Source organism: Nicotiana tomentosiformis, chromosome 7 (genome assembly GCF_000390325.3).
Source record: "Nicotiana tomentosiformis chromosome 7, ASM39032v3, whole genome shotgun sequence".
Classification (NCBI taxonomy): domain Eukaryota; kingdom Viridiplantae; phylum Streptophyta; class Magnoliopsida; order Solanales; family Solanaceae; genus Nicotiana; species Nicotiana tomentosiformis.
Genome location: NC_090818.1, coordinates 99243044 through 99315132, shown reverse-complemented (window position 1 = coordinate 99315132; position 72089 = coordinate 99243044). Strand labels below are relative to the sequence as shown.

Here is a 72089-nt window from a genome sequence, read left to right as displayed (position 1 = left end):
AGGAATGACATCTATTCACAGTAAAGCATAAATCTCGAAATGAAATATATAGTTAGATATGCAAAAGAAAATAGATAAAGTATGTGAGAAAGGCGGAAGCTTTGAAAAGGTACGCATTTTAATTAGTGAAAGCACAAAAGGTTATATTTTAACAAACAAAAATATCATGATGTTTGAAACAATAAACCTATGAGATTTGACTTGGGATTAACAACTTTGGAATACAATCTATAACAGAATATTTGTTTGAAATAATCATGAAAAGAATGTTAAGATAACCTCTTAACAAATGCATGGCTAACAAAGAACCGGCTCGAAATATAGACAAGCATAATGAATTATATTCACAAAACTCTAATGGATATTGTAACGATCCGACTGGTCGTTTTGTGTATTGTAGTCATGTTCCCCTATTTATTGCTTTTATTTTATATTCATTTATGTTTATGTGACTTTTCGGAGTGGTTGGTTTTGTTTCAGAGATGTTTCAGAGTGAATTGGTATAGTTAGTCCCAAGTTTGGAAGCTTAAGTTAGAAGACTTGACCAAAGATTGACTTTTGTATAAACGAATCCGGAAGTTTTGATTATTCCAATAGCTTCGTATGGCGATTTGGACTTAGTCGTATGTCCGGATGTTGTTCTGGAGTCCCGTAGATTGATTTGATCATTTTTGGCGAAAGTTAGGAAGTTAAATGTTTGGAAGGTTGAGAGGTTTGACAGATAGTTGACTTTGCGGATTGCACGTCCGGATTTTGGTTCTGGGAGTTAGAGTAGATCCATTGTATCATTTATATATTGTGTACAAAATTTGAGGCCATTTGGAATGTATTTGATACGATTCATCATTAGTTTTAGAAGTTGAAAGTTCATTCTTTATTAGCTTTGAATCAATGTACGATTTGTGGTTTGTTGTCGTTTGATGATTTGAGGCTTCGTGCGAGTTTGTATTGTGTTTTAGGATTTGTTGGTATATTTAGATGGGGTCGCGGGGGCTTCAGGGGTGATTCAGATGGTTAATAGATCATGTCGGACTTGGGCATGATCGCTGAAAGCTAGAGACTTTTGGTGTAATCGCATATACAGTGGGCCTTCCCACAGACGTGAAGCCATCGGTGTGTCAGAAGGTTCACAGATGCAGTTAATGGACCGCAGGTGCCGAAGGTGAGCTGGACAGGGGAGTCCGCAGAGATGCGGACGTAGGTGCGCAGAAGCGGTATATGGCTATATGGGCATGAGTCACAGGAGAAGAAGGATTTTCGTAGGTGCGGACCCACAGAAGCGGGTGTTAGACAGCAGAAACGGTAGGTCGAGGTCATAAGTGAAATGCGCGGATGCACTTATTGTACAGCAGAAGTGGGAATATGTGACGCAGAAGCAGGATCACTGGCAGGATATTATAATCGAAGGTTTTCAATGTTTTCTAATCTTTGGAATTGTGGAACTCGGTCAAAGGCAATATATGGAGTATTTCTCATCCCAATCGAAGATATAAGTGTTTTGAATTCAATTTTGGTATTAAATATTAATTACCCCTTAATTATTACGCCTAAATTTCATGAATCTAAGATGGAATTTTTTGCACTATGTTATTCCAGAGTGATATTTGAGGGTTTGATTGTCGATTTATGGTTGAAATTGGATGATTTTGGTATGGTTGGACTTGAAACTGAATGGATGTCCGAAATTTGTGAATTTTGTCGGGTTTCAAGTTGCGGGCCAGGGATTAACTTTTTGGGTTGTGTTTTTTACTTAAGTTAAAGATCTTAGCTTTATCTTTTGGAATCACTTCCTATGGCTTTTATTCATGGTTTTAAGTTGTTTTGGCTAGATTTGAGCCGTCTTGTGTTTGATACACGCAGGAAGGGCTTGTTAGCGAAGCGATTTGGCTTGCTTGAGGTAAGTATCTTATCTCAACTTGTTAAGTCACTACTTGCCTTAATTTTTTTGTGGTAGCTACGTGCTATAAGTGGCACATATGTGTGGGGGTTGAGCCCATATGCGTGCACTAGGGTGCTATTTTCATGCTCAGGGTAGGGCTTAGGCTATGACATGCCTTGAATGGATTGCTAAGCTTCAAGCTGAGTTGTTTCTCCTATTTGTACCCCTCTGGGAACTATTTGTACCATATTTGAGTTATTGTTAAGATTATTCTTCCGATTGAATTTGATAAACTGCTATTTCATGATGAAATTATTTCTTTTAGCTGTGATAGAACACATTGCACATGCTACACTATATCATGTTATTTATAATAGTACAAGAGTATGAAACTTCATAATCATTGATCATGTACATGTATTCTCATATTTTGTTTTTTGTATGTTATGAGCTGGACTGGCAACCTATGACCACGCAGGGCAGATTATGATTGTTGGCACGTGAGTTATTCATGCGGTTGATATTATTGGCATGTGGGTTGTCCGTGTAACACATGCGTTGTCCATGCGAATCTAGATATTGTCCGTTGAGCACGTGAATTGTCTGTGAGATTGATAATTTTAGCACGTGAGTTGGTTGTGCAATGTTTGTATATGGATCCAACCCCTTAGGGTCACCCTATCAGTTTTCTCTCTTCATGGTGTACACGCGGATATTGAAGAAATTGATCAGTTGTTTGGTACGGATATGGAAAGGTTGAGGAAAATCGGACCAGTATTTGTTTTGGATTTGCATTTTGTCTTTACTAGCAATTTCCATGGTTTAATATCTGATTTATCTGCATATCGTCTTTCTATGATGTACCATTGACTGAACAAAGATTTTGAGTAAATGTGCACGCACACACAAATAGTCATTTCTGTTCTTTATGCTTGATCACACTACTGTTCTGTACTTGTTGGATTTATGAAACTGTACAGGTTATAGGAGGTATCATTTTTAATCTCTCGCTTCTTTTACCTCGCCGAGATTAGGGTCGGTTGTGTACATTGGGTCGGTTGTACTCATATTACACGATGCACTTAATTATCCAGATCCAGGTGTCGGACCCAGTCATCAGTAGCTGAGGCTTGTAGCAGAGCAGTTTGCTGAGAGACGAGTTAGAACTATACCGCAGTCTTGGTGTCTCTTTCCTTATGCATTGTTGTCCTTATTTCAGACAGTGTGGTACTTGGTCATTTCAGACCTGTATTCCCCGATTAGATCCATGACTCTTTATTTACAATTTTTTGGGGGGATTTATCTTGTATAAGCGGTATTTTGTTATATTGAGATTTTTTGGGGGGATTTATCTTATGTTATTCAAGCAAAATTCATTTTTTTTGTTCTTTATTGTTATGTACGGCTTGCCTATCAAGGGTGTTCCATCATGACGGGTTGAGATTTTGGATTGTGACAAGTTGGTATTAGAGCCCTAGGTTCATAGGTATTACGAGTCATGAGCAAGTTTAGTATAGTCTTGCAGATTGGTATGGAAATGCCTGTACTTATCGTCGAAAGGGTACCGAACTATTAGGAAAAACTACACTTCATTGCATTCTAGTCATGCGGATTTGTTTTTTCTAAAGTATGAAACTTGACTATTTTCTTCTCTCACAGATGGTGAGGACACATGTGACCGAATCCGCTGGACAGCCACCAGTACCACCAACTAGGGCTACGAGCGGCCGTGCTCGAGGTAGAGGTTGAGGTATGGCTTGTACTACAGTTATAGCAGCACATGTGGAGCTACCAGTCATTCCAGGTGAGGAGTAGGTGCCAGATGTTGTTGAGATGGTGGGGCCAGCTCAGGCACCAGAAGTGCCCATCGTGATTCCTGTCCATCTGAAGGCCTTAGCCCAGATTTTGATTGTGTGCACGAGTGTGGCTCAGGCGATTTCAGTTCTAGCTGCATCAGCCACTTCACAGGCTGGGAAGGTGCCTAGATTCCTGCCCTCGTACTCTAGAGGAGCTAGCTTAGGGACTCCAAACGTCGGGTGTATTGCTTGTTCAGCCGGTTGCTGCTACTCGGGCCGAGGTTGGTCCACTTATTAATGATGATGAGTAGAAGATAATAGAGCGGTTTGGGAGGCTTAATCCTCCAGGGTTTAGTAGAGCAGAGTCAGAGGATGCTCAGGATTTTCTAGATAGGTGTCAGCGGATTCTTCGCACAGCGAGACTGTGCGAGTATTTTGGACACTAGTGGGGTTGCATTTACTACTTTTCAGCTTATAGGAGCAGCTTACAAATGGTGGCAGGCTTATGAGTTTAGTAGGCAAGCCAATGCAGCGCCACTTACATGGCATGAGTTCTCAGTTCTCTTCTTAGAGAAGTTTGTCCCATCGACTCGTAGAGAGGAGTTGCCTAGGCAGTATAAGTAGCTATGCCAGGAGGGTTTTACAGTGACTCAGTATGAGATGAGGTTCGCAGATTTGGCTCGTCATGCAGTATGGTTGGTTCCCACTGAGAGGCAATTATGGTTCATTGATGGCCTCAATTATGGTTTACGATTAAGTATGGCTAAAGAGGTTGCGACGGAATCTAGGTTTGACTAGGTGGTCGATATTGTTAGATGATTAGAGCTGGTTCGCAGGCAAGAGCGTGAGGAGCGGAGGCCAACAGTCCTCATAGTTTTGTTGGTTTCAGTAGTGCCTCGTCTGGAGGCCAGTCTCATTATAGCATAAGTCGTCCTTCTAGACCCGTCAAAGTAGCTCTCCATGTGCCTCGTGGTTCTTCAGTTAGCCACGGTTCCTCCAATGCACGCCCAACTTAGTCATCATTCAGTGCATTGCCGGCACATAGTTCTTACCATGCTTCATCTGCACAAGGTTCCACAGTCAGCTATTCAGATTATCAAGGTCATCACCTCCGTTAGAGAAGAGGTTGTTTTTAGTGTGGGGACTTGAGTCATCTCAAGATAGATTGCCCTACTATTGAGTAGGGTTCCACCGTAGTGTTCGTAGCCTATGATTTTAGAACAAGCAGCTACACCACCCGCACAACCAGCTCGAGGTGGGGCTCAGTCAGTTCAAGGCTGCCCTAGATGGGTGGGGCGATCAGGCGGTGGTCAGGCCTGTTGCTACACATTTCTAGCCACGTTAAAGTCAATTGCCTTCGATGTCATGATCATCGGTATTGATTTAGTATGCCACAGGGATGCTTTGGTATTATTTGATCCTAGTTGCACTTATTCATATGTGTCATCATACTCCGCTCGTTATTCGGAGATGTCGAGCGATTCTTTACTTATGCATGATCATGTAACTACATCGATGGGTGATTCAATTATTGTGGACCGTGTATATAGGTTGTGTGTGGTGACTATTGGGGGATTGGATAAGAAAGTTGATCTTTTACTACTTAGCATGGTTGATTTCGACATGATTTTAGGCACGGATTGATTATCACCATGTCACGTTATTCAAGATTGTCACTCTAAGACAGTGAAGTTGGCGATGCCGGGGTTTCATAGAGATAAGTGGAGAGGTTCCCTGGATTATGTTCCCAGTAAAGTAATTTCATATTTGAAGGCTCGACAAATGGTTGGGAAGGAATGTCTAGCATATTTGGCCTTTGTGAGGGATGCTCTGATGCTCCTACCGTTGAGTCAGTTTCGGTAATGAGAGACTTCCCATATGTGTTTCCTGCAGACATACCGGCCATGCCACCCAATAGGGACATTGATTTTTGTATTGACCTTATGTCGAGCACTTATCTCATCTCTATTCCTTTGTATCGTATGGCACCAGCAGAGTTGTAAGAATTGAAGGAACAGTTTCAAGAGCTACTTGATAAGGGATTCATCAGGCCTAGTGTTTCGCCTTGGGGTGCACATCGATCAAATTTGTGAAGAAGAATGATGGTACTATACTGATGTGCATTGATTATAGGTAGTTGAACAAAGTTACAACTAGGAACAAGTACTCACTACAACATATTTATGACTTACTTGATCAGCTTTAAGGTGCTAGAGTGTTCTCTAAGATTGATTTGAGATCTAGGTATCACCAATGAAGATTTGTGGTTATGATATTCCAAAGACGACATTCAGGACCTGTTATGGTCACTACGAGTTTCTTGTGATGTCATTTCGGCTGACCAAGCCCCATCAGCCTTTATGCACCTGATGCACAGTGTTTTTCAGTGATATATTCATTCTTTCAACATAGTATGCATTGATGATAGATTAGTGTACTCACGCAGCCAGAAGGATCATGAGCAGCATCTGAGGATTGTACTCCAGATGTTGAGTTAGAAGAAGCAATATGCTAATTCTCAATGTGTGAGTTTTGGCTTGATTTGGTGGTATTTTAAGGCTATGTGGTATCTAGTGAGGGGATCAAGGTAGATCTGAAGAAGATTGAGGTAGTTCAGAGTTGGTCCGGACCGTCTTCAGCTACTGAGATTCGGAGTTTTCTTGGTTTGGTAGGTTATTACCATTGTTTTGTAGAGGGCTTCTCATCTATTATTGCTCTTTTGACTAGAATGACCCATAATGGTTCCCCATTCAGGTGGTTGGATGAGTGTGAGGAGAGCTTTTAGAAGCTCAAGACTGCATTGACTACATTCGCAGTGTTAGTATTGCGTACGATTTAGGATCTTACACCGTGTATTATGATGTGTCGTGTATTAGGCTTGGCACGGTGCTGATGCAGGACGGTAGGGTGATTGCCTACGCGTCTCGGCAGTTGAAGGTTCAAGAGAAGAATTACCATGTGCATGAGTTAGAGTTGGCAACTATTGCTCACGCATTTACGATTTGGAGGCACTATCTATACGATGTTCATTGTGAGGTCTATACCGATGATCGGAGTCTCCAGCACCTGTTCAAGTAGAAGGATCTTAATTTGCGACAGTGGAGATGACTAGACTTGTTGAAATACTACAATACCACTATATTATATCATCCGGGGAAGGCCAATGTAGTGGCCGATGCATTAAGTAGGAAGGCAAAAAGTATGGGCAGTTTACATATTTACCGATAGTAGAGAGGCCACTAGACATGGTTGTTCGGGCCTTGGCCAATCAGTTTGTGAGATTGCATATTTTAGAGCCTAGTCAGGTTTTTGCATGCATTGTGGCATTGTCATTTTTGTTGGAGTGAATCAAGGCTCGGTTTGATGATCCTCACTTGTTAGTGTTGAAGGATACAGTGCAACGGGGTGGTGCCGAGGAGGTTGTGATTGATTATGATGTTGTTATGCGGCTTACAGGTAGGATTTGTTCCTAATGTTGATGGATTGAGAGATTTAATCCTTGAGGAGGCTCAAATCTCCCGCTATTCCATTCACCCAAATGTCATGAAGATGTACTGTGACTTGAAACAACACTATTAGTGGTGGAGAATGAAGAATGATATCGTTGCTTATGTCTCTCGATGTTTGAATTGTCAACAGGTGAAGTATGAGCATCAGAAACCAGGAGGGTTGATTCGGAGATTAGAGATACCTGAGTGGAAGTTCGAGCGCATCACTATGGATTTTGTAGTAGGCTTTCCACGGACCTTGAAGAAATATGATGCAGTTTGGGATATTGTGGAACAGTTAACTAAATCAGCAAACTTCATTTCAGTGGTGACTTCCTATTCTGCAGAGCGGTTAGCTTAGATTTACATCCGGTAGATTATCTTCTTGAACGGCGTGCCCATTTCCATCATTTATAACTGAGGCACACAGTTCACAACGTAGTTGTAGAAAGCAGCGGAGTGAGAGTTGGGCACACGGGTTGAGTTGAGTACAACATTTTATCCTCAGACGGACGGGCAGTCCGAGCGCACTATTCAGATCATGGAGGATATGTTACGTTCCTGTGTTTTGGATTTTCGAGGTTCATGGGATTAGTTTCTTCGGTTAGCAGAGTTCGCCTACAACAACAGCTTCCAATCGAGTATCCATATGGCTCTAGATGAGGCCTGATATGCGAAGAAATATCGTTCTCCAGTTGGTTGGTTTGAGCCGGCGGAGGCTAAGTTATTGGGAACTGAATTAGTCTGTGATACCTTAGAGAAGTTAAATTTATCCAGGAGCGGCTCATAGCCTATTTATTTTGGGACCCGTCCGGAGGGACATTCGGGGTGTCACGGCCTCAGTAATTATTTTTCATTGGCATTCGTGTAGTAGAACCTTTCAATACCAGTAACATCAAACCAAGACAAACATTGGATCAAGAATACATTATCAACGATATTCAAAGTATTCATTGTAATCCTCAAGAGGAGGACTTTTTCCATAGGATGATTATAATTATATCGTTAAAATACCACTTACCACTAAAGATATCAAGTGGTAACAAAACCGAAGATACAACCAATCTGTGATGACCCAATCGGTTATTTTTTGTATTGTAGCCTATCCACCTATTTATTGCTTCTTCTTTTTCATTTTTTGTTATGTGACTTGCAGTGATAGTTGGTTTAGTTCCGGGGATGTTTCGGGTTGAATTGGGATACTTAGTCCCAAGGTTGGAAGTTTAAGTTTAAAGAGTTGACTAGAGTTTGACTTTTGTGTAGAAGGCTCCGGAATAGAGTTTTGATGGTTCCAATAGCTTCGTATGGTGATTTTGGAATTAGGCATATCTCTAGATATTGATTTGGAGGCCCGTAAATTATTTTGGCTTGAATTGGCGAATGATGGAAAGTTGAAGGTTTGGAAGGTTAAGAAGTTTGATCGGGAGTTGACTTTGTTGGTATCAGGTTCAGATTTTGGTTTCGTAAGTTGGAATAGGTCCATTATGTCATTTATGACTTGTATGCTAAATTTGAGGCTATTCGGAGTTGTTGTGGCATGATTCGACGTTAGTTTTAGAAGTTGGAAGTTCATTAGTTGTTGTTAGGCTTAAATTGAGATGTGATTCGTGATTATGGTGTTGTTTAATGTGCCTTGAGTGCTCGAGTAAGTTCGTATAGTGTATTAGGACTTATTGGTAAGTTTGAATCCCAGGGGCCTCGGGTGCGATTTGGATGATGTGCGAAACATGTTTGGACTTACTAGTAATATTGAAGAATTTCATGGTCTAGTGCAATTGCACCTGCAAGGATTTGGTTTCAGGTACGATACCACAAAAGCGGTCAGACCATCGTAGGTGCGGAATATGCTGGGGCTAGGAATTGCACATATGTGAATGTTGGTTTGCATCTGCAAAGTTCGCAGATGCGGGATGTGGAGCGTAGAAGCGAAATGGACTATGGTCATGGGTTTCCGCAGAAGCAAAGTGGAGTGTGGACATTGAGGCGCAGGTGCGTGTGCGCAGAAGCGGAGGTTGCCTGGAGGGTCTGGGACCGCATCGTGATGGATCCTAAAAGTGCAGATGATTTTTCTTGATGGATCCACCATGGTATTGTTGTTTTGACATGTATACTTGACATGTAGTCATAGAGATGTACTTTCCTCATGCCAGCTGATAAATAAAATATTTTATATGTCATGGAAATTAACTGTTATACTTGAAATCATGTCCAAATTCCTGTATTTTGAATAAACTGAACATAGCATCATTGAGTTAATTACTTATATTGTTCCATTTATATCTTGAGTTGTTATCGGTTCATTAATGTTGATATCTTACTGTTTCTTCCGAGTTCGTCACCTCTTTCAAATCAAGGTTAGTGCTATTACTTATTGAGTACATGGGGTCGGTTAAACTCATACTACTCTCTGTACTTCATGTGCAGATCCAGGTGCTTCCGGACGAGGTGATCTCTTGAGTTTTGTTGCTACTAGTTTTGGAGACTACGAGGTAGCTGTCATACTGTCCGTAGACCTTGAAGTTCTCTTTCATTTTCTATTATTTCTTTTCTACTATTCAGACAGTTTTATTCAGAATATGGTCATGTATTGTGAGACTCGGTAATACTCATGTACTCGTTGACACCAGATTTTGGGAATGGTTGTAGATGTATAACAGTTACGTTCTCAGCTCTTTCATGATGCTTACATTGTTTAGTTTATTAACCTTGTTTAATCATACTCCTTGTTCTCATGTGACTATTGGCTTGCCTAGAATGTAGTGATAGGTGCCGTCGCGGCTCCAGTGGGAGTTGGTTCGTGATAAGTTGGTATCAGAGCGCTAGGTTGCTTAGGTCTCACAAGTCATGAGCAAGTTTAGTAAAGTCTTGCAGATCGATACAGAGACGTTTGTACTTATTTTTGAGAGGCTACCAAACTGTTAGGAAACTTCCCTTTCTTGCATTTTTGTCGTGCGGATTTGTTAATTATGGAATTCAAAATTGTATAATTATATTCTCTCACTGATGGTGAGGACACGCTCAACTGATCCGGCACAGTACCTCAAGTTAGGGCCGCGCGAGGCTGGGTAGAGGCCGTGGTGCAGCTCGTACAACAACTAGGGCAGCACTTGTGGAGTCACCAGTTGCTCCAGCTGAGGAACAGGTACCAGACGTGGTTAATGCGGTGGGACCAGTTCAAGCACCAGTAGTGCCCATTGTTATCCCAGGCCTTCAGTAGTCCTTAGCTTACATTTTTATTGTGTGCATGAGCCTGGCTCAGGCGGTTTCGGTTCTAGATGCACTAGCCATCTCGCAGGTTGGGGGAGGTACCCAATCTCTTTCTGCCCGTACTCTAGAGCATGTAGCTCAGGGACTTCAGACATCGGGGGTACCACCCGTTCAATCGATTGTTGCCACTTGGACCAAGGTTAGTTCACCTATAAGTGATGAGGAGTAGAAGAGTTTGTAGAGTTTAGGGAGGATAAAGGCTTCAGAGTTCTGCTGAGAGGAGTTAGAGGATGCTCAAGCTATTCTAGACAAGTGTTAGTGGATTCTTCGCACAGCAGGTATTTTTTAGACCAGTGTAGTTGCATTTTCCAATTTTTAGTTAACAAGGGAAGCCTGCAGATGGTAGCAGGCCTATGAGTTGAGCAAGCCAGTTGGTGCATCACCACACACATGGCATGAGTTCTCAGTTCATTTCTTTGAGAAATTTGTTCCGCAGATTCGCAGAGAGGAGCTGCGTAGTGATTTTGAGCAGCTACGCCAGGGAGATATGATTGTTACCCAGTATGACATGAGATTCGCAGATCTGCCCTGTCATGATATATGGTTGGTTCCCACGAATAGAGAGAGGATAGGTGGTTCATTGATGGCCTCAACTATGTCTTACGTTAAAGCCTGGCTCGTGAGGCAGAGACGGATGATAGGCTTTGACTAGGTGGTCGAGATTGCTAAGAGCTTGGAGTTGGTTTGCTGGCTTGAGCGCAAGGCGCAGGAGGACAAGAGGCCCCGTGGATTTGGTGGTTTTAGTGGCACCTCATCTAGAGGTCAGTCACATCACTACAGAGGTCATCCTTTACGTCAGCTCAGATGGCTCGTCAGGTTTCTCGTGGTGCATCCTCTAGACACGGTTCGTACAACACTCATCAAGTTCATCATCTTTTAGTGCACTACCAGCTCAGATCTCATATCATGCTCCATCAGTTCAGGGTTAATCGGTATCGGGTAATTCCATTGGGTATTCTATTTCTCGAGGGTCTGATGCACACCCCACAGTTATTTTGAGCTCGAGGTTTCTACGATTGTGGAGAGTTAAGGCATGCGAGAAAATATTGCCCCGTCATTACAAAGGTTCAGTTCAACACGGGGGCTAGGCTATGACCTCTGCACGAGTTGCTATACCACCCACTTAGCCAGCTCGGGGTGGAGTTCATGTGGGTCGAGGTTGCCCCAGAGGGGAAGGTTAGACAGGTGGTGGTTGTTGCACCCTATTTTGCACTATTCAAAACAAGATTCAACTTGTGATTTCTCTGTTGTTGATGAAAAAAAGTCTCCACCTAATATTTAAAGGTATACTAGGGTACCTATCTAATTACTAATGTCATATTATTTATTATTTTGCTTACCGGTGAGATTATAGGTAAGGGTTCTTGTTCTTCTAAGGGGAAGGTGTTAGGCACGCCTTAAAAATTATCTGAGGTAGCTCAATATGACTTAGACTAGTTTTAGGATTAATTGTTTGTACTATGCTTAACTAGTTTTTAAAAGGTCACGACTTGCTATGCATTAGGACATAATACGAAAGTATTGTGTAGCTTAAAGGGGATGGATTTATAGAAGAGTCTTAGAAAAATGATGTTAGTGTATATATGCTCTAAAAGAGCTTAAAACGTATATATCATGTTCGTATTTAGGAAAATATGTGAAAAGAAAAGCTAAGTTAAAACACTTTGTTCCTAATACATGGAAGTTCATATTACTCTAATGAGATGAAGATGTTATGAAAGTAAGCCTAATATATACCTTGGCTTTTGAATATTTGAAGGAACCATTTGAAAATCTTTAATTGGGGCGGAGCACCTTATTTTTCAAAATGAGTTGATTTCCTATTTGAAGGTCAAACTTGCGATTCAGTTCTGGTTTTCCTTTTTTTTGAAGAGGAGCTGCCGTCTCTTGCTAATCTTTTGGGCTTCAAAATCATTATGAAATGTTAGCAAAACATAGCAGCTTAATAATATAAATAACTTATGATTAGCGAATGTAAGATTAGTTACTAACTAATACTTCTTTTAATCCTAGGTTCTTTAGGGCTTGCGTTAGTTGTTATATGACTTAAGATATAAAGTAAAGCATTTAATCCAATATATAATTATGTTATACATGTGAGATAAAATAACAACAACAAAAACGCAGCAAAATGCAACAAGGCAGTAAGGCTAAGGCAATGAGGTAGTAAATAATAAAGGACTCAAAAGGAGAGGATTAGACTCTGGTGTTTGGGCCTCCAATAGGTAGGCCCAACAATACAGGGACGGGCAACAGTTAACTCTGGACCTTCCGAGATATAGCAATGTTGCATTTGGTACTGAGTTCCTTAAGAACTCAGCAGGCCCAAACAAATGTACATGTTCAAAATGAAAAGAGAAGGTCATTAGAAAGATAAAACTCTATACATATTCATACATGAAACTTGCAAGCACAAATAAAGAAGGTGACTAACAGTACTTAAACACTAGGAGGGTCATACTAACGTGGCAGTTATGTACTAGCAAGTGATCCACATCGGATAACACATTTTAAGGTTAGATAAAGAGCACACAGTTCAAATAAGCAACAACACAGAAATACAGATTCCTTTGCCTTAGCAGACTAATCATAGATTGGTTTAATTCAGGTCTGGTCACTAGCACTCACATAGGTCTACAATACTACTTGGAACTTTTGAAAGCATCAACAAAAGATTCAGACAAACATTCATAATTAGAAACCTCTACAGGTGTTACCAGAATATAATTAGAACTTTTAACATGACTGCAGGTTTGCAGATTCAAATGGAACATCTAAGAATGCTTAACATGGTCACAGACTATTAGTCTTACTTAACCTTGAAATTGATAACTGAACCGCCCCTTTACAAGAGTATTAATCTCATATGAAATAGGCAAACTATTATATCTAAGTAGTAGCAATAAAAAGTTTCCCTTTGGGTTCATATATTAGATTCAGTTCAGATAAACAGGGTAAGAGAGAACTGAGTGCAGTTCCAAAACAGTGTACAAAAGTATGAAATCATGAAAGATAAACAAAGGTACATGCAACACTTTCATTTAACTACACATAGATATTTCAGCTAAGGTCTTACAAAAACACAATTAGTTTCACTCAGTATAAGACCAAGTCAACAATGTCATAAAGGTTGTTAATGTGAGGGAAGATATTGTACCAAACAAGTTTAACTCAACTGTAGAGACTAAGATTAACATCTAAACATGATATAGTGATACCCAGCTTGTAAAACAGTTATCATTCAACTATAGTAAAAATGACTATAGCCTATTTTATTAACGATAGCTTGATCATAACAGAATACGTGCAGAATGGTTACTGATGTTCATAAAAGTTTACCTTAATGAGACTGTTTCATATAAAGAGACCTAGAGATGTAACTAACAGTTAGACACAGGCATAAGACTCTCATAGTAATGACTCTAAAGCTACTTTTAGAGTTAGCAAACACTTATATAAAGAAGGAGAGCATTTAAACACTTAAACTTCAAATGCTTCAGCTAAGTGATGAAGGATTAATCTATAAGCTTTCATGTTTGTTCTAGTTAGAATTATCGAACAACAACCTCAATAACAGAACACCAGAATGCAGAAAATGATGTGTTAGGGATAAAGATCATAGCAGAATCATTAAAAATATATCTGAAGTATAGGCAAACGTGAGAAGTCATTGCGGCATATTAAGAAAACTTAATCATGTAAAATATTTGATTCATAAAGGAAATCATTAAGTTCGCATAAATACTCAATCAATGCTGATTAGAGATATATAAACACATAATAACTGGCAACAGATCATCAACAGGTCATCGTGAACCAGGATAAATAGTTATAGACTAACTACAAGCATCACAAACGAAACAATTAACAGAAAGACAGTAGTATGTTCATGATCTTCTAATGAAACAGTCAAAAGAGAGAGGGTTGAGATACACTGACCTTTTCTAGGGCAGTAGACCTAACATGATTTTAACTTGGCCATATGAAAACCAAAGTTTCAAGCCCTAGAGCAGTGAAGGAACTCAGAAATAAAAGGAAATAGAGATTAATCAGAAAATACACATAGGCTTCTAAATCTTAATTCATATGAGATTTTTCAAATCTTGTTAGGTTTGGTAGGTCTGGTTGGTGATGTTAGGTGAGAGCAATCAAGGCTCTATTTATAGTACTATTTAATGTCTTAGGATTTATGATTCAAGCTTAGGTAGTGGAAGATGACGGAAGAGTGGTGATGCAAGCAAGATTGGGGAAAATATAAGGAGATACAGGGAAAATGATGAAAAAGTTTTTGCTTGAGTGAAGATCGACCGTTTGAAGGAAAATAATTATCGGGCAAGACCTCAATGTCAAGAGGTCAATGCGTTTGACCTCTGGACAAAGAAGGACGGTGGTAATGATGAAGAAATGCCATGCATGCCATGGATTTAACTGCACATTCAGAGAAGTCCGAAGACTTGACATTGTATTATTGTATCTAGGATTCAGATTTTGGGCATTTGAATTTTTTATGATGAAACGGGAAAGAATCCGCGAGAATCGCGGATAGGGAAGGCAAAGAGGATGATTCTATATTTGATTTGTGACCTTGCAAAAATTTGTGCAAGGTCTGTGACTGATTTGATCATGGCGAGATGAGAGAAGAGAGGATGAAAGGGGAAATAGGGGGCAATCGTTTATGGCAAATGAATTAGGGTTAGGGAGTGAGAGACGAGATTTGGGCCGTTGGATCTGATGATCAACAGCCCTGATAATTCGATCACATAAAGATTTTAAAAGATTTTAAAGTGAAAATATAAGAGCCGTTAGATCTTCTATTTTCAATGGCTGAGATTAAATCGGATAGGATGTATAAAATTAAAGAAAAGTGGAAATAAAACAAGGGCCGTTGATCTATAGGAGGCGGGTGATGTGGCGTGCTCTGATTGGTTCCCATGGGTTAGGCGGATTGCCAAAGAGAAAGAGGGGGTTGGACTTGGACTGGGTCATATGGGATTGGGCTTGGGTATTGGGCTGGTTTTGATTTAAAGAATGGCCAATTTGTGTTTGATTGTTCAATTGCAAATGTAGCCATTTTAGTCTTTATTCCTTTTTATGTTAATTTAAATAAACTTAATTAATTTCCAATAAAATATAGTAAAATTACAAATATCAAATATACCATTAATTATTGCAGTTATTTATAAAGTACTTTTTTTTCTTAATTACATCACTAATTTTGAATTATTAACATAATAATTTAATTAATCCAAAATTTAAGGGGTAATAAATTATAAAACCTCTATGGCATATTAAAAATTATTTTAATAATATTAAAATAGTAAGTATATTTGTAATTACATAATACTAATGTTGGGTGATTAATTTCAAAACTAATACTTAATTAATTTTAAAAAATAGGTATTTATTGATAGAAAATACTTTCAAAACATTCTTTGTAAATTATTAAGCACAAGTAAATTAATTTTAAAAGGGAGGGTCAAAATTAGCCGTCAACAGCTGCCCATTTTTTACCGGAAAAGATGAAAGAGTTTTCGGGCAAAGAAATTGAACCAAAGCCAATTTCGTCCCGACTTTAGGCATGCATTGCCGGAATATCACGATGATCATGGACTGCAGGATTGGGATCTAAGGAAGATTCTGGGAGAATATTTTCGGATGTTGGGGCTGAATTCTGGCCTTGAATTGCTTACATACCTCGAGCTTAACGAGGATCAGGCCTCATGTAGTTCTAGAGTGAGGACTTTGAGGAAGCGATGTTCACAGGAATTGCCCCAGTATCGTATTATGACGATACTGCACGACGGAGGATTTGGCACTCATTATAGCTTGAATTTGCGGCTTGACTTGAAGGATTTGAAAAATTAGAGTTCTACTGATCGTTTTGAGTTTGATCTTGGATCCTTGGCCTGCTAATGTGTTTGTTGTCCCTCATAGCATTGTAGTTTTGTCTTCTTCTTAGAAAGAGTTCCATGTTGCGATATTTGTTCCTGCAAAATAAAATACACACATACCCATATATTGCAAAGCAGAATATGCTAAGATGTGATGTAAATGATGCAAGAATGATAATGCATGGCTACCGGCGAGACGTTATTTGGGTTGTGTACCATTCCGCAGCTGTCGGAGCATTGAAAACATATTTGTGCTTGTTGGGAGAGTTGGGCCTGTAGAGTGCGTCTTTGCTTGTTGGAAGAGCTTTGCATTGAAAAGTGTCTCCGATTGTTGGGAGAGCATGATTTGTAGAGTGCGTCTCCTCTTGTTGGGAGACTTTGCACTAAAATGTAAAGTAATCTCCACATTGGAATAATTGACTAAAAACATAATTGTGTCCGAAGCTACATGAGCAAAACGTCAAAACATTCAAGATAACAGCAAAGAAAAAGAAAAGCATTCCCAAGAGATACTCTTGACTGCGAAGCTAAGTTACGGCCATCGATTGGTAGAACGTCAGTGGCGAGGTTTGCGATTGTCTACTAGCCTCCATTGTGATAGAGCGGCGGCGCGGATTGTTCCATTGACGGAGTGAACATTTTACTATATACAAAGCTTCGGTTGGCGAAATCGACGTCTAATGTTTTACATGGCGCTCCGGTCGATTGAGTTGATGATTTGCTATATACTGGACTCCAATTGGTGAAGTCAGCGGATCGTTTTGTACAAAGTGCTCCAATTGGTTGACCAGGCGGTTTGGTATATATAAGGCTTCAATTAGCGAAGCTGGCGGCTTGTTTTGTACAAAGTGCTCTGATTGTTTGAGCAGACGGTTTGCTATGTACATTACTCCTTTTCCGCATCAGCGGTCTGACTCCAAGTTACCTGCAAAGAATTCCAGAATTCGTTTAAGTTGTACCAGAAAACATCTTAATAAAGGAGAAAGGGGATAATCTTGAGAAAGTGTCGAATCCGTGATTTGCCCCTGTGTAGTCCTAACATTTCCTTGCGTCCTGTTGACCCTGCACTCAAAGAAAATTCTTAGTGGGAGTAAGGAGGGGGGTGTTTGTGTCAGTTATGTATCGTTTTTTCCCAGCCCTTGATATAGCTACGCCATGAAGTTCGATAGGTGGAACAAATTACTGTATATTAGAAAATATTTTTTGAAAAGTTTTGTTCTAAAGTAAGTGTCATCGTCCCAGATTATGACGTGCTACGAAAGGTTCTCCAAACGTGAGTGTCGCTTCATGGAAACTCTATCTTGTCGTTGCGACTATATCCTAATTCAAACTAATGCATTACAAAGGTTTTCATAAGGTTATGACCGAACCCTTTCAGGTTTCCTACGTATCCAAAATAGAATCAAGGCTGAACGTAGTTCGTGGATGATAAAAATATGATAAATATGATCGAGCCTGACTTAGGTAGCCTACGTATCCAAATGGAATCAGGTCAAGATATAGTTCAATTACAACAGATACAAAATGAGGAGATTAAGAATAAAATGGCCAAGTCTGACTCAGACTACCTACCTATCCAAAAGGAATTAGGCCAGAATGTAGTTCAATTATAAAAGACGACTGAATCCAATGAGGATTGCCTACCTATTCCTTCTTGAGGAAATCAAGTCAGCATAGTTCTAGAGCAACATACAAAGTGATATTTGGATTTTTTATATCAAAAGAAAGGAGGAAGAGAAATCGAACCCTATGTGGGTTGCCTACGTATCCCTCTATGGGAAGTCAGGTGGAACATAGTTCGGTTACAGCAAAACCTAACTCTATTTACTTTCAAACTTAGCATCTCTTGGTTATGTCTGAGTTGATGGGCTTCGTGTTGACTCTTGCATTCATTTCTTCCAAGATTAGAACTCCTCCCGATAACACTCGGTGAACCACGTAAGGACCTTGCCAATTTGGTGTGAATTTCCCTTTGGCTTCTTCCTGGTGTGGAAAGATTTTCTTCATGACCAATTGCCCCACTGTGAACTGGCAAGGCCTCACCATTTTGTTAAATGCGCTGGCCATCCTATTCTAATATAGTTGACCATGGTTGACTGCATCCATTCTCTTCTCATAGATGAGCATGGGTTGCTCCTGTCTGACCCATATCCACTCTGCATCATCCAACATGGCCTCTTGGATGACTCTTAAATATGGTATCTCAACCTCCGCGGGTATCACAGCTTCAGTGCCATATACTAACATGTACGACATTGCCCAAGTGGACGTTCTCATGGTGGTTCGATAACCATGTATGGTGAAGGATAGTTTCTCGTGCCATTATCTGTGATTGTCCACTATGTTCCACAGAATTATCTTGATATTCTTCTTGGCTGCCTCGACTGCCCCATTATTTTCCATTTGTAGGCTGTGGAATTGTGGTGGACGATTCTAAACCTCTCGCAGATTTCCCTCATAAGGTCTCTATTGAGGTTAGGGGCATTGTCAGTGATGATTGACTCAGGTATCCCAAATCAGCACACAATGTTGTTTCGAACAAAATATGCCACAGCCTTCTTTGTGACGAACTTGTAGGTAGATGCTTCGACCTATTTGGTGAAGTAGTCAATGGCTACCAAGATGAAGCGGTTCCTATTTGACGCACCGGTCTCTAAAGGTCCAATCACGTCTATGTCCCAAGCAGTGAACAACCAAGGCATAGCCATCACATTGAACTCGTTTGGTGGAACCCGGATGAAATCCCCGTGAATTTGGCACTGGTGACACTTTTGTACATATTGGATACTATCACTTTCCATAGCCATCCAAAAGTATCCAGATCTGAAGATTTTCTTGGCTAATGTGAACCCGCTCATGTGGGATCCGCACGTTCCTACATGTATTTCTTCCAATAATCTAGTCACCTCGGCGGCATCTACACATCTCAACAAACCAAATTTTGGGGGTCCTCATGTACAAGAATTCCCTGTTAAGGAAAAAGTGTTTCGTTAGCCTCAGGAGTGCTCACTTCTGACTATTAGTAGCATTCTTCGGGTACTCTTTAGTTTCAAGGTCTTGATGTTCAGAATCCCTTATGACCAAAAGTTCTTTATGTTTTTAGATCCGAAGCAAGTTTTGTTTTTATTGATAATGTTTAGATTGAGATAGGTGGGAACAGAGGTTACATCATTGTTTCTGACATTCACAGAACTGCATAGGCTTGAACAACTTACCCTTAGGGAAAAATAAGAAAATTAGGGATAAAGATACAAGGTGGGAAAAGAAGGGGAAATCAACCAACTTCTAGTAACCATCTCCGGAATCATTCCCATCTCCTCTTCTTATTCTGGTTCTTCCTCCGGATCTTCTTCAAACTCCTCTTCATCATTGTTGAACTCAAATTTTTCTCCTGGTTCTTCCCCCGACTTTGTCCCAGATTCTATCTGGATGCACTCCAATACTCGGTCATCATCTTCATTATGTGGCAGCATGTGATCAATGGATAGTTGGACCACTTGACGGTGCATCGAGGTAGTGACAAGGTAATATCGCATAATCTCATGGTAGATTTGCAAAGCATCCTTGCATCCTCCAGCTAGGCTATATGCTCTCTGCTTGGTTGGGTTAGCTCATCTTTCTCGTTGATACCATGAGTTTTGACCCATCGGCATTGTGACCAGATCATTCCACTCTTCTTGGAGCCTTCTTATCCTCGGTATTGGAATTTGTCCATTGTACTCATCCTCATATAGCGTTGTCCTCGTCCATAGAGGCACATCCCGAATCATCCCGAACTGTCTGATAACCCACAGGGGTGAGTATGGTTGGATGCCTTCTAATCCTATTAGCTCAATGAAGTATTTTTGAGGAGTCTTAAGATTTCCCTCCCGCCTAACCATGACAACTTCAAATTGACCCATTCTCCACTAGATTGGTCAGCATTTCTCTCCACTCTTCACCTCCATGTGGGGAGACCCAATGTCTCATTCTCTCATTGTGGATGTGGATCATGTTGCTGACGCCTACAAAGTAGTCAATGGTGACCTCTCGCTGGAAGAAATGTTCTATGGCCAAGATGTGAAGCAACATGTTATAGCTCTTAAATAAATCATACCCTCAGGCACCTGCAGACATAGCCCTTAGGATCTTAGCTAACACCATCGGTACCAGAGTACCTTGGAGGCTGTCACGGAATGTTGCAAGATCACGGGTAACAATTAGATATTGATCCAACCTCTTCTCTATGGGAAAACAAACAATCCTAATAGTACTTATGAGAAAGTGATGGGCGTGAGACTCTCCCACGATGCTTGATCACACTGCAATTCTCTCGAGTAGCACTCATAACTTTCACGATGTCTTAATTTCATCTATGTGCTCTCGGCAAATATTCTTCCACCACTGCTTCAGCTTGTGTGGTGCTCCCATCACCATATTGATTTCAGGGATGTTTTGCTTGATTTCCATTTCTAGTATTGGTAAAGAAAGGTTTTGGTAAGTGTTTTCTTCGGATCTTTTGGTGTCTCGTCAGGTTTGTTCGTATTTCCACAGAAGTCATGTCATTGGGTGCATGACCCGTTGACATTAGTGTGGCTTTCCTAATTATGTGTTGATTCCATGACAGAGTCACCTAATATTTATGCAATATGACCTATGTTTACTAGAGTAGAGTGTTTCCTACTTTTGAATTAAACTGAAGACTGCGAGAAGTTATGTCAGTTGACCTGACAAAGACATTCTCTAAAACTAAAGAGTTTTGAAAAGAAGGTTCAGAAGAGTGTAAAATACAACCATCGCGTGCCATCGTATGTGATAGTGTACGACCAAGAGTCGATAGGAAGATATGTAATGACATTAAATATAAAGTGATAATGGATAAGGGTGTAAAAATAACATGCATGATAATAAGAAAGCATAAGGAACCAGTAAGGAATGTAAACACGTAATTGCAAATTTAATATAGTTAAAGAAATGTACAAACAAATCTTAGTGCCAAATTCAGTCTAAGTCTGCTAAGGTCAGAACCTAAGTATGAATTCCTAGCTAAGCCACCATGTTGTTGCGACCTATTCTGCACAATTCAAAACAAGATTCAACTTGTGATTTCTCTGTTGTTGATGAAAGAGAGTCGCCACCTAATATTTAAAGGTATACTAGGATACCTATTGTAAGGCCCCGTAAAACTTCACCTAAAACTCGGGGTTTTCTAGTTCCGAGGTAGAGTAATGTGATTGAGGGGTATGAACTTTGTGGATTGTACAGTACTTCGGTGAGTTAATGGGGTCATTTTGCCAACCATGGTGTTTCTGCGGTCTACTATGCGACTGCAGAACCACCTCGTAAGCCGCAGATCAGCCGCAGAGTGAAGCATAACTTGAGTTAATTTTGTTGACCATTATGCGGCCCATTATGCGACCGCATAACCATTTCACGGGCCGCACAATCTATCGTAGATCCAGCATGAGAAAACTTCATAAGGAGGTTCTGCGGTCCATTATGCGACCGCAAAACTGATATGCGACCGCAGATCCATCACAGACTTGTCCAGCCCTGCCCAGTTTTTGGGACCCTTTATGCGGTCCCCTTTGCGGGCTGCATACCTGTTTTGCAGTCGGGTCTGCGATCGGAGACCCGACTTCGTAGAGTTTAAATTTTGAAAAATTTCACCCGATCCCATTTTTACAAAAAAAAAAATTGTGGTTTATTTAGACGGGTCCTAACTGATATTCTAGAGAGAGGAAAGTTCTCTAGAGTGATAGGGGGATTTCTAAGCTATATGTTCATCAATCATTGCTCAAGACTTGGAGAATTCACAAGGAAAACTCACAAGGTCTTCATTAATGAGGTATGTTCCATATCCTAGTTTCAATTTCGAGTTTAGGGTAGAAAATGGTTAATGAGGAGTGTGATTCTTGGGTGTGAGAGTGTTATTTATGAATGCATGTACTATTAAGGTTTGTAGGAAGGTTGTTGCGCTCAAATGGGTAGACTTTGGGTTATGGGATGAAGGAATCCACCATAGGAGGACCTTGAGGTCATAATGTCCACCTAATATTTGTTAAAATGCTCAAATGAGCTGAAACCATTAATACCTTCCTAATTTGTATTCAATTTTGTTATATTTCCAAATATATCGAAGTTGCTAAGATTTCTAGAATATTGTAGTAATTTAAGAAAGCTCAAAGCGAGGTATGTTGGCTAAACTCCTCTTATAGAATCAAATCCATGATGTCCTCGTAAGTTGTAGTTATGATAGGCTCACGATCTTATGTCTCATGTTCTGAGTTGTTTCTTATAAACATGACCATTCCGAATAAACTCTATGTCGAAAGTTATATGTTCAAAATGTATACTGAATGCTCTTATCATATTGTGTTATCCTTCGAGATTGTATTCATATGTTACCATGTGTCGAAATATTATGAATTCAATTATGTCTCAAATGCTATTTATTATGCCATATTGTGGAAGAAAACCCAAGGTGCCTAAGACTCTTATTTGCTCATACGTATACTAAAAGTCGTGATTAGAGATGCTTTGTTATTGACAATACATGATGATGTTTGCAAGTGAAAGGTGCGATCATGACATATGAAATACGGCAACTGTGCCAAAAATGATATTACAATTATGGCCACTAGTGCCAATAAAATAAAAAGATGAGTAAAAGACTATGAAATTAACCGAATGTCCATTTTACAATAAACAATTGGGATTATCGTTAGTCACCGAGGAGGGGTAGGTTGAAATGACCTAACCCTGAAACTATACGTGTCGGTGTAGTTGTGTATTGTGATTATTCCCTTTTTTTGGGATGAGATTGATGTGATATTATTTTCCTTAAATATGATGAGATGATTGCTAGAAAAGGGTGATCTCGATCCACACAGTATTGTGTTGAGACGACCTAGCCAGTCGGGTCGAAATCGGACGTCATGCCGCACACATAGTGGTGATTGTTCTTGAGATTGTGATTGAGATAATGATTGAGATTTTTATAGTGATTGTGATTGTGGTTATTGTCGTTGGGTGAGACGGCCTAGCAGATCGGGTAGTGATCGGACTCCGTGCTAAAGCCATGGTGGTATATCGGTACTAAAGATCTCCTAACTTAAAATATATAATTTACTTGAAATCTTATCTTGCTCCCAACTTGGTGTCTTGGTATGGTTTGAGGCTTCCATTGATTCTATGATTGTTCTTCCTTGTTTTATTATTCGTTCTATTGAGAGGGTATTTATTCACTCATACTAGTACTATTCCATATGTACTAACGTCCCTTTTATCGGGGGCGCAACATATTTAATGGATGCAGGTGGTTCCACAGCATGCGGCTTTGCTCAGTGATAGCGGTATACCCTCTTCCCAGCTGACTTGGTGAGCCCCACTTCATTTTGGGTCATGTATCTTTTGTTTCTTGTGTATTATGTTTTGAGGTATAGTCGTGGCCTTGTTGCTGTCACTATCATAGTACTCTTTTGTATCTATTAGAAGCTCCGTAGATATAGTGTAGGTTGTACGTTGGTGTTGGGAAAGTCAATCTAGTAATATTGTATTTGTACCACTTGTTCCACTTCAAACTATGAAAGGGCATGTATTTTGAGATTTATAAATGATGTAACTAATGTCAATAAATTGGTGTTGATCACATGATCTTCTTCTGGTCTAATTAATGAAATAGATCTTCTCTTTATTCATGAGTGAGTTCAGGTAAAAGCTATTGTACAGGCTTGCTCGGCCGGGTTATCTCGGTTGAGCACCGGTTGCGCTCCCCGAGGTTGGGGCGTCACACCTATCTAATTACTAAAGTCATATTCTTTATTAGTCTGCTAACCGGTGAGATTATGGATAAGGGTTCTTGTTCTTCTAAGGGGAAGGTGATAGGCACCCCTTAAAATCTACATGAGGTAGCTCCATAGGACTTAGACTAGATTTAGGACTAATTATTTATACAATGCTTAACTAGTTTTTAAAAGAGTACGGCTTGCTATGTATTAGGACATAATACTTACGAATGCAGTGTGTAGCTTAAAGGGGATGGATTTATATAAGAGTCTTAGAAAATGATGTTAGTGTATATATGCTTGAAAAAGCTTAAAAAGTATATATGATGTTCGTATTTTAAAAAATATGTGAAAAGAAAAACTAAGTTAAAATACTTTGTTCCTAAAGCATGGAAGTTCATATTACTCTAATGCGATGAAGATGTTATGAAAGTAAGCCTAAGATATAATTTGGCTTTTAAATATTTGAAGGAACCGTTTGAAAATCTTTATTTAGGGTGGCAGCATCTGTTTTTTCGAAATGAGTTGATTTCCTTTTTGAAGGTCAAACATGCGATTCAATTCTGGTTTTTTTTTTTAAAGAGGAGTTGTCGTCTCTTGCTAAGCTTTTGGGCTTCAAAACATTTAAGAAAAGTTATCAAAACATAGCAGCTTAATAATATAAATAACTTATGATCAGCGAATATAGGATTAGTTACTTACTTATACTTCTTTTAATCCTAGGTTCTTTAGGGATTGCCGAAGTTATTATATGACTTAAGATATAAAGTAAAGTATTCAATCTAATATATAATTGGTGTATACATGTGAGATAAAACAACAACAAGAACACAACAAAATGCAACAAGGCAGTAAGGCTAAGGCAATGAGGTAGTAAATAATAAAGGAGTTAAAAGGAGAAGATTGGACTCTGGTGTTTGGGCCTCAAAGAGGCAGGCCCAACAATATAGGGACAGGCAACAACTGACTCTGGACCTTCCGAGATATAGCAATGTTATATTTGGGCTTGAGTTCCTTAAGAACTTAGTAGGCCCAAACAAATGTACATGTTCAAAAAGAAAAGTGAAGGTCATTAGAAAGATAATACTCTATACATGTTCATACATGAAACTTGCAAGCAAAAATAAAGAATGTGACTAACAGTACTTAAGCAGTAGGAGGGTCATACAAACGTGGCAGTTATGTATTTCTTTTTTTGACAATACACTAGGCAAGTGCCTAGGGCTGGTTTTTTATAAATACAAATCCAAAAAAACAACAAAGAATATTAAGAGATCTTACATGATGAAATAGATAAAATTTGACAAATACATAGATCGTATTAACAATTTTGGGCTTATGATACCCAAAATAGATATTACATTGTGATCTAGTATAGAAATAGAATATAAAGCATAAAATATGTAAAGATACTAGAATATTACAAACGTATCCATTTTCTTTATTCACGCGCACTTGTTTGGCATTATGACCCATCGTGATGTAATTCTCAGCACTTGTGTATTCCATATCTACTGCTAACAGATCCCTTATGTGATAGAATCTGCATTCCATTAGTGTTGCAATATGTTGTCTCAAACTGTGGCCATCATCTTTTTCCAGCACTACCCAGCAGTAGATGCTACTGATGACTGTCCATTTTCGCGTCCAAATTTCAGGCATGATGCTTGTTTGAAAGTGTGAGGCCTTCACTTCTTTTTCGCATGATCTCTTTCCGTGTGTTGCTATTTTTTTGCTTCAAAATCCTCCTGAGTTGTCCTATAATTATGTCGCATTGAGTAAACACCCAGTTTGGATCTGTTGTTTTCAAAACATCTTGCCAAAATTGCCTTGTGGATTGTCATGTCTAGCACTGCACCAGCATGTGGCTTTTGTGTCGAGATTCGTGTGCAATCCTTGTGTTAACATGTCAACTCTTTACATTGTTTAACCTTTTGGATATTAAATAAGAGTACTGGATTGAGATTATGCACCTCAACGTAACCATTTTACCCAAAACTCTATGCCAAATCCAGCAGTTTGAGTAGTTTTTCCTGTGAATCTGCTGGCCATCAGTATCATTCCTTCCCATTTTTGCTGCTATGTTTGTGCTCATCCATGATTCCCCGTCAATGAAATGAGTACAAAGTACTAATACCACCAGTTGAAGGTTCCTCACTGAATAAGGCATAGCTACAGTAACGATCCCTGCAAGAAAGAAAATAATGTTAGATAAAAAACCTCATCTCCATGATCTCCTATTTAAGGATTTGATCAAGGGAGATTACTCAGTGATTTTTCTCATAACTAATGTGTTCCTTCTTGAACTTTGCTTGGTTTCCTGTATATTCAGTTGGTCCATTCGAAATAATTGTGATTTTGATCATCAAGCCATCAATGTCCATACACACGTAAAGACTTCCAAATGTGCACCAAAGTTGAGTGCATCATATATCAATTAATTTTGCGTGTTTTTTCAGTATGCTATCAGTGCGGATTGTTGTACAACTCCCTTTTTGTATCATTGGAGTGTTAACTTGAGGTTGGATTTCAGTCTGTAACACCCCAATTCTTCTCATATTTGGCTCCCAGTGGATTGAGTACTAGGTGCTAATACCACCAGCTGGGAGTTCCTTGAAGAATAGGGCATAGATATAATAATTTTTCCTGCAACAGAGAAAACAAAGTTAGCGAAAAAAGGCATCACCATGCTCTCCTCCATACAGATTTGAGCATGGCAATATACTGTGTTAGCACCAGATTCACCACTTTCTCTCATTTCCTCTTCACCTCCTAATTCAATACAACTCTTATTCTTAAGTATGGGCATTGCATCTTGTCTTCATTCACTATCCTCCTACCATGTGAGTCTAGATCCCAGAAATCATAACACTCATTATCTCCAACATCAAGAGCATAGTTTGCTAGGTGATCTGCCAACTTATTCCACTCTCTAAATATGTGTGACACTCTAATGTTACATTCCTCCTTCATTCTCAAGATTTCATCTATTTGATCAACAATACCCCAGGGTGGTTTCCATGATTCCTCAATAATGTTCTTTAACAACATCGAATCAGTTTGCAGTCATATATGTGTATAATTTATTGCTTTGCATAGTCTCAAAGCCTCCAGAATTGCCATAGCCTCTGCTTCATTATTTGATCCCTCTCTGATTTCTCTTTATGTTGCATATTTCAAATCACCATCATCATCCCTTAAGCAAAAACCAATCGAGCTTCTTCCTGGGTTGCCTCTGTATGCTCCATCAGTATTGACTTTGATCCATCCTTCTAATGGGAATTCCAATATTACTTTCTCAAAATTGAATTTTGGAGTATAATTCTGCAGCATATTCAATAGATCCCGCCACTTGTGTGGCACACAGAGACCTGGTTTTCTTACTTGCACTAATGCTTGGATAGTTGTTGATACTTGGTAAATAACTCTGATAACTGACACTGCCTCCCCATATTTCAGATTGTTCCTTCTCTTCCACAGTTCCCACACAACACATGAAGGTAGAGCCTGCATTATTGGTTTGATTCTGGGAAGCAATTGAGCAGTCCAACACTTGGTAATGGCTTGGTGTAAAGACAGACCCTCCATTGCAATTCCTGCCCTCGTTAAGAAGTATTTCCACACTGTTAAAGCAGCCTTTGATGTGAAGAATAAGTGTACTAGTGTTTCCTCCTTAGGATCAGCACAACACCAACACCTAGATGGCATGAAATCATGACCCAAAATCCTAACCTGCCGTGATGGCTCCTATCTCAGTACTAGGCAAACCGATAACATCAATAACCCATGATTTCCTTTCAATTTAAAAACGTAACGTATAATACAATACCAAAATCTAGCAAAATCCGATACAACACTCTAAAAATCTGGTGTCACTGAATACATGAGCATCTAATATGAGTACAAGTCTGGAAAATATGATCTATAATATTCTGAGACCAAATATAGTAAACAAGGAGACAGAGAAGGAGAGACAAGGTCTGCGAAATACGGCAACTACCTCAAAATCTCCTGAAAATCAACTGCACGAAATGATCAACACCCGCTATATTCAGGAACACCTGGATCTGCATATGAAGTGCAAGGTGTAGTATGAGTACAACCAACTTAGCAAGTAACAATAGTAACTAAGGAACTAAAGATAATGACGAGCTACACAGTCATAGTTCACTTTCAGTAGTTCCAGCAGAGAATAGACATGCTTTTAAATCCGGCAGTTTAAGTCAAATCAATTTTATACAGTTCAATTTCATGTAATCCGGACATAAATTCTTTCAGTGATTTCACAACAATGACAGATAGCAACCAAGTGCAACAACAAATGCAAAGCAAGTACAGCCTCTCAGGCAACAGTCACTCAGCTCATCATAACAGCTCAACCACTCGGCTCTCAGCCCTCAGCACTCACACTCAATGGGTACCCGCGCTCACTTGGGTGTGTACAGACTCCAGAGGGGCTCCTACAGCCCAAGCGCCATAATCTGCACGGACAACTCACGTGTTGCACGGACAACTCATGTGCAATTATATCCTGCACTAACAACTCACGTGCCATAATATCCTTACCTCACTAACAGGCCCTCGTCCTTACTCAGTCCTTCATCTCTCTAGTCTCTCGGCTCTCAGAAATCACAAAGATCAGCCCAAACAAAGATAACATAGTGCATCAACAAATATCAAGAAAGACTGAGGTATGATTCGCTAATAAAATCAAGACTGAGCACAAGATAGCAATTAGCAAATAATTCAGCAAGTTCGTGACCTCTGTGGGTCCCAACAGTACTATCACATAGCCTAAGCATGATTTTAACATGATTTACAGTCAAATTGCTTCAACACAAAGAGAGCTTATAGCTAATAATAGGTTATTCAACTTTACAGTTTCACGGGACAGACCAAGTCACAATCCCTTTGGTGCACGCCCACACGCACGTCACCTAGCATGTGCGTCACCTCCAAAATAATCATATGACATAAAATCCGAGGTTTCATACCCTCGGGACCAGATTTATAACTGCTACTTACCTCAACCCGTATAATTATTTATTCCGCTATGCCCTTGCTATGAGAATTGGTCTCTGAAAGTCTCATATCTAGCCACAATTAATTCGAATCAGTCAATACAAATTATTGTAATTAATTCCACAAGGAAATATTAATTTTCCCAATAAAATTTGAAATTAACTAAAAAATCGCCCATAGGGCCCACGTCTTGGAACCCAACTAAAGTTACAGAATATGAACGCTCATCCAACTACGAGTCCAACCATATAAATTTCACCAAAATCCGACACCAACTCGACCCTCAAATCTTCAATTAAAGTCTATGAAGATTTCTACCATTTTCAACCCAATCCTTACCCATTTGAACTTAACAATCGTTCCACGCCCTTATTGGTATATATATATATATATATATATATATATATATATATATATGATACTCTACACCCAAGAATCATACTATTAATCACCCATCTTTACTCCAAATCTGAAATTAAAGAATTAGGGAAAGAAATTCTTACCTCTTTGAAGCCCTAGCAAGATCCTTGTGAAATCTTCAAACCTTGAACAAGAATTGATGGATAAATCACTAAGACTTTAATTTCTCTCTCTAAAATGCTCTCACCTCTCTCTAAAATATCAGATTTTGGCTCAAAAATGAGCTTCAAGGGCTATAAATCGAAGTTGGGTCGGGTCAAAAATTAGAAAGAATGGAAGCTCTGACGCAGTTATGTGGTCGCATATGCGATTGCATAACAGGTATGCGGTCCGCATACCGGCCGCATAATTTTGCCTCCAAAGCTGGGCGTTACTGACCTGTTCTGCGGTCATTATGCAGCTCGCATACTTATTCTACGATCGCATAATGCACCGCAAAATAGGTCTGCGGTCGCATAGTGTACTGCAGATTTTTCTCAAATCTTGCCCCTCTCCTGATCCACTTTACGACCATTATGCGGTCCGCAGAGTGATTCTGCGACCGCATAGTGGTCGTAGAAATGACCATTTTCCAACAAAAGTTTTCTTTACAAATCGGTGCATTGTTCAACCCAAAAAGTCCGAGCTTAATTTTTATAATGTTTGTACTAATTGATCTACCTCGGCACCACCAAACCTTAATTACCTTAGCAAAATTTCTCCGGGTCGTTACACATAAGTTAACATCCAGTCAACCTTTTCAACTTAAATTCTAAACCTTGGAACTAAGCGCTCTAAATCATTTCAAAACCTCACCAAACCCAAACCAATTACTCCGACAAGCCAAATAACAACTGTAATTCATAATTTGAGCAGTAAATGGGGGAACGGAATTGCCATAGTCAAAACGACCGGCCGGGTCATTACATATAAAATATCCCAATATTCTCATAAAGTCATCGAGGGGTAGTTTAGCTTTCCATACTTTTCATATAAAGAAGGAGATCTTGAATGGTAGCCTCTTCACCCATATCATCTTGTAGGCTAGCCTAGGATTGTCCCTCCTCCGTAAATACTCTCAAGCTGACTTTACTGTGAAATGACCTCTAGTTTCAAGCATCCAGTATGGAGTGTCTAGGACATTTTCCATAACTGGAGGTCTAATTTTCTCAACAATGTGCAGTGCTAATTCTTCAGCTAAAACTTCAAATAGTCTATCCACATTCCAAGTACCATTTTCCACCAACTCATTCACATTATGTATGTCTTCATCAACACCAAAATCTGGAGGGACTAGGAAATATAATGCTCCTACTCCAGTCCAATTATCAAACCAAAACAGTGCAGAGCCCATTTTTGATTTCCATGTGATTTGATACTCAATTATATCAATGCATTCTAACATCTTTCTCCACACGTGAGATCCCTCCCTCCATGGATCAATTACTGCATTTAGTGCTATGCAGTATTTTTGACTCATAAAGGAACTCTATAGGCTAGGCTTTGTTCTGAAATTCAACCATAATTTGCAAAAGAGTGCCTTTAAAACATCATGTAAAGATCTGAATCCAATACCTCATTCGTCATATGGCATACAAAGGATGTCCCATGACACCCAATGCCTGGTGTTTCCTCCCATATTACTGCTCCAGAAAAACATGGCAAATATTTTGTGGAGCTTATTGATGACGTAATTTGGAGGATTGACAGTTGATAGCAAGTGTATAGGCATACTCTGCAGAACATTAGCAATCAACACTGCCCTGCTTCCTATTGAAAGTAACTTACCTTTCCATGACTGCAACTTATCCATAATCTTTATGATCAAACCTTTGTAGTAGTCCATTCTCCTACTTGCATAAAAAATGGGGCAGCCTAGATAAGTAAATAAAAATTCATGTCTCTCTATACTAGTGATCCTCTCGACTTTTCTAACCACCTCTATGTCTACCAAATGATGCATGTAGATGACTGATTTGCCTTTGTTCACAAACTGCCCTGATGCCATCTCATATGCATGTAGCACTTCCATCAGATGAAGAGAATATTATTGTGTTGTCTGCATACGATAGATAGTTTATTTTTGAGCTACATTTTGGCAATCCATATCCACAAAAATAAAGATTCAAATGCAGAGAATTCAAGCCTCGTGATAATGCTTCAGTAGCTAAGCTAAACATTATAGGTGAAAGAGGATCACATGTTTAACTCCTTTCGATGATTTGAAAAATCCAATTGGTTGTCCATTCACAAGAATAGAATACCAATTATTCCCTATAATATCAAATACCAACCGAATGAATCATTCTGAAAATCTCAGTTTCCTCAATATTTTGGTTATAAACAACCAAGATAGCCTATCATAGGCTTTTACTATATCGAGCTTAATGACAACATTTGGCCATGCCTTTGTTCTGAGTCTAATATCAGTGATGATCTCCTGTGTTAGTAGCACATTCTCTACTATGCTTCTCCCCTTTACAAAGCCTGCTTGTTCTTCTGAAATCAACTCGGATAATAGCCCCACTAACCTCTCGTGAATCACCCTAGAGAAAATCTTATTGACAAAATTACTAAAGCTGATTTGCCTCATGTCAGCAAAGGTATTTACTTTTCTTTCTTTGGCAATAAGACAAGATTTGTGTGTGTCACACATTTAGGCAATTGCTGACCATAAAAAAATGCCATCACCATTGTAAACTCATCTTCTTCAATGATCTCCCAACATGTGTGATAGAAGGTGTTACATCCCGTACTTTAATATTAGGATAAATCGTAGTAATCCGTATGAGCTTGAAGGGGATTAAGACTATTCATGAGGTTATAAAGAATTTGTGACTATGTCATTGAAAGACCCCGTATGTTTAACAACCTTGATATATATATATATATATATATATATATATATATATATATATATATATATATATATATATATATATATTGATATGGTATTTTGAGTGGAACATTTTTGTAAAACGGTTTAAGAAAAAAATAATATGATTTTTTATAGTTATTAATATTACTACTTTCAATTATACACATAATATGATAAAGTTTATGAGATTTTCTTTACTGTAAAGATAGAAATTATTTTCTCACAAGAAAAGAAGGTTATCTTTTTACCATTTTAAGAATTAAGCGTACGAAAATTTGTACTTTTTATATGAGATTATTTTGAGACCATAAGTATTTATGCTATTTGTAACAAGTGATAAGTAAGTGTTATAAAATACGGTCCGAGCTATAATACCCGATATTTATGGACTAGTACCATACAAAGTACTCTATGACCGTGATAGTAAGATGTATAAAGTCTGTTAAAAGTGAATAGTATTTTAAGATAATCCTTAATTATGTAAATTAGTGCATAATGGGGGAACTAACTAGCTAATTAATAATTAATGGTTGAGTAATTAAAGTCTTTTGGATAAGGATAATGAGCCAAAACGTGGCAGCACAATGAATCTTCATCAAAGCCAAAGTATGACTCATTATTTCATGGAATTAGGTGGCAAAATTTAAGGGATTTTTGTGGTATGATCAATTGGCTTTTTAAAAAGAGAATCTTTATATGTCTTAAAGACATAAGAATCATATCCATTCATATAACGTGAGTTCTATCTGGATATCTCTATATTTATAGTTCAATACAAATCATTAGACCAAAGTCTATCTCTCAACTCAAGATAATTCGTATGAATTATTACCTCTACTTTTTGTATGTTTTCGATTTACTATCATACATCTTTATTGGAATTAGATAGGCTGTTGCAGAAGTCTAGCTTGAGCCGCACATCATTTTAGTAAAAGAGAAGCATTATATGTCTAAAGAACATGAAAATCACATCTCCATTCTTAATTAACGTGAGATTTTACAATATTAAGTGAGTACGATGTAATCTTTCTCAAGAATATCATATGGATTTATCCCTACTCCAGGTATGTTAAGGCTAATCCTTCTTTCTTTTGGCATGATCTAAGTAACGATACGTCAACGTAATGTTATTTCATAAATGATTCTACTCTTAGCAACTAAGAAGGTCTACGTTATTCATTCTTGTAAAATGATACTCAATCATGTCTAAGTATATTCCTAAGTCTCTATTGAGGTATTTGATAAAGATGTTAATGTTTATAATATAGTGATACATGCATCTTCATACATTTACCATCGTGCTACGGCCGGTTAGGCAGTTACATATTTACCACCGTGCTACGGCCGGTTGGGCAGTCATGCATCTTCATTTATCACCGGGCTATGGCCGGTCGGGCAGTTACCACCGGTTGGGTAGTTATGTATCATTATTTATCACCGGTTGGGCAGTCATACATTTACCACCGTGCAAAGATCGGTCCGGCATTTACCACTGATCAGTTAGGCAGTCATGCATCATACGATATGGATAATAGTCTCAAAGAGAAGCATTATATATATGTAAGTCAACGAAATTCGAAAACTAATGAATTATGACAACAGGGTCACTCCCATGGTGCTGGAAATCATACATTACTTTTACTTAAAAATTGGAGTACTTTTCTTGGTCTCTAGTCTCCTAGAATAATTCGTATTTGCTGGTAGCGTTTCGAGATTAAGTTCTTTTTTTTTAATATGCTATCTTTTGGAAGTGAAATTGTAGCCAGGACTTGGAAAAGTTTTTCTTTTGAAACTGAAATATCTAAAATACCAAGATCAAGGAAGAACATTAATAGAAAAAAAAAATAAGAACATATTTTTGTGCATTACATTGGTAATATGTGGCACCTTCACGTGTTTACTAGTTGTTTTGCTGGAAAGATTGTTGTTTTACTTCTTGGTTGTGTTAATGTGGTACCCTAACTAGGGTGCATCCGTGAGAGTAAATGAAGATAAGTTTATTTTGTTGTCTTTTCTGCCTTACATGCTCAGTACATTATTCGTACTGATATTCTTTTGTTAGGGACGCTGCATTCATGCCTGCAGGTATAGATAATCAGTTTGATGAGCCCTCACAGTAGGCGAGATTGACATTCAGCAAAGGATCGGTAAGACTCCACCACATTCGGAGTGCAGCCGAGTCTATGAGTTATCGTGTCAGAGTTTTACTAAAGACTTATGGGTAGGCCGGTACCCTATCCCATTTGATGTCAAATAATCTTAGAGGCTTTGTAGACAGAGGTTCATTTTGTACACTATGTCAGAGGTCTTGACGGCCCATATGTATTCATGTTTTAAGAAAACTGGTTCAGTAATACAGTGTTGCCCACTTATAGATATACATTACGAGTCGTGGCCTTGTTGGCCCATGATAGTTACAGAAGAAAAACAAATAAGTTACACAGTGGTTCGCTCGGGCCAGTACGGCACTAGGTGCCAGCCACGCCTCCCCAGGTTTGGGGCATGACAGAAGGCACCTGTAAAACCATCTGGCCTCCTGTCAAGTCTCCATTCAATCCAAATACTTCTAGCTTAACCTCCTCTCTTGTAGGTATACTCATTAACTTTTTATTCTGGTCCATATCAACCAAACAATGCACATGATTTAAAATGTCGAATGCAGTAGGAACTACACTCTCATAGAACTGCTCCTTATAAAAATTGACTGCCTCTTCTGCTATTAGTTCATCCTCTTCAATCCAGTTGCCAAGACTGTTTTTGATCCTTTTGAGCTAAAATCTCTTCCTTCTACCAGTGACTTGAGCATGAAAGAATTTTGTGTTTCTATCTCCATCCTTGAACCAAGTCATGCCAGTTTTTTGTCTCCAAAACTCTTCTTCAGGTGCAAGATATTTTATCATTTTAGCTTGAACCTTTTGTAGCCTTTCTCTATTCATCTCAGTAGGATAAGCTTTGAACTGCCTTTCATGCACTATACCACTTCTTCTAAGCTCGCAATTTTCTGAAATATGTCTTCAAAAATAGCTCTACTCCAAGTAGACAGTGCTTTCTTGAGCTTCTTTAATTTGTAGTTGAAAATTGCAAATGGATTAGCACTGAAATTTGCCTTCCAATTTTCCCTTACCATATCTTTGAACGAGGCATGTTTCATCCATAAATTAAGAAATCTAAAAGACTTCTTAATAGGGGTAGATTCAATATCACATTTCAGTAGCATAGAACAATGGTCTGATCCAATTTTGGACAAATGAGTCACCTCCAAACCAGGAAAAGTCTGTTGTAATTCCATGTTGCCTAGGCATCTATCGAGTCTCTTAAATATACAATCATCCTCTGATCATCCATTCCACCATGTAAAAATACTCCTATTGAATCCCAAATCTGTCAAGTTATATGTATTGATGCAATGCCTAAAGTCATCGACTTCATTAAGAGACACTGGCAGTCCACCATACTTTTCTTCTTCATCCCAAATCACATTAAAATCACCTTCCACGAGCCATGGGACTGTCATATCTCTAGCCATTGCATACAAAGAATACCACAACTCAATTCTCTCTATTGCATCACATTTGGCATAGACCAATGTGAGTATAAGTTCCACATGGGTTTCAGTATGAAACCGTTTCAAAGTCGGTTGTTGCACAATATTATATAATATTGTAACTTCAAATACTTCATCTATAAATGCCCATATTTTGTTAGACACATTCATCACAGCCTGAGCCAAACCAATTCTTCTTCTATATCTCTCCATTTTGTTAGACTGCTGCATAGATTTAAGAATCCCAATAAATTCAAAGTGTTTCTGCCTGTGCATTGTGATCAACCTCTCAAAGGCTTGCATAGTTTTTACTAATCTGACATTCCATATGATTTCATCCATTACTAATTTTGGGATTTAGTCAGATTTCTCCTCGGTTGTACTTCACCAATTAGAACAGTGGAGGTCTCCCTAATTTGCTTCTTTCTACCCTTAGCAGCAAATTTTACCTTCTCAATGTGCCTAGGTGAGAGATCCCCTTGCCTAGCAACATTAAAAAAAAATTGTGTAGTAGACTCTTCATCTAAGTCTTTGTTTGCATGATCAGCTAGAACCTCTAACTTTTTTGCACCTTCTGTAGCTACCACACTAGTGTTTTCTTGAGTAGTAGTCACAGTCTGCTCCCTAGCATTATTCTTATTCTGCAGTTGTACTGGATTCAATGCAACAGTAATATCTTATGTGGCCTGCACCTGTGAATTAGTCAACTGCTTTTTTGATACTTTTGCACTGCCTTTCGATTTCGAATTAGCAGCAACATCAACTATACCACCTTGTCATGTTCCACCTGGATCAATAACATTGATATCTACTCCTTTATCAATTATTGCTTTTGCCTTATTTCCTTCAACATTGATCAGATCAACCTTGTTAGAATTCAGTTCTTTGGAATTTACTAAACTCTGCTCCTCAGTAGTCTGCTTTGCATTGGCAATCCCATTTATATTTTGGTATTTTTCATCAACTGTATCACCTCCAATTTCCTCTTCACTTTGCCCAAAATTGTCCTCAACCAAAACCAACTAATTATTCTCATTAGCTTCACTGTTATCCACCTCCAATATTACAAATTGATTGGTTGTTTGGACCTGTTGAGGCACCACAACAAATTATTTCTCAACTGGTACAATTTCTTGTCAAGTTTTAGCCACACCATCAGTCAGCTTCTCCTTGCCTTTGCCTGATTGTCCCTCGCATCTTTCCATTGCACACCAACATTGCCAACTACCTTACCACTTGATAGGATCATCAAAGGGGATGTCTCTTTAACTCTTTCTTTGTTAGCCCCTACCACTGCTTCATTTAAACCTTGCATCTCCACATGCTTAGTTGCCATTAGTTCAGGATGAAGCCTCCAGCATTCCAACATATCATGTCCTTGTAATTTGTATTCCTTAAAATATTTAGGAAAGTAGTCGTATTTAATAGTTACCCACTCAGTTCTTACTACCCCAGTTAATTCATTCTCAATGTCCATGCTCACCTTCTTAGGGAGGTCAGCTAAAGGATCAACAAACACTTTTACCCGTGCACAACTAGGCCTAGTTTTATTCACAGTAGCCATATCAAGGTGAAGGGTTTTCCCCACTGCTGAGACTAAGGGGAATAAATATTCCTTGACGAAAAAAGTTGGCAACGAGTTAGGAAAAAAAATCCAAGCCATTACCTTTGGTGTTTCCTCTCCGGCTTTGAATTTTACATCATAAATCAGTGTTCGCAACTGGTATTAATACCCAAGCTTATCCTTGACATAGTAAACACTTTTTGAAGTGAAATCAATGAAATCTTGCCATAGCGTCAAGCGTATCAACACATGCCTATCCCTAAGGTATCCAATATTACATTCGCCCTTAATTCCACATTAAGGATGGACAATTCGGCGTAGTTCATTAAGCTCAGGCCATCCATATGAGAATTTACAAACTACTGCATATTGCAATCCTTCAATCGCATTCATTTGATCCACCGCTGCTTCAGTAAACTGAACAAAAGGTTGTTCATTAAGCAAACTAGCTCGATAAAGTGCAATTGGTTCAACAGAATTGGCTCGCTCTTGTTGGGCACTATTCAGTGTTGAAGGTTTCAGGAATTTTGAGAAATCTAACGGCTTTGGATTAGATTCTATGGTCGTATTTGTTGGGGCGATGGAGGGAGAGGGCTGACCAGCCAGAATAGGTGGCTGCCCGCCGGCCATTATGGTCATTAAAGCTCAAACTTCCAGCTTTTCCGCGATGAACAGTAGCTAATAACTGTTTCATTGGATGAACAGTGAAGTGTTATGCTACTGTTCACGATACTGTAGCAGTGGCTCTTAAGAAAAAATTCTAGAGAGAATTTTTCTAGGGTGTTCAAGGGTAGCATCACGTTTCGACAGTTATGTATTAGCATGTGATCCATATGTTTTTTAAACCCCTCCCAAATTAGGAGGATTTATAGTGTTTCTACATGTGATCCATATTGAATACCTTTCGTTATCATTAAATACTAAACCATCAGAGAATAACAAGTGTCAATAAAATAAGGGTTAAGGAGAGTGTTTCACCCATGGTCAAAGAATCCCCCGATAGTTCAAAGTTCCCAAGGGTCTCAAGGCCCAGAACAATGCTTGTGCCAGGGAGAGTAGCCCAACCAAAAATAAAACTATACTCCCAAATATCCTTAACCACTAATGACTCATTCTTCCCTTAACCATCAAACACCAAAACACCACACCACAGAAGTATACACTTCTTAACAGAGTGACAAAAGGAGCACAGAAATAGTTTTATTTTTTCATAACTATATTTCCAATACTAAGTGAATGAACCACACATTAAACAAGTATGAAGGTAAAGTTCCAAACACACACAGAGGCAGGAACACTATAATGTTATTGCTAAAGAAACAAACACTTGGGATCACACATTTCAAGGGTAGATAAAGAGCACACAGTTCAAATATGCAACAACCTAGAAAAACATATGCCTTTGCCCTAGCAGGCTAATTATAGATTGGTTTAACTCAGGTCTTGTCACTAGCACTCACATAGGTCAATCATACTACTTGAAACTTTTGAAAGCATCAACAAAAGATTCAGACAAATAGTCCTAGTTAGAAACATCTACAAGTGTTACCAGAATATAATCAGAACTTTTAACATGACTACATGTTTGCAGATTCAAATGGAACATCTAAGAAAGCTTAACAGGGTCACAAACTATCAGTCTTACTTAACCTTGAAATTGATGACAGAACCACCACTTCACAAGAGTTTTAATCTCATTATTAAAAAGGCAAACTATGATATCTGAGCAGTAGAAATAAGAAGTTTCCCTTAGGATTCATAGATTAGATTCAGTTTGGATTACCAGGGAAAGAGAGAACTGAGTGTAGTTCCAAAATAGTGTACAGAAGTGTAAAATCATGAAAGATAAACAGAGGTACATGCAGCACTTTCATTCAACTACAGATAGATACTTCAACTAAGGTCTTACAAAAACAGGAGGAGTTTCACTCATTATAAGACCAAGTCAACAATGTCATAAAGGGGGTAAAAGACAGGGTAGATATTGTACCAAATAGGTTTAACTCAGCTGTACAGACTAAGATTACCATCTAAACATGATATAGTTATACCTAGCTTGTAAAACAGTTATCATTCAACTATAGTAAACATGGCTATAACCTATTTTATGAAATATAACGATCATAACAGAATACGTACAGAATGGTTACTGATATTCATAAAAGTTCACCTTAATGAGACTGTTTCATATAGAGAGACCTAGAGATGCAACTAACAGTTAGAAACATGCATAAGACTCTCATAGTAATGACTCAAATGTTGCTTATTTAGTTAGCAAAGGCTTATATAAAGAAGGAGAGCATTCAAATACTTAAACTTCACATGCTTCAGCTAAGTAATGAAGGATTAAACTGTGAGCTTTCATGTTTGGTCTAATTAGAATTATCGAACAACAACCTCAATAACAGAACAACAAAATGCAAATGATAGTGTGGTAGGGATAGAGATCAGAATAGAATCATTAAAAGAAAATCTGATGTCTAGGCAAACATTAGAAGTCATGGAGGCATATTAAGATATCTTAATCATGTGAACTATTTGATTCAGAATAGAAATCATTAAGGTAACATTACAACTTAATCAATGCGTATTAGAGCTATATGAAAATATAACAACTAACCACATATCAATAACAAGTCATCATGAACCAGGATAAATAGTTATAGACTAATAATAAACATCACAAACGAAACAATTAACTAAAAGACAGTAGCATGTTCATGATCATCGAATGAAACACTCAAAAGAGAGAGGGTGGAGGTACACTAACCTTTTCTAGGGCAAGAGACCAAACAGGATTTTAACTTTAACGTATGAAAACCAAAGTTTCAAACTCCTGGGCAGTAAAGGAACTCGAAAACAAAAGGAAATACAGATTGAGTAGAAAAGAAACCTAGGCTTCTAAATCTTAATTCGTATGAGATTTTTAGTCTCTTGTTAGGTTTGGTAGGTCTGGTTGGTGATGTTACGTGAGAGAAATCAGGCTCTATTTATAGTGTACCTTAATGGCTTAGGGTTTCATATTCAAGCATAGATAGTGGAAGATGACGGAGGAGTATAGATGCAAGCAAGATTGGGAAAAATTTAAGGAGACAGAGGGAAAATGATGAATAAGTTTTTACGTAAGTGAAGATCGACGTTTGAAGGCAAAGAATCGTCGGGCAAGACATCAATATCTAGAGGTCAGTACGTTTGACCTCTGGACAATGAAGGATAGTGGTGATGATGAAGAAACGCCAGGCATGCTATGGATTTAACAACACATTGAGAGAAATCCGAAGACTTGACATTGCATCATTGTATCTAGGGTTTAGATTTTGGGCATTTGAATTTTGGATGATGAAACGGGAAAGAATCGGCGAGAATCGCGGATAGGGGAGGTAAATAGCATGATTATCTATTTGATTTGTGACCTTGCATAAATTTGTGCAAGGTATGTGATTGATTTGATCATGGCGAGTTGAGAGAAGAGATGACGAAAGGGGAAATGTGGGATGGTCGTTTGTGGCTAATGAATTATCGTTAGGTAGTGGGGTTTGGCCATCTCTGAATTAAGAGTGAGAGAGCAGATCTGGGCCGTTGGATCTGATGATCAATGACCCAAATAATTCAGGCACTTAAAGGTTTTAAAAGATTAGAAAGTGAAAATTTAAGAGCCATTAGATCTTCTATTTTCAACGGTTGAGATTAAATCGAATAAGATGTTTAAAATTAAAGGAAAACCAGAGATAAAACGAGGGTCGTCTGTAAGATGGACGACCTAGATTGATTATGTTTCTTTTGTGAGTAATAGAGACGGGTGACGTGGCGTGCTCTAATTGGTTCTCATTGGTTGGGGAGGATTTCCAAAGTGAAAGACGGGGGTGGACTTGGACAGGGTCAGATGGGATTGGGCTGGTTTTGATTTAAAGAATGGAAAATTTTTGTTTAATTGTTCAATTGGAAATGTATCCCTTTTAGTCTTTAACCCTTTTGAAATTAATTTAAATAAAATTAATTAATTTCTAATAAAATGTAGTAAAATTACAAATATCAAATATACTATTAATTATTGTAATTACTTATAAAATACTTTGTTTTCTAAATTACAACACTAATTTTGAATTATCAACATAGTAATCTAATTAATCCAACTTTTATGGAGTAATTAATTATAAAACCTCTATGCATATTAAAAATTATTTTAATAATATTAAAATAGTAAGTACATTTGTAATTACATAATTGTAATGCTGGGTGACTAATTTCAAAACTAATACTTAATTAATTTGTAAAAATAGATATTTATTGATAGAAAATACTTTCAAACCATTCATTGTAAATTATTAAGCACAAGTAAATTAATTTTAGAAAGGATGGTCAAAATCTATCGTCAACAGTGGTCAGGCTCGATGCTATGCTTTTCCTTCCAGGTTAGAGGTGGTTGCTTTAGACGTAGTGATCACAAATATTGTTTAGTGTGCCACATGGATGATTTAGTATTATTTGACCCTGGTTCCACTTATTTATATGTATCATCGTACTAAGATGGTTATTTGGACATGCCCCATGATTCATTAGTTATGCATGTTCATATATCTTTGCCGGTGGGTGATTCTGTTATTGCGGACCATGTATGTTGGTCATGTGTGGTGGCTATTGGGGGTAATGAGACGAGGGTTGATCTTTTTCTACTTGACATGGTTGATTTTGATGTGATATTGGGCATGGATTGGTTGTCACCATATCATGCTATCCTTGATTATCACGCTAAGACCGTGACGTTGGCGATGTCGGGGATGTCGAGGTTAGAGTGGAGAGGTTCTCTGGATTATATTCCTAGTAGAGTGATATCATACTTGAAGGCTCAACAGATGATTGAGAAGGTATGTTTGGCATATTTGGCCTTTATGAGGGATGTTAGTGTTGATACTCCTATCGTTGAGTCAGCTTCGGTAGTGAGAGACCTCCCAGATATTTTTCCTCCAGACCTGTCGGGCATGCCACCTTAACAGGGATATTGATTTTGGTATTGATTTGGTATCGGGCACTCAACCTATTTATATTCCACCATATCTTAGGCATCAACGGAGTTAAAGGACTTAAAGGAACAACTTCAGCAGTTGCTTGATAAGGGTTTTATCATACCAGATGTGTCGCATTGGGGTGCTTTAGTTCTATTTATGAAGAAGAAGTATAGTATTATACGGATGTGTATTGATTACCGGCAATTGAACAAAGTTACAGTCAAGAATAAGTACCCTTTGCCGCGGATTGTTGACTTATTTGATCAGCTTCAGTGTGCTATAGTGTTCTTTAAGATTGATTTGAGGCATGGGTATCACCAGTTTAAGATTCGGGATTCAGACATTCTGAAGACGGCATTCAAGATCCGTTGTGGTGACTACGATTTTTTTGTGATGTCTTTTGAGCTGACCAATGCCCAACAGCCTTCATGCATTTGATGAACATAGTATTCCAGCCATCTCTTGATTCCTTCGTCATCGTGTTCATTGACTACATGTTGGTGTACTCTCGTAGTCCGGAGGATCATGAGCAGCATCTGAGTGTTGTACTCGTGACTTTTAGAGAGAAGAAATTGTATGCTAAATTCTCAAGGTGTGAGTTCTGGCTTGATTTTATGGTGATCTTAGGGCACGTGGTGTCCAGTAAGGGGTTCAAGGTAGATCTGAAGAAGATTAAGGCAGTTCAGAGTTGGCCTAGACCGTCATCAAATACAGAGATTCAGAGCTTCTTGGGTTTGGCCGGATACTATTGCCGTTTTGTGGAAGGTTTCTCATCTATTGTTTCACCTTTGAGTAGATTGACATAGAAGCAGAGAGGCCACTAGCCATGGATGTTCAGGCCTTGGCCAATCAGTTTGTGAGATTGGGTTTTTCGGAGCTTAGTTGAGTTCTTGCTTGCATTGTGGATCAGTCGTTGTTTTTGGAGCATATCAAGGCTCATTAATTTGATGATCCTCACATGATGGCATTGAGGGACACGGTTCAGCAGGGTGGTGCCAAGGAGGTTGTGATTGGTGATGATGGTATTATTTGGCTTCGAGGCTGGGTTTGTGCTCTAAATGTTGATAGGTTGAGAGATTTGATCCCTGACGAGGCTCACAGCTCGTGCTATTCCATTCACCCAAGTGTCATGAAGATTTACCGTGACTTGAAACAACACTATTGGTGTTGGAGAATGAAGAAATATACCTTTTCTTGTGTCTCTCGGTGGTTGAATTGTCAATAAGTGAAGTGTGAACATTAGAAATCAGGAGGATTGATTCAGAAATTGGAGATATGGGAGTGGAAGTGGGAGTGTATTACCATGGATTTCAATGCCGGTCTCCCATGGACTTTGAAGAAGTATGGCACACTTTGGGTTATTGTAGACTGGCTGACTAAATCTGCACACTTCATTCCGGTGGTGACTTCCTATTCTGCAAAGTAGTTTGCTGAGATCTACATCTGGGAAATTATCTACTTACATGGCGTGCCCATTTCCATCATTTCAGACCGGGTCACGCAGTTCACACTGCAGTTTTAGAGAGCAGTGCAAGGAGAGTTGGGCGCACGAGTTGAGTTGAGTATAAAATTCCATCCTCAGATGGACGAGTAGTCCGAGCGCACCATTCAGATCATAAAGGACATGTTGTGTGCATGTGTTATTGATTTCGGAGGTTCATAGGATCAGTTTCTTATGTTAGAAGAGTTCGCCAACAACAACAGCTTTCAGGTCGTATATGGGAGGAGATGTCGTTCTCCAGTTGGTTGGTTTGATCCAGTGAAGGCTAGGTTGTTGGGCACCGATTTGGTCTGGAATGCTATGGAAAGGTTTAAGGTGATTTAGGAGCGTCTTTGTACAACACAGTCCAGACAAAAGAGTTATGCTGATAGGAAGGCTCGTGATGTTGCATATATAGTAGGTGAGAAGGTTCGCTTTAGAGTTTCACCCATGAAGGGTGTGATGAGTTTCGGAAAAAAGGCAAGTTAAGTCGTCGGTATATTGGCCCTTTTGAGGTGCTTGAGAGGATTGGAGAGGCGACCTACAAACTTACATTGCCACCTACTCTATCCAGTGTTCATCCAATGTTTCATGTTTCATGTTTCTATTCTCCAGATGTATTATGGTTATCCGTCACATGTTTTGGAGTTCAGCACGGTAAATGTAGATGGGGATTTGACTTACGATGTGGACCCGGTGGCCATTTTGGATCGGTAGGCCAAAAGTTGAGATCAAAGAATATAACATTAGTGAAGCTGCAAGGGATAGGTCAGCTGGTCGAGGGGGCTACTGAGAGACCAAGCAGGAGATGCGGAGCATATATCCATACCTATTTTGAGACTCCAGGTAGGATTCTAGACCCGTTCGAGGACGAACATTTGTTTAAGAGGGGGAGAATATAACGACCCTGCCGGTCATTTTGTGTATTGTAACCCCATTCCCCTATTTATTGCTTCTTATGTGTTCATTTATGGTTATCTGACTGCCGGGGTGGTTGGTTTGGTTCCGAAAAAGTTTCGGAGTGAATTAGGACACTTAGTTCCAAGGTTGGAAGCTTAAGTTGAAAGAGTTGATGAGAGTTTGACCTTTGTGTAGACAACTCCGAAATGGAGTTTTCATGGTTCCAATAGCTTCATATGGTGATTTTGGACTTAGGTCTATCTCTGAATATTGATTTGGAGGTTCGTAGGTCATTTTGCCTTGAATTGGCGAAAGATGGAAAGTTGAAGGTTTGGAAGGTTGAGAGGTTTGACGGGGAATTGACTTTGTTTATATCATGTTCGTATTTTCATCCCGGAAGTTGAAATTGGTCCATTGTGTCATTTGAGACTTGCATGCAAAACTTGAGGTCATTCAGAGTTGTCATGATATGGTTCGACATTAGTTTTAGAAGTTGGAAGTTCATAAGTTGCTGTTAGGCTTGAATTGATGTGTGATTCCTGATTTTACTGTTGTTTGATGTGAATTGAATACTCGAGTAAGTTTGTATCGTGTATTAGGACTTGTTGGTATGTTTGGATGGTGTCCCAGAGGCCTCGGGTGTAATTCGGATAATGTGTGGACCATGTTTGGACTTAGTAGTAGTGTTGAAGAATTTCAAGTTCTGGTGCAATCGCACCTACGAGGATTTGGTCGCATGTGCGATACCGCAGAAGCGGTTAGGCCATTACATGTGCGGAATATGCTGGCACTAGGGAAATGCAAATGTGCGAATGTTTGTCCGCATTTACGAGCTCGTAGATGCCAGAAGTGGAGCGCAGAAGTGAATTGGAGTGTGGTCATGGGTTTCCGCAGATGCGGACATTGAGGCGTAGGTGCGCATGCACAGAAGCGCAATGTAACTGCAGAAGCGAAGGTTGGCTGGAAGGTCCGGGACCGCAGATGCGGCCACTTTTCCGCAGAAACGGGACCGTAGATGCAGTTAAGTGACCACATGTGCGGTTTCACTAGCAGAGTTATATTTGAAGGGTTTCTTTGTTTTTCTCATTTTGGGAAATTTGGAACTAAGCTAAGGGCAATTTTTGAGAGGGTTCTTTTCTACAACTGAAGAGGTAAGTGAAGTTTAATCACTTTTGTTGATAAATATTGATTACGCATTGACTATTACACCTAGTTTACATGAATTTGAAGCGAAATTTGGAGATTTTAGACCATGGTATTGGAGAGTGGGATTTGGTGATTTAGGGGTCAATTTATGGATGGAATTTGATGAAATTAGTATGGTTGGACTCGTAATTGAATGGGTATTCGAAATTTTTGAATTTTATCAAATTTTGATAAATATCGAAACTTTTTGTTTGAAGTTGTTTCCTACAGCATTATTTGTTTATATTAAGTTGTTTGTGACTAGATTTGAGTCATTCGGAGGTCGATTCCCGGAGGAAGGGCTTTTTCGAGTATTGATTTGCGTGTTTTGAGGTAAGTAACACATCGAAACTTGGATTTGAGGGTATTTAACCCTGAAAATCACATTATATGAAAGGTATTGGGGTGACGTACGGGCTAGGTGACGGGCGTGTCTACGTGCACCGGTGTGTTCATGATTTGAGAAAGCTTTTAGAATATTGCCGGGCTTATTTGGCTATCATACCTTGTTGTACCCGTGTTGTTCCTACTTTTTTGAATATTTGAACTCTGATTCATGTTAGACATCATGTCTAAGCTATATGTTAATTTTTTAGACTTGATAGGGCTACCTTGCCATTTGTGAGCTATTTGCCTTATTTGTATACATGTTCTTAGTCATGATACCATATTCGTGTATAATATATATGTCTCAGTGCTCTATTTGATTCCTCACATGTTGTAAATGCCTCTTATGTATGATACTGTTAAACTGAATAGTGTGAAGATGTGATTATTTGACACTTGAATGGTAAATTACTGATTTTGGGCCATAGAGCTGGTTTGGTATTGATTTTGAGGTGACACGTAAGCTAGACCCATATTGGGCTAAGTGTTATTATTTTGGGGAGATGCGTGCACCAGGCCTCACTATTGGGCTATTGATTTTGATTAGTGCTTGGGCAGGATCCACCCCTCTGGAGTCTGACATGCCAGCAGTGGGCGCATGCACAGTGTTTTATATACGTACTTGATGATGGGCTTTATGCCAGACATATGTACAGTGCTAACTGTGATTTTTCTTGATGGATCCACCGTGGTATTATTGTTTTGACATGTATATTTGACATGTAAGCATAGAGATGCACTTTTCTCGTGCTAGTTTATAAATAAAGTATTTTATACGTGATGGACCTTCACTGTTATACTCGAAAGCATGTCTAAATTTTGGTATTTTGAATAATCTAAACATAACATCATTAAGTTAATTACTTATATTGTTCCTATTATATCCTAAGTTGTTATCAGTTTTTGAATGTTGATCTCTCATTGTTTCTTCTGTGCTCATCACTGCTTTCAACCCAAGGCTAGTGTTGTTACTTATTGAGTATATAGGTTCAGTTGTACTCATACTACACTCTGCACTTCGTATGCAAATCCAGGTGTTTTCAGACGAGGTGATCTCTAGTGTTTCATTGCTACCAACTTAGGATACTACGAGGTAGTTGCCATACCGCCCGCAGACCATAAAGTTCTCTTTCATTATCTATTATTTCTGTTCTACTATTCAAACAGTTGTATTCAAAATATGGTCGTGTATTTTGATACTCGGTAGTGCTCATGTACTCGTTGACACCAGATTTTGGGAATGGTTGTAGTAGATTAACGGTTACGTTCTCAATTATTTCATGTTTTTACACTGTTCAGTTTATTAAACCTTGTTTAACCATACTCCTTGTTCTAATGTGACTATTGGCTTGCCTAGCAAGTAGTGTTAGGTGTCGTCGCGGCTCCGGTCGAAGTTGAGTCGTGTCACAATAAAACACAACATTTGTATCAAGAATAGTTGTTATTGTGGTCAAACCAACATAGAGGTTCATGTGTGTTTCAAAAATTAGTCTCGACAACCAAACAACATTTTAGCATGACACGTAGGGGCCAAGAGAGTCCCAGCAGTAGTAACCAAACATGGAAACAAACCAAAAGTGCCATAGACGGATACTTAATAGTATAACAAGTTTAAAACCCCAACAAAACAAAACGCCATAGTAGTAGTAACATAAACGTTGAGTCACCAAAAAGGGTAAAAACTAACATAAGAATCAGCCATGAACAGAGATAATACCAAAAAGTCCTAAATGAGTGCAGTAGCAGAAATAAACCGGAACAGTGGCCAAACAACAGCTCGCCGGGGTTTAAATTTTCCCGCGCCAGATCTAAAAAATCCGGTGAGCAAAAAACCGAAACATGTCAACAACAGTACGGCTAGATCTGATTCATTCCGGCTATGAATTAGGATGTAGAGGTGTAGCAACGTGTCACAACCCGTACTTTGGGGTTGTGATTTCGGCCAAGAACTGGTGAGAAAAGGCTCTTCGGATTGTCTGACGTAGATCTGTCTACTCGGGCAACTTAGAATTTTTAATTTTAAGCATATATAAGGGGGATATAGGTGATGAAAGTTCCGATCTGCCTCCCCCATACGTGCTGCCACCGAGCCGTATTGAAAGAGCTAACTTGAGGGGGAACCTAAAAAGCCTGCCTGGATGACTCAAAGGAGTATCCTAGGTATCCATACGAGTTAGGAACTCTATGGACGGCGTAACACCTTCGGGATATCGTTGGGCATCAAGTGGGTACTGGGGGCTCGATGTGTGGGATGGCCTGCCCCGCGGGCTGCCGAAATATTGCAAGGAAACCTCCGTGCTGATTGGATACTTGATGCACCTATCTTAGAGGCATCATGTGTCGACTTGTGAGCATGGCTTGGGTTTAACCATGCAAGCAAGGGTCTGTTGGCCTAACCATGCAGTTGTGGGGCGACACTGCACTATTCGGGATAGAAGCATGTCGCAAGGGCTATGTATGGGCATGGCACGAAAGACGCGCATGACAATGGCCAAGGACTAAAGGTTTTCTTACTCGAGCGAGGCACGAGCTGGTTGCGGATGCACTAGTCGAGTGTCAAGCTTGAGGATTGGGTTGTGCACGCAAGAGCGTTGCTTAGTCTTGGCGAAGGACAAGACATGTCCTAAGCCAACCTCCAGGGCGCGCATAGATTATGATCCTAATGTGAGAAGTGCCACGACGTGTCTAGGGCCAAGTGCCTAGACATCTTACGTACGACACTAGTTGGGGCGAGCCTCATGGGAGAGTCCCATCAACAGGCACAGGATCGTGCTTAAAAATCTGGGAAAGGATGCAGGCTGGCCTACACCAAGGGGAACTGCAGGCGCCGCACGGGCAAATTGGTGCCGCTGGCAAGCGTAAGGGAGTCAGCCCGTGACACGTGGTATCAGAGCTGATTAAGGCCATACTATGCCATGGCATAATGTCAAGGCAAAGGGTGGATATGGCGAGTGCATTTTGGATGTCAGTGCGGAGATCATGTCAAAGCAGAGATTGATGTTCACATTCCACCAAAGATCAAGAACCCGATACTGCTGGTCCAAGAAAGAAATGGGTGATGCCATTGTCTTTCGAAAGTCTAAGTCGCTACTGAATGAGGTGATATGCCGATGAGTCGAATGGTTAAGAGAAGGCCATGTTTGCCAGGTCGTGCAACCATATTGCAAAGAGTGGGAGCCATGGACTATAAACATACGGCATGATCATAGCGGAGATCTTGCTAAGGATGCATGCGATGCATCAGTTGAGTGTCTTTCCTACGGGATAGACTTTTGGACTGCCTGCGGGCATTGCCAAGGTGAGGAGATGAATTTGAGGGTATAGCGAAGCTTCGGAATTGGGAAAACATCCAAGTTGGAAGATGTCATCATTCTGGAAAGGGGTACGTCGAATGATCGGGAACCGTTGAGAGTCCAAGTGTGAGGCACTACTGAACCGGGAAGTCGTGCTAGCAGGACCAAGGGAGTACATGTCTATAGGGCGAGTATTGACGTACTACCGGGAGCATTGGGTACTTGCTGAGGAAGTGACAGTTGGAAAACAAAGAGCTTTGTTCGGGAATGTGGCGATGCTACGACTTTGAGAAAGTAGTACACACCAAGAGTCGTCCCAAGAGCTGGCTGAATGCCAAGTGGGATGACAGTGCTAAGAAGTATCCTCCACATTGAGTGTGGGAGGATCCCACCTACGTAAGAGGCATATGGGCGAAGTTGTGAGTCCGGAAGCCAACACATCTTCAAAGGTAATGAGGGCAAGGAAAATCTACGGAAGCGGAAGGCTACGGGAGCTATGCCAGAGGGCGTTGTAAGGCTAATTGAGCTACGGAGCTGCGAGAGCCGCGCCAAAGAGCACGTTGAGGTGCTTAACTGTGAAGGGAAAGCTTCAGACAGATACTAAGGCCGTGAGGGTCATGGTGTGATTGACTAGTGTGGGTCAATCACAAAGTTAGACACTAGAGGGTGCATGCGTGGAGGCACTTTCCAAGTGAACACCGAATGGAGGTGAAATGCCGAGGCACGCTTGGAAGATACTTGGGGGGAGAAGTGCATGAAGCACGACTCCTTGTGAGGCAGGACTTCGAGGAAGTCCAACCCATAGGACAAAGGGAGTCGAAATGTACATACCTGAGGGGGCATACTCCGGGATGTCATAGGCTATGACATGTCATCGGGGATGATGACATAATGAGTGTGGGAAGATGTCACAACCCGCACTTTGGGGTTGTGATTTCGGCCAAGAACTGGTGAGAAAAGGCTCTTCTGATTGTCTCATGTAGATCTGTCTACTCGGGAAACTTGGGCTTTTCAATTTTAAGCATATATAAAGGGGGTATATGTGATAAAAGATCCGACCTGCCTCCCCCATACGTGCTGCCACCGAGCCATATTGAAAGAGCTACCTTGAGGGGGAACCTCAAGGGCTCACCTGGATGACTCAAAAGAGTGTCCTAGGCATCCATACGAGTTATGGAACTCTATGGATGGCGCAACGCCTTCGGGCTTGTGTTGGGCATCAAGTAGGCGCTGGAGGATCAATGTGTGGGACGGCCTGCCCCGCGAGCTGCCGAAATGTTGGAAGGAGACCTCCGTGTTGATTGGATACTTGATATCTTAGGGGCATCATGTGTCGACTTGCGAGCATGGCTTGGGGTCAACCATGCAAGCAAGCATCTGTTGGCCTAAACGTGTAGTTGGGGGGCGAGGCTGCACTATTCGGGGTGGAAGCATGCCACGAGGGCTATGTATGGGCATGGCACGAAAGACGCGCATGACAATGGCCAAGGACTAAAGGTTGCCTTACTCGAGCGAGGCACGAGCTGGTTGCAGATGTACTAGGCGAGTTTCAAGCTTGAGGATTGAGTTGTGCACGCGAGAGCGATGCTCAGTCTTAGTGAAGGACAAGACATGTCCTAAGCCAACCCCCAGGGTGCGCATGGATTATGATCCTAATGTGAGAAGTGCCACGACATGTCTAGGGCCAAGTGCCTAGACATCATACGGGCGGCACAAGTTGGGGCGAGTCCCACCAATAGGCACAGGATCGTGCTTGAAAACCTGGGAATGGACGAAGGCTAGCCTGCAGCGGGGGGAACTGCAGGTGCCGTATGGGAAAATCGGTGCTGCTGGCGAGCGTAAGGGAGTCGGCCCGTGACAAATGGCTCTTATTAAGGTCCCCGTCTAGCTGGTGGTCAAACCCAGTGGTGGCGAACCTAACACTCAACGGTGAATAGAGAGGGGGAATGAGGTAGGGAGATAAGATAGTGATGAGGAGTGGCCATCGTTGGCAGTTAGACACCGACGAGCTTTTCCGATAAGGCATCGATAAAAGACATGAGGGGTGGCGGCCAATTGTTCTCAAAAGCGAGAGAGATGATATGCTTTTAGAATAGAGGGCGGCGCCCTTATAATAATGGGATAGTGTTAGGGTTTTAGCTCCCCTTTAAAACAAAAATATTGATGGTGGGCTGGGGGGCTGTGTAGTATGTAGATATTTTATATAATGGGGGTGTGTGTAAAACCATGCGGTCCTTACCAATTTGAAAATAAAAGTCAATGTAAAATAGAAATATGTGGCCACGGGTAAAACTACTAAGTCGAAACTATGGGAAAATCACAGCCGAATATAGTGTACTGTTATTTCCATTATCTTCTTTTATACACTGCACTATTTTCTTTATTTGCTTTTACACAGTATACCATTTTATTTAATATGTGTATGTATGTATCAGTGTGATTTAATTAGCTTACGGGATAGAAAACAAACGGGCTTTACCTATTGGGTAAAAAGTTTGCCTATTGGGTAGAAGAGATGTGATGTCACATCACATGTGTTGTTAACTCAAATGTCTTTCATGTCATGTCAAACCAAGTGTCTCGTCACATCAGGCGTTGAAACAACATTAGATTTGACTGGATTCTATCCGTATGTATTTTAAAATTAATTCTACCAGCTTTCATGCAACTAATAGACTGTGCTACGAATTAAATGATAATTATTTAAAATTAAAAATATGGCTTGTAATATTTATTAAAATATCAACTACTACAACAATATTGTAGTAATTCTTTATTATTATTATTATTATTATTATTATTATTATTATTATCATCATCATTAAGACAATAGATTGATAGAATATCCTAATATTTAAAAAATATGACAATTATCAATAAAATATTTTGACTTTTGGAAAAATGCACAAAAATGGTAGTATTTACTTAATCGCAATAAAATGATTAAAACTCCTGTATGTTTTTTCAAAAATAGGAATAATTATCAACAAATTTTATTAAAGTTAAAAATGTGCAAAAAATGCAATATTTTACTATTAAATGACTAGGAAGCCTGTAGAAGTTAATTTTAAATATGGAGGGTCAAAATTGAGTAACAACAGGATCGTTACAAATTAAGATGCACACGGACATAAAGTAATAAAATATGGATGAATATTTATATGGATAAGAGATGGCTATGGCTAATCATGTAATTAAACTTTTCATAATATAGTGCAACATGCTTATTAAATAATCTTAACTCTGATCATGATACCAAACATGAACAGAGTAAGCCAATAGCCACTAAATCATAAGTTGTGATGACCCGTAATACCACCCTCGGGATCGTGATGGAGCATATCGTTTCACTTGCTAAGAAATCTAACGTTACTTAGATTTATTAACCAGTTTTAACAATTCAAATCAAAATGTTAACAACAACCAAATAGTCTGAAATAAGGTGATAAACTACTAAATAGCGTAATCCAAATACTATCCCCAGGAACTGGAGTCACGAATATATGAGCCTAAATAAACACAATTTTTTGAATCTAAATAAACAACAATGATTAAATAGAAGGGGACTTTAGGGTTGCGGGCGTCGTTCAGCTATACCTCAAGTGTCCACAAGTTGCTAGATCCGGGCAATCTAATTAAGCGTTGCTGGAATCAACTCCGGTATCTGCACAAGAAGTGCAGAGTGTAGTATAAGTACAAATGACCCCATGTACTCTGTAAGTGTCGAGCCTAACCTTGACGAGGTAGTGACTAGGCTAAGGCAGGCCACTTACAATAACCTATACGCAATAACATTAATAATAATAACAGAAAAAAAAGGGAATGGAAGTAAAATAATTAACTCATGAAAACGAACTCGAAATTCAACTACCAGAGAACCGAAAACAACAAGTCTCATAGTCTCATATCAAAATGCCGAGGCTAATCCAATAATAACAAACAAGTACTACATATGCAATCTGTTGCAGCACGTAACCTGATCCCACCATATCATCATCTGTCAATATCATAATCCGTCCTTATTCCACCATTTCAGTTTATTACCTTTCGATTTCCTTTGCGGCGTGCAACCCGCTTCCCAAATAATTTCAATCATCAACATAAACAATCTAACATCCAAATTTCCAAGGCAATAAAGAACCACAGAATAATCAAGGAATCTCTAACAACTTGAAGTCTCAACTTTACCAATTCATCGGTATCTAACCACTAAACAACTCACGCAAGTGAAACCACTTTATAGATTGCAACAAATATTATAAAACAATAGAACAAGTAAGGTATGTGACAATTAAAGTATGCAATTAAGACAGATGAAAGCAGATAGGAAATAAGCGGGAGTCGTGGAAAGAACGGGCAAATTTAGAAAAAAGGGACAATTAAATGACAAGTAACAGATATGGCATAGAAGTCAATTGATGACATATAACAGTTAAGGAAAAAAAGCAAGAATATCATGTAACTAAAGCATGGAAATAAATATCAAATTCCTGCCAGCTAAATCCCATGACGGCCTATATACACTCGTCACCTCACATATACGTCGTTTCCCTACAAAATTCAGATAACACATAGTTCAAGAATTCCTAATTCCCTTAAGTCAAGGTTAGACCCAACACTTACCTCACTCCGCGAATTAAAGCAGTCAATCAACCATGTCCTTGCCTTTTGAACAAGTCTCCAAACCAACCGAATCTAGCAAATTATCGATCAAATGATCCAAAACAGGCTTTAGAAACTACCTATTAATGAAAGAAGTTAATTTTGATCATTCTTAAAATGTCAAAAAAAGTCAACCTTGTGCCCGCTTGGTCAAAAACCGAGGTTCGGACCAAAGCTCGATTACACATTTACCCCCGAGATCAGTTATGTGATTTGTTTCGAAATCTTACTTCAATTTGAGGTCTAAATCTCAATGTTACAAAATTCCCAATTTCTACCCTAATTTCTACCATGGAAATCCTAAATTTCATGTCGAAGTCTCATTAATAATAATGGGTAATTGAAAAGAAATGGATTAGAGTTACTTACCAATGAATTCGGGAACAAATATCTCTTGAAAAATAGTCTCTAGAGTATTTAGGGTTGAGAAATAGTGTAAAATGAGCTAACTCCCGATTTCCCCCTCTTTTACCCAGATACGGATGTCGCAATTGTGAAATCTTATTCACAATTGCGAGCATAGCAAATGCCAAACAAGGGTCGCAAATGCGAGCCCTGCCTCAGAAGTCCAGATGTGGCAATTGAGACAATATGAACCCAAAAGCGAAGATCCCACCTTCGCAATTACGGCAGAAATCTTCGAAATTGCGAAGATGCTCTATTGTGCCAGGCATCAAAAATGTGACCAAGTGATCGCAAAAGCGATCCTGGGCAGTTCGCCAATGCGAACAATTTCCTTGCAAATGCAAGGTTACCCAATCTCACACCCTGCTCGTAAATACGAATATTTTTTCATAAAAGCGAGGCTCTCAATTGCGATCCAAACCTCGCAAATGCGAGATCCAAACCAGACACCAAAACTGGGCACTGCACCAGCAGTTCTTGCACTATCCAAACTCATTCAAAACTCATCCTAGCGTCTAGAGCTCAAACCAAATATGCATACAAGTGTAATAACATCACATGAACTCGCTCGCGCAATCAAATCACTAAACTAACATCTAAAACTTCAAATCGAACATCAAAATGAATGAAATTTCAAAGGAAGCTCAAGAATAACTAGCATCACAACTAAGCGACAGAATCATATCAAATCAACTCCGAATTGCACTAAATTTTGCACACAAGTTTCAAACAGTAATACAGACCTATACCAAGTATCAACATTAAAATCTGGACCTGTTATCCATGAAGTGAACTTACGGACAAACTTAGAAAATTTCCAAACTTTCGAAATACTAGCTTTCGACAAAATAAATCAAATCAACCTAGGGACCTCCAATTTCAATTCTGGACATACGCCCAAGTCCAAAATCACGATACGGACCTACTGGAATTTTCAAAACACTGATCTAATGTCATTTTTACAAAATGTTGACCGTTGTCAACTCAAGTTATTTTTAAAGCCAAAAATTATATTTTCTTCAAATTTTCACATAATAGCTTTTCAAAAAGCGACACGGACCATGCATGCAAACCCAAAAATATCAAACGGAGCTAATGGGGGTCTCGGAGCACGAAAATAAGGGCTAGTACTCAAAACGACCTATCGAGTTATCAAATTCTCCACCTTTAAAAGAAACGTTCATCCTCATATGGACATAGAAAAGTACCTAGACCAGTGAAAAGGTGGGGGTATCTACTCTGCATATTATACTCGGACCCCCTAGTAGCTGCCTCGATCGGCTGACCTCTCCATTGCACTCTAATAAAAGGATAACTCTTTGACCTCAAGTTCTGGATTTGCCATTCTAGAATAGCCATCAGCTCCACCTCAACAGTCAAAATTCTTGTCCAATTGGACTGAGTTAAAATCTAATACATCGGACGGATCACCGTGATACTTCCGAAACATGAAAACATGGAACACCGGGTGAATTGCTGATAAGCTAGGTGGAAATGCAAGCTCGTAGGCCACCTCACCAACTCTCTCAAGAATCTCAAAAGGTCCGATATACCTAGGGCTCAACTTGTCCTTCTTCCCAAACCTCATCACACCCTTCATGGGTGAAACCCGGAGCAAAACCCTCTCTCCATCCATGAATGTAACATCACGAATTCTCTGATCGGCATAACTCTTCTGCTTAGACTATGCTGTACGAAGCCAATCCTGAATCATCTTGACCTTCTCCAAGGCATCCCGAACCAAATCAGTACCCAACAATCGAGCCTCTCCAAGCTCAAACCAACCAACTGGAGAATGACACCGCCTCCCATATAAGGCCTCATAAGGATCCATGTGACTACTAGATTGGTAGTTGTTGTTGTAGGCAAACATTGCAAGTGGCAAGAACTGATCCCAAGAATTGCCGAAATACACAACACATGCGCAGAGCATATCCTCCAAGATTTGAATAGTACCCTTGGACTGCCCGTCCGTCTGGGGGTGAAATGCTATACTTGTCACGACCCAAAATCTAACCATGGTCGTGATGGCACCTATCATGTTACAAGGCAAGCCTACTTCCCAAAATATTTCTACTAAACCGATTATAAGAATTTAATAAAATATTTCAACTTTTGAATTTCTCATAAACTAAAATAACTTTAAATATAATTTTTTTGAAATACGAAAACGAGCCCCAAACATCAGGGTGTCACTAAGTCATGAGCTTCTAAATCTATGAACTAAGAAATAAAACTGTCTAACTGTCAATACAATCCAAAAGAAGAAATGATAAAAGGAGTAACAAGGTCATGCAGACACTAGGAGCTACCTTGCAATCTCCACAGATAGCCGTCCTGAACTCAACGGTCGCCGCGCTCTAACTCCCCCGAATCTACACATAAAGTGCAGGATGCAGCATTAGTACAACCACCTCAGCAAGTAACAGAAATAACTAAGGAATTGAGCAATAGTGACGAGCTAAGTAAAATAATCCAATTATTTATTTTTCACCATTTAAAAATAAACAGAAATAAACAGGTAAATTCCATAACTCAGTAAATGCCACATGGAAGTTTAACAGATAAATGCAGCAACAACACAAATAAATACAACCTCACAGCAGTGTCACTCCATCATGCATCACTTGCTCTCAGCACTCAATACTCAAAACACTCAACACTCTGCGCTCACTGGGGGGTGTACAGACTCCGGAGGGGCTCCCAAAGCCCAAGCGCTAATCACGGACAACTCAGGTGCCATCACATCTGTATCCGCACGGTCAACTCACGTACTATGCGGACACCGCACGCTCTATGGTATCAATACCTGGACCCGCACGGTCAACTCACGTGCTACACGGACAACTCACGCGCTATGGTATTAATATCCTCACAACCAGGCCCTCGGCCTCACTCAATCAGGTACCTCACTAGCCTCATCATCACCAACAAATAAGGGAACACAGCCCACACCAAGTATCACCGCATATTAGAAAATAATAGAGACTGAGGTAAACAGGTACAATAATTTCTATGGCTGAGTACAAATAATGTGAGCATGAATAAAGCCTGAGCATGATCTCTATCATGTAGGCAAACAAATTCAACAACAATTAAACACATAACCCCAGATAATAGCCATTAGGCCTCACGGGATAGACCAAGTCTCAATCTCTCGCGGTGCACACCCATACGCTCGTCACCTAGCGTGGGTATCACTTCCAAACAATCACGTGATGTCAAATCTACGGGTTTATACCATCAAAGACAGAGTTAAAACTATTACTTACCTTAACAGCGTAAAACTCCTACTCCGGGATGCCCTCGTCTCTGGACTCGGTCTCCAAATTCTTTGAATCTATTCACAATCAGTACAATACCATCAATATGCACTAATGGAATGAATTCCACAAGAAAAACTATCAAATTAGACCAAAACCTGAAATTGGCTCAAACCCGGCCCCCGGGCCCACGTCTCGAATTTAGTCAAAAATGGCAGAATAATAAACCTTGTCCTCTCCCGAGTCTAACCATATAAAATTCATCAAAATCCGACATTGTTCGATCCCTCAAATCCTTAAATTAACTCCTAAAAATTCCAAGCCCTAACCCCCTACTTTCACTCCAAAATCCTACTGATTAATGATGAACAAAGCCATAGATTCACGAAATTTATACCATTATGGGTTAGAATCACTTACCTCAATGTTGCTCCTTGAAAACCTTCGGAAAATCGCCTCTCTCCCGAGTTTCTCAAATCCAAAAATTGAAAAATGAAGACAAAACCATGAACTGGGCCTTTTCTGCCGAGCACAATTGCACATGCGGGCCCTTCATCGCACCTGCGCTTCCGCATCTGCGGACACAGGTGTGCACCTGCACATTCCACTTAACCGACCAGGCTTCGCACCTGCGGCAGCCTCCTCGCACCTGCGAGCCCGCAGGTGCGATCCACTCTTCGCATCTACTATCAAGCCCCAGGCCTCCATATCCGCATCTGCGAGCCTCCCAGGCACCTGCGATCGTCGCACCTGCGGTTCCCAATCCGTAGGTGCGGACACACCAGAACAACAGCTCCAGCTGCATTTCCAACGTCCAAACTTCCCGATACCTATCTGAAATCATCTCGAGCCCCTCGGGACCTCAACCAAAAATACCAACAAATCATATATCAACATAAAAACTTAGCCGAACCTTCGAATCACTCAAAACAACATCCAAACACCAAATTACCCTCGGATTCAAGCCTAAGAACTTTAAATTTCCAAATTCGGCAACCAATGCCGAAACCAACCAAACCACGTCCGAATGACCTCAACTTTTGCACACACGTCACAAATGACACAACGAACCTACTCCAACTTCCTGAATTCCATTCCGACCCCTATATCAAATTTTTCCACTGCCGACCGAAATCGCCAAATTTCCAATTTTGCCAATTCAAGCCTAATTCTACCACGGACCTCCAAATCACATTCCAGACGCACTCCTAAGTCCAAAATCACCTAACGGATCTAACGGAATCATCAAAATTCAAATCTGAGATCGTTTACACATAGGTCCATATCCGGTCTACTTTCTAACTTAAATTTTTCAATTATGAGACTAAGTATCTCATTTCACTCCGAGTTCCTTTCGGACCCGAACCAACTAACCCGATAAGTCATAAATCAATTGCAAGACATAAATTGAGCAGTAAATGGGGGAATGAGATTATAATATTCAAAATGACTGGTCTGGTCGTTACATTCTCCCCCTCTTAAACAAACGTTCATCCTCGAACGAGTCCAATAGAAGAACATACCTGAAATCACAGCATCTGAAGCAATAGTGTCTGGCCTGGCTGGGAGGGCATAGAAATGGGCCTGACCACCCCCTAATCGGCCTGCCCCTCTCGGGCAACCCATAGCTAGCTAAACTCCACCCCTAGCTAGCTGGGCGGGTGGTGGAGAAACTGGTGCTGGTGTCGTTTGCCGAGTACTCCGCTGCGGAGTCTCATCCAACAGCCTAGGGAAATATCTCGCAATGTGCCCAAAATCCCCGCACTCGAAACAACCCCTCCTCTGATGAAACTGTTGCTCCTGATGCCCAAAAGAATTACCCGACGATACCTGAGCGGGCGGGGCATAAAGAGAACCCTGTGCTGGCAATGCACTGAATGATGATTGGGGGAGAATGTAACGACCCGACCAGTCGTTTTGAATATTATAACCCCATTCCCCTATTTACTGCTCAATTTATGTCTTGCAATTGATTTATGACTTATCGGGTTTGTTGGTTCGGGTCCGGAAGGAACTCGGAGTGAAATGAGACACTTAGTCTCATAATTGAAAAATATAAGTTAGAAAGTGGAACGGATATGAACCTATGTGTAAATGATCTCGGATTTGAATTCTGATGGTTCCGTTAGCTTCGTTAGGTGATTTTGGACTTACGAGTACGTCCGAAATGTGATTTGGGGGTCCGTGGTAGTATTAGCCTTGAATTGGCAAAATTGGAAATTTGGCGATTTTGGTCGGCAGTGGAAAAATTTGATATAGGGGTCGGAATGGAATTCCGGAAGTTGGAGTAAGTTCGTAGTGTCATTTGTGACGTGTGTGAAAAATTTGAGGTCATTCGGACGTGGTTTGTTTGGTTTCGGTATCGGTTGCCGAATTTGTAAATTTAGAAGTTCTTAGGCTTAAATCCGAGGGTAATTTGGTGTTTGAATGTTGTTTTGAGTGATTCGAAGGTTCGACTAAGTTTGTATGTTGCTATATGACTTGTTGGTATTTTTTGTTGAGGACCCGAGGGGCTCGGGATGATTTCAGATAGGTATCGAGGAGTTTGGATGTTGGAAATGCAGCTGGAGCTGCTGTTCTAGTGTGTCCGCACCTGCGGATTGGGAACCGTAGGTGCGATGATCGCAGGTATGTGGGAGGCTCACAGATGAGGAGATATAGGCCTGGGGCTTGGTTGCAGATGCGAAGAGTGGATCGCACCTGCGGGCTCGCAGGTGCGAGGAGGCTGCCGCAGGTGCGAAGCCTGGTCGGTTAAGTGGAATGCGCAGGTGCGCACCTGTGTCCGCAAATGCGGAAGCGCAGGTGCAATGAAGGGCCTGCATGTGCGATTGTGCTGGGCAGAAAAGGCCCAGTTCGTGGTTTTGCCTTCATTTTTCAATTTTCGGATTTGAGAAACTCGGAAGAGAGGCGTTTTTCCGAAGGTTTTCAAGGAGCAACGTTGAGGTAAGTGATTCTAACCCATAATGGTATAAATTTCGTGAATCTATGGCTTCGTTCATCATTAATCAGTAGGATTTTGGAGTGAAAGTAGGGGGTTAGGGCTTCGAATTATTAAGAGTTAATTTAAGGATTTGAGGGACCAAACGATGTCGGATTTTGATGAATTTTATATGGTTAGACTCGAGAGAGGACAAGGTTTATTATTCTACCATTTTTGACTAAATTCGAGACATGGGCCCAAGGGCCAGGTTTGAGCCGATTTTGGGTTTTGGTCTAATTTGATAGTTTTTCTTGTGGAATTCATTCCATTAGCGCATATTGATGGTATTGTACTGATTGTGAATAGATTCGGAGCATTTGGAGACCGAGTTTAGAGACGAGGGCATCCCGGAGTAGGCGTTTTATGCTATTAAGGTAACTAACAGTTTTAACTCTGGCTTTGAGGGTATAAACCCAGAAATTTGACATCACGTGATTGTTTAGAAGTGATACCCACGCTAGGTGACGAGCGTGTGGGTGTGCAACACGAAGGATTGAGACTTGGTCCGTGCCGTGAGGCTGTGAGGTCTAATGGCTATTATCTGTGGTTATGTGTTTAATTGTTGTTGAACTTGTTTGCCTTCATGATAGAGATCATGCTTTTGCTTTATTCATGCTCACATTATTTGTACTCAGTCATAGAAATTATTGTACATGTTTACCTCAGTCTCTATTATTTACTAATATGCGGTGATACTTGATGTGGGCTGTATTTCCTTATTTGTTGGTGATGATGAGGCTAGTGAGGTACATGATTGAGTGAGGCCGAGGGCCTGGTTGTGAGGATATTAATACCATAGCGCGTGAGTTGTCCACGTAGCACGTGAGTTTATCGTGCGGGTCCAGGTATTGATACCATAGCGCGTGCGTTGTCCGCGTAGTACGTGAGTTGACCGTGCAGATCCAGATATGATGGCACGTGAGTTGTCTGTGATTAGTGCTTGGGCTTTGGGAACCCCTACGGAGTCTATACGCACCCTCAGTGAGCGTAGAGTGTTGAGTGTTTTGAGTATTGAGTGCTGAGTGCGAGTGATGAGTGATGAGTGATGGAGTGACACTGCTGTGAGGTTGTATTTGTTTGTGTTGTTGCTGCATTTATCTGTTAAACTTCCATGTGGCATTTACTGAGTTATGGAATTTACCTGTTTATTTCTGTTTATTTTTAAATTGTGAAAAATAAATAATTGGACTGTTTTACTTAGCTCGTCTCTATTGCTCAGTTCCTTAGTTATTTTTGTTACTTGCTGAGGTGGTTGTACTCATGCTACACCCTGCAATTTATGTGCAGATTCAGGGGAGTTAGAGCGCGGCGACCGTTGAGTTCAGACCGGCTATCTGTGGAGATTGCAAGGTAGCTGCTAGCGTCCGCAGGACCTTGTGACTCCTTTTATCATTTATTCTTTTGGATTGTATTGAGAGTTAGACTGTTTCATTTCTTAGTTCACAGATTTAGACGCTCATGACTTAGTGACACCCTGATGTTTGGAGCTCGTTTCCGTATTTCAAAAACATTATATTTAAAGTTGATTTAGTTTATAAGAAATTCAAATGTTGAAATGTTTTATTAAATTCTTATAATCGGTTTAGTAGAAATATTTTGGGAAGTAGGCTTGCCTTGTAACATGATAGGCGCCATCACGACCATGGTTAGATTTTGGGTCGTGACAAGTTGGTGTCAGAACTCTAGGTTACATAGGTCTCACGAGTCATGAGCGGATTTAGTAGAGTCTTGCGGATCGGTACAGAGACGTCTGTACTTATCTTCGAGAGGCTGAAGAACCTTTAGGAAAATTTCACATTCTTGGATTCTTATCGTGCCTTCTGTGTATTCTAGTATCTAAACATATGTATTTCATTTTCTCACAGATGGTGATGACTCGTGGTACCGATCAAGAGGGTCAGCCACCAGTTCGGGCCGGGAGATGCCAAGGTCGTGGTAGAGGCCATGGTAGGGGAAGAGGTGCAGCCCGTATAGCAGCCGGGGCAGTACCTGCAGATCTATCGGTTGTCCCAGATCAGGGCCAAGTTCCAGTTGTTGATGCACCAGCTCAGGCACCACCTGTGCCTACTGTGATTCCTGGCCTTCAAGAGGCCCTGGCTCAGATTATGACAGCGTGTACCAGCCTTGCTCAGGCGGTCTCTATTTCGACGGCCGCAACCACTTCTCAGGCTGGGGGAGGCACTCAGACTCCCATCGCTCGCACACTCGATTAGGTTGTTCAGGGACTTCAGACACCGAAGGCACCACCAGCCCAGCCGGTTGTAGCTGCATAGGATTATGTGGTTCCTGCTATGCCTGAGGATGATGATCATAGGTTTGAGAGGTTTGGGAGACTCCAGCCGCCACCTTTCAGTGGCACAAAAAGAGAGGACGCTCAGGATTTCTTGGACAGGTGTCAGAGAATACTCCGTACTGCTGGTATTTTGGAGACTTATGGGGTCTCATTCACTACCTTTCAGATTTCTAGGGCTGCACTCAGTTGGTGGGAGACTTATGAGAGGCGTAGGCCTATTGGCGCTGCACCCCTTACTTGGCCGTAATTCTCTATTCTTTTTCTGGAGAAGTTTGTACCTGAGTCCCGCAGAGAGGAGCTGCGCAGGCTGTTTGAGCAGCTTTGCCAGGGTGAGATATCTGTTACACAGTATGAGATGCGGTTCTCCGAGTTAGCTCGTCATGCGGTCTAGTTGGTTCCCACAGACCGAGAGAGGATCGGGAGGTTTATAGATGGCCTCGGTTTTCAGCTTTGATTTCTAATGACTAGGGAGAGAGTATCTGGGGTTACCTTTGATGAGGTTGTCGACATTGCTCGACAGATTGAGATGGTTCGAGGTCAGGAGAGGACTGAGAGGGAGGTTAAGGGGCCTTGTGGTCAGGGTGGTTTCAGTGGTGCTCCTCAGGGAGGTCAGTTTCATCCGGACCAGTTTCGTTCTCAAATGAGTCTAATAGAAGAACATACCTGAAATCACAGCATATGAAGCAATAGCGTCTGGCCTGGCTGGGAGAGCATAGAAACGGGCCTGACCACCCCCTGATCTGCCTCCCCCTCTCGGTCGACCCATAGCTGACTGGGCTCTACCCCTAGTTGGCTAAACTCCGCCCCTAGCTGGTTGGGCGGGTGGTGGAGGAACTGGTGCTGGTGTCGTTGGCCGAGTACTCCGCTGCGGAGTCTCATCCAACAGCCTAGGGAAATATCTCGCAATGTGCCCAAAATCACCGCACTCGAAACAACCCCTCCTCTGACGAAACTGTTGCTCCTGATGCCCAAAAGAATTACCCGATGATACCTGAGCGGGCGGGGCATAAAGAGAACCCTGTGCTGGCAATGCACTGAATGATGATTGGCCCTGCTGAAACTGGTCCTGTTGAAACTGACATCCTTGAGGAGCACCACTGAAACCACCCTGACCACGAGGCCCCTTAACCTCTCTCTCGGTCCTCTCCTGACCTCGAACCATCTCAATCTGTCGAGCAATGTCGACAACCTCATCAAAGGTAACCCTAGATACTCTCTCCCTAGTCATAAGAAATCGAAGCTGAAAATCGAGGCCATCTATAAACCTCCCAATCCTCTCTCGGTCTGTGGGAACCACCTAGACCGCATGACGAGCTAACTCGGAGAACCGCATCTCATACTATGTAACAGACATCTCACCCTGGCGAAGCTGCTCAAACAGCCTGCGCAGCTCCTCTCTGCGGGACTCAGGTACAAACTTCTCCAGAAAAAGAACAGAGAACTACTGCCAAGTAAGGGGTGCAGCACCAACAGGCCTACGCCTCTCGTAAGTCTCCCACCATCTGAGTGCAGCCCCAGAAATCTGAAAGGTAGTGAATGAGACCCCACAAGTCTCCAAAATACCAACAGTACGGAGTATCCTCTGACACCTATCCAAGAAATCCTGAGCGTCCTCTCTCTCTGTGCCACTGAAAGGTGGCGGCTGGAGTCTCCCAAACCTCTCAAACCTACGCTGATCATTCTCAGGAATAACAGGAACAACATAATCCTTTGCAGCTACAACCGGCTGGGCTGGTGGTGCCTCCGGTGTCTGAAGTCCCTGAACAGCCTGCTCGAGTGTGCGAGTGACAGGAGTCTGAGTGCCTCCCCAGCCTGAGAAGTGGTTGCGGCCGTCGAAATATAGACCGCCTGAGCAAGGCCGGTACACGCTGCCAGAATATGAGCTAGGGCCTCCTAAAGGCCAGGAATCACAATAGGCAGATGTGGTGCCTGAGCTGGTGCATCAACAACTGGAACTTGGCCCTGATCTGGGACAACCGATGGATCTGCAGGTACTGCCCCAGCTGCTGTACGGGCTGCACCTCTGCCCCTACCACGGCCTCTACCATGACCTCGGTATCTCGCGGCCCGAACTGGTGGCTGACCCTCTTGATCGGTACCACGAGTCATCACCATCTGTGAGAAAATGAAATACAGATGTTTAGTTACTAGAATACACAGAAGGCACGATAAAAATCCAAGAATGTGAAATTTTCCTAAAGGTTCTGCAGCCTCTCGAAGATAAGTACAGATGTCTCTGTACCGATCTACAAGACTCTACTAAATCCGCTCTTGACTCGTGCGACCTATGTAACCTAGAGCTCTGATACCAACTTGTCACGACCCAAAATCTAATCATGGTCCTGATGGCGCCTATCATGTTACAAGGCAAGCCTACTTCCCAAAATATTTCTACTAAATCGATTATAAGAATTTAATAAAATATTTCAACATTTGAATTTCTTATAAACTAAGTCAACTTTAAATATAATTTTTTGGAAATACGGAAACGAGCACCAAATATCAGGGTGTCACTAAGTCATGAGCGTCTAAATCTATGAACTAAGAAATGAAACTGTCTAACTGTCAATACAATCCAAAAGAATAAATGATAAAAGGTGTAACAAGGTCCTGCGGATGCTAGCAGCTACCTTGCAATCTCCACAGATAGCCGGTCTGAACTCAACGGTCGTCGTGCTCTAACTCCCCTTAATCTGCACATAAAGTGCAGGGTGTAGCATGAGTACAACCACCTCAGCAAGTAACAAAAATAACTAAGGAACTGAGCAATAGTGACGAGCTAAGTAAAACAGTCCAATTATTTATTTTCACAATTCAAAAAATAAACAGAAATAAACAGGTAAATTCCATAACTCAGTAAATGCCACATGGAAGTTTAACAGATAAATGCAGCAACAACACAAATAAATACAACCTCACAGCAGTGTCACTCCATCACTCATCACTCGCACTCAGCACTCAATACTCAAAACACTCAACACTCTGCGCTCACTGGGGTGTGTACAGACTCCGGAGGGGATCCCAAAGCCCAAGCGCTAATCACGGACAACTCACGTGCCATCATATCTGGATGCGTATGGTCAACTCACGTACTACACAGACAACGCACGCGCTATGATATTAATATCTGGGCCCGCACGATCAACACACGTGCTACGCGGACAACTCACGCGCTATGGTATAATATCCTCACAACCAGGCCCTCGGCCTCACTCAATCATGTACCTCGCTAGCCTCATCATCACCAACAAATAAGGGAAGACAACCCACATCAAGTATCACCGCATATTAGCAAATAATAGAGACTGAGGTAAATAGGTACAATAATTTCTATGACTGAGTACAAATAATGTGAGCATGAATAAAGCCTAAGCATGATCTCTATCATGAAGGCAAACAAGTTCAGCAACAATTAAACACATAACCACAGATAATAGCCATTAGGCCTCACAACCTCACGGGACGGACCAAGTCTCAATCCCTCGCGGTGCACACCCATACGCTCATCACCTAGCGTGGGTATCACTTCCAAACAATCACGTGATGTCAAATCTCCGGGTTTATACCCTCAAAGCTAGAGTTAAAACTGATACTTACCTTAATAGCGTAAAACTCCTACTCCGGGATGCCCTCGTCTCTGAACTTGGTCTCCAAATGCTCCGAATCTATTCACAATCAGTACAATACCATCAATATGCACTAATGGAATGAATTCCACAAGCAAAACTATCAAATTAGACCAAAACCCAAATTTGGCTCAAACCCGACCCCCGGACTTACGTCTCGAATTTAGTCAAAAATGGCAGAATAGTAAACCTTGTCCTCTCTTGAATCTAACCATATAAAATTCATCAAAATCCGACATCGTTTGGTCCCTCAAATCCTTAAATTAACTCTTAAAAATTTCAAGCCCTAACCCCCTACTTTCACTCCAAAATCCTACTGATTAATGATGAACAAAGCCATAGATTCACGAAATTTATGCCATTATGGGTTAGAATCACTTACTTCAACGTTGCTCCTTGAAAACCTTCGGAAAATCACCTCTCTTCCGAGTTTCTCAAATCCAAAAATTGAAAAATGAAGACAAAACCACGAACTGGGCCTTTTCTGCCCAGCACAATCGCACATGCAGCCCCTTCATCGCACATGCGCTTCCGCTTTTGCGGACACAGGTGCGCACCTGCGCATTCCACTTAACCGACCAGGCTTTGCTCCTGCGGCAGCCTCCTCGCACCTGCGAGCCCGCAGGTGCGATCCACTCTTTGCATCTGTGACCAAGCCCCAGGCCTCCATCTCTTCATCTGTGAGCCTCCCACGCACCTGTGATCATCGCACCTACGGTTCCCAATCCGCAGGTACGGACACACCAGAACAGCAGCTCCAGCTGCATTTCCAATGTCCAAACTCCCCAATACCTATCCGAAATCATCCTGAGCCCCTCGGGAGCTCAACCAAAAATACAAACAAGTCATATATCAACATACAAACTTGGTCGAACCTTTGAATCACTCCAAACAACATCCAAACACCAAATTACCCTCGGATTCAAGCCTAAGAACTTCTAAATTTCCAAATTCGGCAACTGATGCCGAAACCAACCAACCCAAATTTTGCACACGTCACAAATGACACTACGAACCTACTCCAACTTTCGGAATTCCATTCCGACCCCGATGTCAAATTTTTCCACTGCCGACCGAAATCGCCAAATTTCTAATTTTGCCAATTCAAGCCTAATTCTACCACGGACCTCCAAAATCACATTCCGGACGCACTCCTAAGTCCAAAATCACCTAACGGAGCTAACAGAACCATCAGAATTCAAATCCGAGATCGTTTACACATAGGTCAATATCCGGTCCACTTTCTAACTTAAAATTTTCAATTATGAGACTAAGTGTCTCATTTCACTCGGAGTTCCTTCCGGACCCGAACCAACTAACCCGATAAGTCATAAATCAATTGCAAGACATATATTGAGCAGTAAATGGGGGAATGGGGTTATAATATTAAAAATGATTGGTCGGGTCGTTACAATACTAGAATCAACCTGTGTGCCTAGTCACACTGTGCGACCCTCTAGAAATACGATGTGAACTGTGTGCCCCAATCAGAAATAATGGACATCGGAACACCGTGAAGATGAACAATCTCGCATACATAGTTCTCAGCCATTCACTCTGAAGAATATGTAGCTGCCACCAGAATGAAATGCGCCGAATTGGTCAACCTATCCGCAACGACCCATACTGTGTCAAATTTCTTCAAAATCCGTGGGAGCCTAACAACTAAATACATGGTAATATACTTCCACTTCCACTCAGGAATCTCAAGTCTCTAAAATAAACCTCCATGCCTCTAATGCTCGTACTTCACTTGCTGATAGTTCAAACAACAAGCCACATGCTCTACTATATCTTTATTAATTCTTCTCCACCAATAATACTGCCTCAAATCTTGGTACATCTTGGTGGCACCCGGATAAATGGAATACATCAAACTGTGGGCCTCCACAAGAATCAACTCATGCAGTCCATCCATATTAGGCACACAAATCCGACCCTGCATCCGCAACACTCTATCATCACCAATAGAAACCTCCTTGGCATCATCGTGATGCACCGTGTCCTTAAGGAAAAGCAAGCATGGGTCATCATACTGATGTGTTGAAATAGAGAAGACCGAGAGATTGCGCAGGCAAGAACCCGACTAGGCTCTGAAACATCTAACCTCACAAACTGATTGGTCAAAGCGTGGACATCAGATGCTAGCGGTCTCTCACCAACTCGAATATATGCAAGGCTACCCATACTCACAGCCTTTCTACTCAAGGCATCGGCCACCATATTGGCCTTCCCGGGATGGTACAAAATGGTAATATCATAGTCTTTTAACAGCTCAAACCACCTCCATTGCTTCAGAATTAGATCCTTTTTCTTAAACAAGTGTTGTAAACTCCGATGATCTATGAATACCTCACACGACACGCCATAGAGGTAATACCTCCAAATCATCAATGCATGAACAATAGCTTCCAACTGTATGTCATGAACGGGGTAATTCTTCTAATAAACCTTCAGCTACCGAGACGCGTAGGCAATTACTCTACCGTCTTGCATCAACACCGCGCCAAGCCCAATAGGTGACGCATCACAATACACAATGTATGATCCCGAACCCGTAGGCAGCACCAATACCGGAGTTATAGTCAAAGCAGTCTTGAGCTTCTGAAAGCTCAACTCACACTCATCAGACCACCTGAATGGGGCACCCTTATGGGTCAATCTAGTAAATTGGACTGCGGTAGATGAAAACCCCTCCATGAACTGGCGATAATAACCCGCCAAACCTAGGAAGCTCTAAATCTCTGTAGCTAAAGTAGGTCTAGGCTCGTTTTGAACTTCCTCAATCTTCTTAGGATCCACTTCAATTCCCTCGGAAGATACCACATGCCCCCAAAAAACAACTAAATCTAACCAAAACTCACACTTTGAGAACTTGGCATATAACTGACTATCTCTCAAGGTCTGATGTACAACCCAAAGATGCTGCTCTTGCTCCTCTTGACTGCAGAAGTTGACCAAAATATCATCAATGAAGACGATCACAAAAAAATCCAGATAAGGCTTGAATACCCCATTCATCAAATCTATAAATATTGTTGGGGCATTTGTCAAGCCAAATGACATCACTAGGAACTCAAAATGCCCATACTGATTCTGGAATGTTGTCTTAGGGACATCCGATGCCCTAATCTTCAATGTAGTCAGATCTCAAATCAATCTTCAAAAACACTTTGGCACCCTAAAGCTGGTCAAGTAAGCACACTTTGGCAAAGGATACTAGTTCTTGATAGTGACTTCGTTCAACAGCCGATAATCAAAACACATCCTCATCGTACCATCCTTCTTCTTCACGAACAACACTAGTGCACCTCAGGGCGAGATACTAGGTCTAATGAATCCCTTATCAAACAAATCCTGCAACTGCTCCTTTAGTTCCTTCAAATCAGCTGGGGCCATACGGTATGGTGGAATAGAAATTGGTTGAGTGCCCGGAGCCAAGTCAATACAAAAGTCAATATCTTTGTCGGGTGGCATCCCTAGCAGATCTGCAGGAAACACCTCTGGAAACTCATGCACAACTGGTACCAAATCCATGGAATGAACCTGCGCACTAGGATCATGGATATATGCCAAATATGCTAGACACCCCTTCTCGACCATATGTCGATCCTTCACATAAGAAATGACCCTGCTAGTAGAATGGCCAGGAGTCCCTCTCCACTCTAATTGAGGCAACCCCGACATAGCTAAGATCACCGTCTTGGCGTGGCAGTCCAATATGGTGTGATAAGGTTATAGCCACTCCATTCCCAAAATATCATCAAAGTCCACCATATCAAGAAGTAGGAGATCTACACTACTCTTAAGGCTCCCGAAAAAAGCCACACACGAGCAATAAACACGATCTACAACAATAGAATCTACATGTTACATCCTGTACTATAATACAAGGATGAGTCGTAGTAATCCATATGATCTTGAAGGGATTAATACCATTCACGAGGTTATAAAGGATTTGTGATTATGTTATTATAAGACCCCATAAGTTTAGCAACCTTGATACTGTTATATACATTTGATATGGTATTTTGAATGAAACATTTTTGTAAAAGAAAGTTTGAAAAATATGATTTTATATAGTTATTAATATTACTACTTTCGAATATGCTTTAAATTATACACATAATATAAGAAGTTTATGAGATTTTCTTTATTGTAAAAATAAAAATTATTTTATCACAAGAAAAAAAGGTTATCCTTTACCATTTTAAGAATTAAGCGTACGGAAATTTGTACTCTTTATATGAGATTAGGAAAATTAGAAGTTGAGAAAAAATATATATTTTTTACATGGATGTTTTAATGAAATAATCGTGTATGTGTTGATTTTATATGGTACCATGATTTATTAATATTTTAATAGTAGTACTTTAGGATGAAAACAAGACTATTTTTGAGATTATAAGTATTTATGCTATTTCAAACAAGTGATAAGTAAATTCGTGAAGGTGAGAGGGTAAGCAAATCGAAAAAAAATGAATTTGGTCAAAGTTTGACATTTTGAGATACAATACGGTCCAAGCTACAATACCCCGTATTTATGGACTAGTGCCATACAAGGTACCGTATGACCATGATAGTAAGGTATATAAAGTGTGTTAAAAGTGAGTAGTATTTTAAGTAATTTGAGATAATTCCTAATTATATGGATAATTGGATAATTATTGGTTAATGAGAGATTAACAAGTTGATTAGGAAATTGGTGGATAATTAGTTAAAATCTTTGGATAAACCTTTGAAACTTTAACGTGGCAGCAATATATATTCTATATGATGACTCTAAAGTCACTTTGAAAGGTGGAAACATTTAAAGTAATAACTACCTTATCTCATTTGGTTGAAGAAGGGTTATCTAGAAAGCCAAAAAAGGGTACGACTATATTCATTTTCCATTCTTGTAGAGAACAACATCCCATTCTTTATTAGTAGCATTGTTCATAAATTTTAAAGAGGGATGCTAAGATTGGCAAAGTGACGATGGAGCTTAATCAATTCACTTAAAACTTCGAAGCGTGATATTTGCGATTCTAAGGGAATACGATGCAATCTTTCTCAAGAATGTCATACGGAATTTTTCCTATTTCGATACACCGTTACGTGTTTCGTCGCAAA

General features: G+C 40.4%; 2 protein-coding genes across 2 annotated transcripts; one reads left to right on the top strand and one right to left on the bottom strand.

Moving 5' to 3' along the window:
- The first annotated feature begins 6920 nt into the window (after positions 1-6920).
- Positions 6921-7524, top strand: LOC138896089 (uncharacterized). Its single transcript, XM_070180867.1, has 3 exons — positions 6921-6980; positions 7132-7215; positions 7315-7524. Exons 1-3 carry the CDS (start codon positions 6921-6923, stop codon positions 7522-7524), a joined length of 354 nt encoding a protein of 117 aa, XP_070036968.1.
- A 19725-nt stretch (positions 7525-27249) lies between these two features.
- Positions 27250-27795, bottom strand: LOC138896088 (uncharacterized). Its single transcript, XM_070180866.1, has one exon. It carries the CDS (start codon positions 27793-27795, stop codon positions 27250-27252), a length of 546 nt encoding a protein of 181 aa, XP_070036967.1.
- Positions 27796-72089: the final 44294 nt, after the last annotated feature.

What these genes read in the sequence shown, in the direction of transcription:
- LOC138896089 (XM_070180867.1), top strand. Translation starts at nt 6,921, where the DNA reads ATGGTTGTTCGGGCCTTGGCCAATCAGTTTGTGAGATTGCATATTTTA. An exon ending in ATATTTTAGAGCCTAGTCAG is followed by an intron (nt 6,981 to 7,131) that starts GTTTTTGCATGC and finishes TGCGGCTTACAG; the next exon opens with GTAGGATTTGTTCCTAATGT. An exon ending in GCTATTCCATTCACCCAAAT is followed by an intron (nt 7,216 to 7,314) that starts GTCATGAAGATG and finishes AATTGTCAACAG; the next exon opens with GTGAAGTATGAGCATCAGAA.
- LOC138896088 (XM_070180866.1), bottom strand. Translation starts at nt 27,795, where the DNA reads ATGCCATCTAGGTGTTGGTGTTGTGCTGATCCTAAGGAGGAAACACTA.